General features: G+C 51.9%; 8 protein-coding genes across 8 annotated transcripts; all 8 read right to left on the bottom strand.

The window, feature by feature from the left end:
* Positions 1-25373: 25373 nt before the first annotated feature.
* Positions 25374-28063, bottom strand: LOC148055354 (uncharacterized). Its single transcript, XM_087761012.1, has 2 exons — positions 27053-28063; positions 25374-26503 (listed from the first exon to the last, which is right to left on the bottom strand). The coding sequence occupies exons 1-2, from the start codon at positions 27566-27568 to the stop codon at positions 25862-25864; spliced, it is 1158 nt and encodes a 385-aa protein (XP_087617138.1). The 5' UTR covers positions 27569-28063; the 3' UTR covers positions 25374-25861.
* A 3558-nt stretch (positions 28064-31621) lies between these two features.
* Positions 31622-33351, bottom strand: LOC148055353 (heat shock transcription factor, Y-linked-like). The gene has a single exon (XM_087760990.1). The coding sequence runs from the start codon at positions 32854-32856 to the stop codon at positions 32290-32292; it is 567 nt and encodes a 188-aa protein (XP_087617116.1). The 5' UTR covers positions 32857-33351; the 3' UTR covers positions 31622-32289.
* Positions 33352-36907: 3556 nt separating this feature from the next.
* On the bottom strand, positions 36908-38637 carry LOC148055352 (heat shock transcription factor, Y-linked-like). The gene has a single exon (XM_087760989.1). It carries the CDS (start codon positions 38140-38142, stop codon positions 37576-37578), a length of 567 nt encoding a protein of 188 aa, XP_087617115.1. The 5' UTR covers positions 38143-38637; the 3' UTR covers positions 36908-37575.
* A 3556-nt stretch (positions 38638-42193) lies between these two features.
* LOC148055351 (heat shock transcription factor, Y-linked-like) lies at positions 42194-43923 on the bottom strand. The gene has a single exon (XM_087761004.1). The coding sequence runs from the start codon at positions 43426-43428 to the stop codon at positions 42862-42864; it is 567 nt and encodes a 188-aa protein (XP_087617130.1). The 5' UTR covers positions 43429-43923; the 3' UTR covers positions 42194-42861.
* Positions 43924-47480: 3557 nt separating this feature from the next.
* Positions 47481-49210, bottom strand: LOC148055350 (heat shock transcription factor, Y-linked-like). The gene has a single exon (XM_087761007.1). The coding sequence runs from the start codon at positions 48713-48715 to the stop codon at positions 48149-48151; it is 567 nt and encodes a 188-aa protein (XP_087617133.1). The 5' UTR covers positions 48716-49210; the 3' UTR covers positions 47481-48148.
* Positions 49211-52766: 3556 nt separating this feature from the next.
* Positions 52767-54496, bottom strand: LOC148055349 (heat shock transcription factor, Y-linked-like). Its single transcript, XM_087761006.1, has one exon. The coding sequence runs from the start codon at positions 53999-54001 to the stop codon at positions 53435-53437; it is 567 nt and encodes a 188-aa protein (XP_087617132.1). The 5' UTR covers positions 54002-54496; the 3' UTR covers positions 52767-53434.
* Positions 54497-57564: 3068 nt separating this feature from the next.
* LOC148055348 (uncharacterized) lies at positions 57565-59784 on the bottom strand. The gene is made up of 2 exons (XM_087761280.1): positions 58774-59784; positions 57565-58224 (listed from the first exon to the last, which is right to left on the bottom strand). Exons 1-2 carry the CDS (start codon positions 59287-59289, stop codon positions 57565-57567), a joined length of 1176 nt encoding a protein of 391 aa, XP_087617406.1. The 5' UTR covers positions 59290-59784.
* A 3068-nt stretch (positions 59785-62852) lies between these two features.
* On the bottom strand, positions 62853-65072 carry LOC148055347 (uncharacterized). The gene is made up of 2 exons (XM_087761279.1): positions 64062-65072; positions 62853-63512 (listed from the first exon to the last, which is right to left on the bottom strand). Exons 1-2 carry the CDS (start codon positions 64575-64577, stop codon positions 62853-62855), a joined length of 1176 nt encoding a protein of 391 aa, XP_087617405.1. The 5' UTR covers positions 64578-65072.
* Positions 65073-67862: the final 2790 nt, after the last annotated feature.

The raw sequence follows: 67862 nt of genomic DNA, 5'->3' as shown, positions 1-67862 counted from the left end.
CGTCCCTGCCCCGGCGTGGGTCACCCACAGGCTGCGGTGGGGCGTCCCTGCGCCGGCATTGGTCACCCACAGGCTGCGGTGGGGCGTCCCTGCTCCGGCGTGGGGCGGCTCCGCCCGGCTCCCCACAGACCCCTCTCCCGCCTCTCGGCTCTGCCCGCGCCCGCCTCCTCTCAGGCGGCTCAGGGGCGGCCAGAACCGGTTCCGACCGGCCCGGGACAGTTGGGCGCCTCCTCACACCCAGAGCGGCCCGGGTCAGAGCCAGTGGCCGGCCGGGGGCTGCTGCCGGGTGCCAGGGCCGACCGTTCCTCAGCCATGGCCAACGGAGGGGCTGCCCGGGAGGACATTTGGCCGCCGGTTCACAAATGCAAGCTGGAGGAAGCGGGGTCCCGCTTCTGAAGGGGTCTGGGCTTTTTTTTTTTTTTTCTTTTCCTGTTGATTCTGATCAACAGAAGGGTTGGAAGGATGAGCATTTTCCTGACGGAGCCAATTAAGAGCAAGAGGTCAAATGGGCTTAGTCTAGACAAGATAGTTTGAGACATAGGGGAAGTGTGCACGCTGTTATAATCCTGAGTGTGAAGCGCTGCGTTGGGATGACAAGAAATGTAAATGCTACAGGTTATGGTGGGGGACAGAAGATGTACTGTCAGAAAAACTAAAACCTGAAGACATTAAAAGCACTTAGGTGGTTTGGGTGTCTCTTATGTGAGACCCAAATGGTAGGAAATGCTGTGTCATTTGCTGTTGAGGTTGTGCCAAAGCGTCGTTATCGTGGCAGGAAGGGATAATCCAGGTGGGAAGGGATCTCAAGAGGTCGTCTGCTCCCATCGCTTGGCTCGGAGGCATTCAGTTCAGACCACACAGGACTTTGTCTAGTTGGGTCTGGAAATTGCCTCAATTCACATATTTTCAGATAAAGATGTTCATAACTAAAACTAACTTTTTGGAAAACAAAAAATTTGAGCTGATCTGAAATTAGTTTTGCCCCTCCATATTAAATTTCCTGTTCTGAGGAGTGGATTATTCCAGGGGGATTAGTTTCCTCCTTTTGGACTGGAAAGAGAAGAATCTTTAATGCGTCAGAAAATCGATTTTTTTGGCCAGTCCCGTTTCTGGTAGAGGCTGGTCGTCACATACATAGGAGCGCGCAAACACCAGCAGAATGTTTTGAGGTGGTTTGTACTGAGTCACGCAGTAAGCCACTTGCCCTAGTTTAATATAATTTGCCCCAATGAGCAATCAGTACTGTCCACGAAGTGGACAACCGAGCCTTGCTGTTTGCACGGCGCTGCAAAAAGCGCAAGTGCTGAATCTGCCCTGGGAAGCTGCAGGGCTCTGCTGCCACCCAGGGCTCTGCAGCGCTTCTAACGCTCTCCATCCTCTTCGGGGAAACTGCGAGACGTGAAGCAAAAAACTAAAAATGCTGCCTGTTTAAGTCTCCTCTAACTGTTTTCTTTTGGCTGAGATGGCTTATGGCAATTCATCTCCCCAGCAGTGGGTGTGCCAGACTGCAGTACAAATATTCTGGATGAGTAATGAGCTGATGGAGGCGTGCTGCTCTGTGGGCCGGCAGGCCGTGGTGGCTACCCAGCTGCTCTCCGCTGTGGGTGTTACTGTACAAGCACATATTAACGTGCGAGCACAGGAACGTTCAGCTTTCTTGCTCCCTGAGCATCTCTGTGAACAGACGTGGCTCAGGTCAGCTCCGTCCTGTCCTGAGGAACTGTGGATGAGCGGCCAAATCCAGCTTCTGGATCAGAACAGCCAGATTCTAATCTCATATGCTATGCTATTGTTGTAATTGTCATTACATGGTAGTATATGAAGGCCCAGCCGTGATCAAAGCTGCTTTGTGCCGGATACTATCTGCGTTTATACACTGTGACATAGTAATCTCCACCTTGAAGACTTCAAAAGACAATGGGATCCAGTGTCGTATCTTGAAAAGGGTGTTACTGCATGAAAGGCACCTTTGAGAAATGTGGCTTAAAAAAAAAAAAAATTGAAGAGGAATAAACATTCCTGTCCCTGGGAGGGAAAATGACTTCTCTTCAGGGGTCTTTAGAGTTTTGTTTTGTGGATCTCTGACCATTTTCATCTACAGGCCCCTGATGTAAGCTTGCTGCCAGTAGGATGATGTTCCCAGTTACCCTCCTGAAAGCCTATGGATCCCCAGGCCTGTGGAGCTCAGCCTGCAGAGCAGTAGCGGAAAGGCCAGTGAGCGCTGAAAGTTGCCGCTTACAGTTCCTGTTCCCTCATTGCTTGTTACCTCCGTTGGGTGGTAAGATGTCTGCACTGAAGGACACTTGCATACATGTGTATAGAGGGGTCTACACGTTGGGGACCCTGGGGGTTGCAGCAGGCAAATTAGTATGAAATGGGATAAAGAACAGGGCAAGGGGAGACCTGGAAAGTCTGCAGGACAGTCACGGTGGCTTTGTAAAGGGAACTGTAGCCCCCAGTTCACAGAGCTCAATGGGCATGTAGGGAAGAGACGTCCGTTTGCTGTGGTCTGCAAAGGTTTCTGGCAAGGTCTCCTGTAAAATGCTTTTAGGGAAACTCAGCGTCCATGGGATAAGACACAACATCACTGCATGGATGCTTGGCTTAAAGATAGGCAACAGTAGAACGAAGGGCTTGGTTCCCGTAAAGATACAGCCCCAAGCAAGTTCATTGCCTCCATCGTGTTCAGGAATCACTCTGAGCCAAGAGATCTTGGTGTTTCAGACTGGTCAGGACTGCGTAACATCAGACTCCATGGAACATGGCAATTGTGTCCAGATGGTGCCAGCCAAAGCCTGTCAAATCAAGAACTTCCCAGAGCCTAAGTAACTTTTTCAAACTAGAGGCACTTCTTTGTGTGTATAGAGTCACACTGACTTTCTGTGAGACTCTGGGAAGTCCAGCAATGCAGAAAAGGAAAAAACAAACAGACAGATTTGCCCCTGACTGCATGGACATTCCCAAATTGTTAAAAGCAATTCCTTTGAAATAAAGTTATAGATTAAACCATCAAACAATAATAGATTAAATTTGCGGAACCAATATACTGTGAAGAAGTTGCATCTGTCCTCTTTTCAGAGACCTGAGATTCTCCGTACTGAATTAACACTTCAGAGAAATAAACGTGGAAAGCCGTCAGCATTCACCGTAGCTGTTTCTCACTAATCACGTACAAAATCCTCTTTAAAGTGGGTGTGGCCAGGAAAAAAGAGGTAGCGCAAAAGGCAGTACGCAACCATAACACAGGGCATGGGACAAATCACCTGACTTGGACAATGTCAAAGAAGTGTTCTGTGAAAAGTATATTCTTAACAGCCCAGGTAAGACAGGAACTTTTTTCTTTGAATATAACTTTGGAGGAATTCTTTGCAGCTAGTACAAAAGCAACGCTGCCTTCAACTGCAAAGCAGCCTGGAGGTCTTGCACACTGTATTTATAGCTTCTAACCCCATGGCTAGTATTCATCCTGCAAAGCATCTGTCGTAAAAACTAATGCAGGAGTTTGGAAGGAGCTTTGAGTTGGATTCCCAACTGGTTCACAATGTTCTGCATTTCTTCTCAAATCTTGAAGATCAGAAGTGGATGACCCCATTAGACTTAAAGAGGAAATGACCCAAACTCTTCCCCCCACACTCAAACTGACCTGAATTCTTCTGGAGGATTGAAGAGGTTCACATCATCTTTTCCCCTTCATATTTCTCCTGCTTCCAAAGAGCAGCACTGAAGCACAAGCCTGGAAGACAGGATGCCTCCATTTAGGCAAAGACCTACTCTGGTCTTTCGACTGCTGGCAAAGACCAACTCTGCAGCCACCTGCCAATCCCCAAGGCAAAGGGAGGAAGGGTTGTCTTCTCCTGGGACTGCCCAGTGGAGATCCCCCTTTCTCAGATGGAGAAATGTCTCTAAAAGTTGCAAGGAGGCCCCACTCTTCCCCACCCTTCAGCTATGAGCAGATAGGGAGGTCCTGCCCTGGGGCAGGAGATGCAGAGGACTCTGTTTGCAAGCCCCTCTGTGCACAGGGCAATGGATTAAGGGTCTTTCTGTGAAGAGGAACCCCTTCTGCCTTTCCTTCTGCATCCAGCAGCAAGACATAGAAGACCAGCCAAATAACGTGGCAGTTTCTGCGGGGCACGGTGCAAAAGATGCTGGCTCTTGGGAGGGACAGGGCTGTCAGTTGCTGTTATTCCCACCTCTCAAAATCCCCTGAGCTCAGATTGTTGAGAAATTCAGGCACAAAGTCAGTTCAAATGAATACAGATTAGCCACCCTCCATGACTGCATGGATGCACCAGTTCCTGGCTAAATTCCTTAACTCTCTATTAGTGGCTAATTAAATCAAATTTCCCATTGCGTACTCGAAGTGGTAATGAGCCTGGGGTGACAGTAGCATGCAGCATTCAGAATTTGCAAGACGAGGGGACAAGCAGTGTAAATATAGGAAAGAGCAGTGGGGAGGGATTTCATTTGTATGAACAGCAATGCAGCACTTGTCCCATCCTCCAGCCTGTGCTTTCCTGTACCAGGTTGGTTGTCTAGCCATAAAGTCAGTATTTTGTGACTCCACGCACACATGGCTGCTAGATGCTGATGCTAATTCAGAGCAGCACTCTGCATGCTTGGAGCACCTTTCCTCCCTGGGCATCTGACAGGACTTCGCCAGCTACATCCGCTTGCGTGCATCGCCTTGTCAGTCACTGCTACGCTAATAACAGCACCCAGCGTTTCCAGCATGCTGCCGTCCTCCCATCCAGCTACGATTCATTCAACGGGGGTTTGTTCAAGTGTCATGCAGTAAAGAATGGGCACGGTGGGGAAAGTCGCAGATGAATAAGCCAGGGGGAAATATCTCCATCAACATGGTCATCTTATTAAGAAAATAGGTTTCAAATATTTCTTGTTTCAATTTAAAAAAAAAAAAAAAGTTTTACTGTAAAACTTGGAGAGCAGTTTTTGAATAAAAAAGGCAGCAATCAATCTTGAAAATGCTTCTGCAATGTTCCAGAAGAGCTGCACTTCATGGGCCTTCCAGCCCGTTTCTCTTACCTGGCCAGGAGGCCCCACTCGGTACCTCCCAGAGAGCACCCTAGCTGGCACCGAGCACGCACTCCTTGCCTGCTTGTTTTCGCAGTGAGGTGGTGTGCATGAAAGGAGGCGTAGCCAGAGCCAGCAGCAGGGCCTCTGCAGGATACCTGGAGCTCTGCGGGGGGTAATGAACCCAAAAAGCCAAAATATTTGCCCCTAGTTTTTGGGGGGCAAACTGGCATATCTTAACACTTCTAATGCTAGTCAGTGGTAGTGGGGGGAACGTTTCCAAAGAGCTTACAAACATGAGCTGTCCCTGTGTTGATGATGTTTGAGGCAAGCTGGTGTTCTGCTATAGCAAGGATTTGGAGGCCCAGGAAGGGTCAGGCTGGAAAGCTTCTAGGAAGGAAGACACAATCCTGCTGAGCAGAGGTCCCAGGCAAGCAAGCAAATGTTACCAAAAAGGTCCCACAAAGCTTTTTAGACTCGCCCAGCCTCCAGCACCTTTGGCTGCCACAGCGCATTTTTCTATGAGATGGATTAAAAACCTCGTGTCCCAGAACGCGAGTATCATACCAAAGCAAAGGAACTTGCTTGCCCACAGAAGAAATGGGAAGTGTAACTGATATTTTGCCTCTTTGGGAACTTCCCTAAGTGTTTTTTTGTCTGGGTTTCATAAGCACTTTTTTTTATGCAGGGCTACAAAGTTAGAAGTAGCTGATGTGTTTGTGGCCATTGAGGCTGAAGGCAGCACCTCTGCTGTTAATTGAATCCTGTGATCCCTGCCATGCCCCTGCAACACCAATAGCAGAAACATCTGGCAGAGCCAGCAAAAGTGCATCAGAGCCCTGGTTCCAACAGCAATTAAAAGGGGGGGGGGGGAAGGGAAAAAGCCAATTACATGTAATTGGATTCAGTAAACTGAATTATCTGACTATTAAAGCAGTGCTTGTTTTTTCGATAGTGGGACATTCAAACTATCAAAAGCATTAATTGATTCATCCCTTTTTTCAAGTGCTTTCTCAACAGTGCCTCTATTCGAGAGCTGCAACCTTTTGTTCGCATTGGGAATCTGAATTATACAGACCATGTCTATACCTTGGTAGCTCTATTCATTCTGACTTTTTTGTCATGTTGGTGTTTTAACTCAAAAATGAGCTGAGACGCCTGCAAAACATAATGGAAGGTTTGTTTCTTCTTTTGTGATGCCTTCACTGTTGCTGGAGGTGTAATTTAACAAGGGAAAAAGCGAGAGGAATGTTTTGAGTCTGATTCTTAGTCATTCAGGTCTCGGACGTGGGAGCTAGGTGGATGGGTAGGAAGCCAAAAGGAACCAGGAGCCTCCTCTGTGATGGTGTGTAACTTGGCATGTGTGTGTTCTCCACATCTCCAGGGGTGCACTAGGGCAGACTTTTGTTCCTCTGCCCTCTGCAGCCACCTTTCAACAAAGGATGTTCAGTGCTCACAGATGTATCCCAAAGGATTTCTGGGCCACCGCTGACCCTAAGGGCTCAGAGCAGTGCCATAAGGAGGCCCTTATGCCCGGTGTGAGTCGCTAAGGGAGGGTGTCTCCGTAGCCAGGGATGCCAAGGAATTGTTCTGCGCCGAAGTGGTACACTTGTCACTGTGCACGACCGAGGATGAGGCCTCCTACATCTTTCTTTCTGCCATGCTAAGTGGATACTGAATGCAGGAAACGCCAGCCATGAGAGCAAGTCAGATTCAATGAGTTATTTAGGCAAATTGAAAGCATTATGTCAATTTGATGGGCAGTGTTTCAGGCCAGAATGGTACTATTGGCATTTTCTTCCTTCTGAATCAATAACTCCTAAAGGATTACAATTTAATTTTTAAAGGGTAATTCAATCAAGAATTTGAAAACAGAGGGCATTCTTAAAACTAAACTTTAATCAGATTTTTTTTTTTTAAATTGTACTTGCAGAAAAAGATGAACAATTTCCAAACTACTCTTCACCTTGGACTTCAAGGGGCAATTTTTTCTCATATCCCTCGTAGGAATCTGTCCCTTTGCTTGCCTCGAGTTGCTCTTGCCTATGCCAGTTCTATTCAGACATGTTTCTATTAATGCCCTGAAGAGACATCTTGCAAAAAACCCCAAAGAATTGGCTGAGTTTTTCATTGACAACTGCCACCAGCATCAACTGATCTCTCTGCATCTGCGAGTCTCCCCACAGAAGTGGGACGGGCTGACGGAGAAAAGCCCGTTTGTTATGTGACAGTCTTCCTCCTCTTTTCTACCTTCTGTTGCCTCGTTGTGTCAATGTTAAGAGCCAATGCTCTAAATAAATGAAATTGTAGAAGAAACCTGGGGTGGGGGATTAACAGTACCTTTTGTTCACTGAATTTTGTCAAAGGAGATGATTTGGATTTTTGGATACAGCTGCTGATCGGAGGCAGCTGAGCACTGAACTATTCAAGCCCCATGGAAATCCTAGACCTGATCACTTCAGCCCAGTCTTCAAAAAAATTTTAGGCTTCTTCTGGACAACGCAATAGTTTGAAAGCCACATAAGCAGTGCAAGATTCAGATAAACACCTGTTTAGATTGTTGAAAGTTGTAAGCAGGTGTAAATATCTGTGTTTTAATTCCTCTCTCACAGCTGTGCTGGGTACCTCAATCTAAAGTTTAGATTCTCAAAATCATTGCTCTGCAGGGGCCTAAGCCATGAAGCACCAGAAGTCTTCAGATACCAGCGTGCTCGTCTGCCATGCAGCGCGGTGCAGCGCAGAAGCCTTGACCTCTCTGGTCCCTCCTGGCACAGAGCAGCACTCTTTGGATATAGCAGCACAAGCCCAGACGGAGACCTGCCTTCAAGCCCTACCTCGCCTACTTTAGTACTCTGAGAGCACAACTTCTAGGTGCAAGCTGGCTCTTGGGGAGTTGTCTTGGATCTCAGCATCTTTGCTATTGGTGCTACACTTCTGCTGGTAAAATCCTCATAGTTCCTAAATATCGGCTGCAGGGCTTCTGTAGCATCACAGCTGCTAAGCGGGAAGACTCACACATCCTCCCACAGGAACCCAGGAAGCCATCCTTCTCCTGTGTATCCCTCTTGTTGGGCCTGTGCTGGTCACAGGCAGTTCCAGCCAGCTCTGAAACAGAGGAAAACAACCCATTGCGTGCCAGAACTTCAGCCAGACACAGGAGCACATGGTGCCTCTGCAAAAATATTTCGGAAAAAGTGGCAGCCCCTGGGGGAGAGATGCAAAAGGAGGCGAGAGGACACACAGGATGAGACACGGAAGAGATGAAGAGACATATTAAGAGATGTGAGAGGAGAAAATGGAGAAATGGAGGGGCCCTGCCCAACGAGGCATTGTTGGAGATGCAGGTGGAGATGCCCTTTCAGAAGGAGGCACTCCATGTCAGAGGAGATACCTCTAAGAGGACTGCAGCTGGTGGGGGACCCATGTCAGAGCAGGTACACCTCCAAAGCCATCCCTGCTGTGCCTCACCTGACTGACAGAGGAAACTGGATTAGGCAGCATCTGAATTGGGGTTTTAAGCACTTTACTAATGCTCGATTGTGGGATTTAGGTCCTGAAAGTAGCAAAGAGCTTTTACCGAGTATTTAATCTGCATCTGTAGGCATCTAACTATGAGTCAGATGCCAAGACTCTGAAGACATTTTATTGGTGAGCTCTTGACTTCAGCAGAACTAAATGTGTGTTAAAGCACTTACTGGGGGTGAGGAGCAGTTGCACAGTGAGCCATTAGCAATCGAGTAGGAACTGTTGTCTTGACAGATGATGCAGTCAGGACTCAGGGGATGCTGATCTCATAGGAATGCGTGACATAGAAATGGCAAAGAGCACTCCTGTTCTGGGAAGTGAAACTTGCCAGATGAACCTGATCAGTTCTTCTCCAGGTCTTTCACTTCTATGACATTTTCATTAAGTGTTTCTTCTAATATTTTTCATAACTTGCTGCTCAGGCCCTAATCCTGCTGCCCTTTGAAATTAAGAACCTCTGTCCATTCAGCGACAGTAAATCCGAAATCAAATCACTGATGATCACACAGGTTTCCATTTTGCAAAAGTCACAGTGACACTGCAGAAAGCAACGGGTGATAAAATGCTGCTGTGGTATGCCTCATCTCAGTACAACAAGATATATTGTTTCAAAAACAATGATTCCTTCAGATTTCATTATAAACCCCCATTAAGCAAACCCTCCATTAAGTAATGTGTACCTGACACTTTTTGTCGAGCAGCCACACAGCGATCAAGGACACTTTAGGTGGAGTAGTGCAATAGGGTAACACATGGCACAAAGAAACAATAATGAAGATAATTATGAAGATAAGGTCCCTTTGGGAGACCGTTGTGCTAAATGCCTCAGAAAATCTGAACTACCAAGAGGTTTTTCCATAAGCACTCGTTTCATGGAGAAGTATGCACACACCCCAGAACATCAAGGTTAAAAATGCTTCCTGCTTCGTTATTGTAAGACAATGGTTTTCTTTTGAACTATTGTTTATGTGCCAGATGGGCCATTGATGCTTTGCTTGAAATAGAGGGAATTGTGTGATTATAAAATGCAATAAAAACCCCAAACACCTCTCTGACTGAAATGTGATCAACAATAGTTTTGTTTAAGGTGACATCTAAAGCCTGAAAAACTTGCTGTAATTAACCATGGAGGAAATAAACCCAAACGACACTGCATATATTTTTTTGGGATTTGATGCTCCTGCAATCTGAATTAAAACTATAGCGTAAGAAACACTTGGAACAGAGTTCTTCCACTAAACTAAGGGAAGAGACTGGTCAAGCACGAGAGAGGATTTTGCCATAGTGATAAAAGGCCAAGGAAAATCTCACCATACCATAAGGGTCAATAAGTGCCTCGGAGCAAAATCCGAGAAGAGAGGTACGGGCTTAGGTGGAACATAGGCTAGGACAGTGATCCAGAAGATGTTTGCCCCAGCAGCTGCAAAACCCTGCCTGCAGCAAAGTGATACTGGTTCCCATACTTAGTTCCTGAATATTTTCTCGTTTCTCCGCTGGGTTGAACACTCTTCAGTAGGAGTATCTTGGGTTTCTGCACCTCCTCATGTAAATATACACAGAATGACTGTTTCCTAAATTAAAAAAAAAATATATATATATATATATATATATATATATATATATATAAAGATGAGAGAAGGAGCAGAGAGAGGTGAGTTTCTGTTTTTTGCAATCATCAAGAAATGAAATTTTCAGCTATAGTTCTCCTTTTGTTTTATGTACCTGGCATTTATTATCTGCTAAAAAAAAAAAAGGAAAAGGAGTTATGTCCTTTTTGTACATTTCTGTTTCTTTCTGATTATCAGAGTGCGTTGTCAATTCCTTGCTGCAGGCAATGTTTTGCCATAATCCTTTCAGAATAAGAAAAGTAGAACAACCCCAAGAATAACACAATATGAATTCCAATGATCTCTCCTTTTCAATTAATGGCTCAAATAAGCATTTGATTTACATTCGTAGAGACACTTGCTGCAGGCTAATTAAAAATAACATATTGTTGGCAGATCATTTATTGAGGGAAAACAAATTGACAAAAGATAAATTAAGTTGCTATGTAATTAACTAAAGAAAAATACACAGCTGAAATAGTAAATTAATACATACATTTATCAATATCTCAACCAGGAGTGAATAACGAAGTGTACATTTCCTTGTAAGAAATAGGTAACAAGGAGATGTGGCTGAAATAATATTTTAAGTATTCAGTGACTCAAATTTGCATGCACACTGGTGCAAGCACGCCACAGCACTGCAAGATTTCATGTACTGAGACCTTGAACTTGTCAGTCCAAGGTCGTCTCTGCTGGCCAGTACCAGATGTTTCAGGAAAGGACAGAAGAAACAGTGCAGGCGATAGACAGTGAGCAACCTTCCTCCTAAAATTTTACCTCCTGAATCCTAACGGTCTTGATTCTGTATTCCTGAGGAACGATAGTCTATAGCCATTCCACAAGTTCTTTTAAAAAGTGTTTAAAGTCCAATCAGTGGCAATTCTTAGTAGTTTTATTACATGGATAAATGCCCAGTCATTTCATTTCATATGTATTTTCATGCTGTCCTCATCATTGTAATGTCTGTGGATAATATTGGTTTGTATTAAGCTGCGTGATTAAAAATTGCCAAAAGTTTTCTTTATCTATTTGATAGCAATTCATTAAAATTATCAGAGATTTGCCCAGGAAATCTGTCCAAGGGAAGTCTCAGTGCTCTAAATTATGACAAATTTGGCATAAGAGACACTGGGTGGAACAATTCAACTATCATCAGGCATATTAATACAAAAATAATTAATACAAGATTGCTCAGGCCTGGGGGGGGAGGAGCTGCTGTGCCGTGTGTCTGTGGTCCTTGAGATACACGGGCCTAGACTTAACTGAAAGTTTCCACGCAATGCAAAGAAGAGTGACATCAACCCCGGGAAACGGGTTAGAGAGGATTAGCAAAATATAGCCAGACACAAACTGTTCGGCAACTTTTTACAATGTGTTGGTAATGGGGTCTTTAAATATGAGTTATGCAGGTGGCTTTCCCAGCTCTGACTCTAACCAAGAGGGAGCAATTGGTGGAGGGAAGGCAATTTGAGTGCCAGCGTCCGAGGGCTGTGAAAGTTCATGACTCTTTGGCAGGATAACAGAGTATACACACAGTGGACTTAAGATGACAGACATCAATACAGCCTGATAATTGGGGGGTAGGAGATCGCAAGACACAATCTAAAGGGAAAAAAACATCCAGAAAGCTGTCAGTTCTTTAAAGACATTATATTACAGGTACTAGTGCAAATTACTCCAAAATGAAGGAAGGATGTCAAAGACATCAGCCTGGCTAAATGAGACACTCTTCCGTGTCCTCAAAGAAGAGAAATACAGAAGGTGAAGACTACAGCAGATTGATAAGGTTGATTCTAGAACAACAAACACCACAACCCGTAGGGAGAAAAGGCCAGATCTCTGTGAGATACAACCACCAAGGGACAGAAAAGGTTGCCAAAAGTAGCCTGCGGTATCCCTGAAAAGAGGATGAGCAAAGAAAGAGTTAATCTGCCTTTCAGAAGGAGGAAAAAACCTATTGACAGATGTTGGCAGAAGACCAGTTTCTCATGGTTTTGTTCTTGTTTTTCCCCTGCAAGTTTTCAGTGAAAAGGTCAAATACAAGCCTGTATCGAGAGTCAGTGGGGAGAGACATGGTCACTTCTACAGGCTAAGCCCAATCAGGGCCTTCATTTTGATTGCTCTAAATCCCTTTGAGAAGAAATCTCTCCTTCCTTTGGCCCTCAGCAGAGGCTCAGATGAGCCTCTCTGGGTTCATCTTCGCCTGTGGGAGCTCCTGCCTCAGTATCCTATGACCATGCTGAGTGTGATACAGCAGAGTCAGGGCCTGTGGATCCCAGCATCCATTTATCCTTTCTTCATCAAACGGCCCTGTGTAGTCCTTGTGGTTAATATCTGATGAAAGAAGCCATTGGTGCTTAATGCACAGTCTGGGTTTTCATGGCTCAGAAAGAAGAAAATAGTATTTAGGAGCTGGATTTCCAGATCTGCATGAGGAAGGTGTATTAGCATTGATATTTGGATAGGATAGTCTCCCACCTTGTCCACTGAACAGAACATGAGCTTTGAATATCATATGAAACCTTTTCTGCTTCATTGAGCTTCTCTTTTATGCTCTGTTGCTTTCCTTTGGCTTTTCAAGGTGTGACCATTACTGAAACAGAATAATAACTAGTACCAGGGATCCCACTTCAATTGCACATTCACACAAAAGCCATTGCTTAGCTTTCGGCAATTGTGTGTAATTTGGAAAAAAAGAAAGAGGAAGAGAAAAATAATTTGTTTTAGTTCAGCAGGCAAATAGAGGATCCAAATGAGAGTGGCTTCATAACAGCATGACAGGTAACTTGGTAACTACTTATGAAGTCGATTGGGAATGGACTCTCTCAGCAAGGTAGTGTTGTATGCTGACCTCAGTCATTCAGATGGGAGAGCTTTATCACTGAACTCAGTGGGAATATAAATGATGTTCGATGGAAATACTGCCAGCAGAGCCCCTCTGGGTTAGGAGATCAGCTCTAGAATAATTTCGGTGGGAATTTGAAGGGTTCCATGGGAGTACAAAACTGATTTCTGCTTTCAACTGCAAATGAAAAGAAAATACAGCGAGTTAGTAAAAATGTTGCATACATGAGTGCAAGGAGGGAAAGCGTGAAAGAAGATAGAGTTATCTGATATTCTGTCTAGCATTAAAAAATCATGCCGGTAGGTAAGTTGTCAGCAAAGCAAGGCTCTGTGTTGAGCCTCCCACAGCATCCATATTGCAAAGTGCAGGTTTGGTGATTTTTTGTCCCACCCGGGACAGAATACCCCTAAAGCCTGTCAACCCCATCACTGCCACCGTAGGTAATCTGCACCAGGAGAACATGGAATTTTCTCTGTCTTAGTTTCTGAGTTTTCTCATGCATTTTTTCTGAAGATGAAATTCTTTTTTTGTTGAAGTTTCCTTCTGCTTTTTATCTTTGGAGTACTTAGTTCAGCTGTTTATCCAAGCTGTAAGGGCTAACCACAGTTTGGGTTATTGTAAGGATCTGGAGGGAGAAAAGTGGTTGAATTTTGCAAAAACCACCCTAAGTCTAACTAACTGATCTGTTTTAACTAGAAAAGACCTGATTTTGCTACAACCTTACGTAATTTTCTCATCAGAGCAACACCACCATCTTCAGTGGAATTGTCTGTGATTTACATTTGCACATAGAGGAAAATTAAAGCCCAGTGTGTCTGAGAGACAGAACCTAGAGCCTGTAGATGTGATGTTACCAAAGTGTTCTTTTGTTTGTTGGTTGGTTGGGTTTCTTTATTTGTTCCTTCAGCCCCAGCCCTGTCTCTGTTTTCAGAAACTGGAAACAGTATGTTTGTGGCAGAAAGGTTTTGGTTTGTTGCAGGGGGAAAATGGATTTTATTGTTTCAAACCAGTTTTTCTACAAAAAAGAAAAAGAAGTTTGGAGTAGTGAAAGAAAATTTTTTTTTTTTTCCCCCAGGACTAAAAAGGTTTCAGGAAAACGTCTGTTTTGCTTGAAAATGCAATTCTTATCAAAATAGAGAGATTCAATAGAGAATTAAAAATGGAGATTCAGCGGAGTCCCTTTGCCCCTGATCCTAGCTGTGAAATGTTGACAGACTGTGGCTACCCTATGTGTTTGCTTCCACCTGTTCCCACGTTCTTCGACCTCTGCGCCTGGTATTTCCTACTGGCCATACCAGTCTGAAGGTTGAGAAACACCAAAAATCAGGAAGCCCAAATTACGTCTGGACATTGCAGCTTTAGTCTAAGTCTAATGGTGCCATATGTCACTGGGAATTGATATAATCTTTATTCCCTTCCTCGTTCATCGGACTGACTCATCCTCCTAGTTAGGCGTTTTTCCCCTGTGGAAAACATGGCTTGTTTTTATCCAGAGCCCTACCTTCCATTTTATTTAGGGTCTGGTTTAGCCTCTTTTTATACTGGACCAAGAACACAGAGCATCTGTTTTTGCAGCTGTCCTTATTCTAACACAGCTGTGCGGCTGCCCTCCCTTGGGTACCGTTACAGCCGTAAGCAAATGTCACTTATCCCCACTGCTCATGCCTTCAGGTCCTTTCCATTTGCTTGGTGTTCAGTCTCCTAGCCCTTCCAACATTCAGTCCAGCCTATGTCACTCAAAGCCTGTATCTGCCATCCAGAGGGACCCATTTCTGAGACAGAGAAGACTAAATCCAGCCATAGCTTCATGAGATGCTGTCCCCAGAACAGCAGAGCACTGAGCTCTTCTGCCCACGCTGGTAGGAGGTGACTAGCAGCTTGCCCAGGACAAAGTAATCTTGAAGGGAACAATATTGGTGTGCTGCGATCAAGACCTGGATATTAATCAGAGGGGCCGTTCCAGGGCCCAGATGGACTCTGGGGAGGCCAGGAAAAGGGAAGGATCAAGTCCTGTTCTGTCTATTAAATAGGGGACTGAATCTCAGGAATAATGTGCCCTCTGCCTGGACAACTGGACAACTTTATTCTAGACAATTTTGTGATAAAGGGGTGACTCCAGCCCTAGTATGGGTTGCACAGCTGCATGGGCACAACCCCATCACTGAATGCCCCCGTGGTGCCAACGGCAAGCTGCAGCCCTCATAGATCCACCCAATAAATAGACAATGATTGTATGACAAAGCAGAGACTGTTCATGTCTCTCACGGCAGAGAAGAGGAGGCTTGAGTGCAATAAATAGGAAGAGGAGACATTGTTAAGGTGGCTAAACATACGTAGACACTCCATATTTTATCTAGGTCCTATGCTAGTGCCACGTACTGCCACTGGGACTACATCTGTGCAATGAAGAAAGAACAGAAACGAACACACGGAGCCCTGCAGTTTGCCTGTTCTGCTGCTCGTAGCTTGAGTGTGGCAGGACTAACACAGGTGAGCAAGGCTGGAGCTACACGCAGGTATCAAACTTGCAGGGAGCCTCCCTCAGCAATTTCTTAGCATGGACTTCAGATGATGATACAATGTCATTGACAGTGTCCCAGTGAGCAGAGAAATACCTACAGTGACCCAACACTGACGGAAAGATCTACTGGCCCTGGTAATGGTGATATTTCTTCCATGCATCTGGAAAACTGTTGTCATGGACTTTTTGGGGAGAAAATAAACAGTGGCTATGAGCAAAGCATACGCTGTACAGTCAAGATAGCATTTCATTAGCATGATGATTAGATTTGGCCTGAAATCCTGATGAAAGTAGATCTTGATAACAACTAGAAATGAAATCCCTGAAGCAGTTTTGTAATGCAAGTATTTGAGGAGACCAAGTAGCTCCAGGCAGCAGAGGCATGGCTATGATGAATTTAATAAGCAGTGGGAACTTTGTTTATATCAGATATAGAAGGAACAGCCCAAAGCCAGGTTGCTATAGCATATTGTGGTAGTACATATTTTATTTATTATTGAGTGCTATATCAGAAAGAATTTTCTTCAGATCCTCCCTTTGCTCCTCATTTTTAGTTTTTCTCTCATCTGTTCAGCTCTCCTTGATGTTTGATACATTTTTCATCCTTTGTCTTCACTGGGCTTTGCCTTTCTACCTCTTTTCCAAAAATTTCCTATGTGGCCATGGTCTCAAGAACTTGAGGTTCTCACTGAGGCTTTGATGCAAGGGTGTTTTAATGTCTTAGCCTCTGTGAAATCCATCCCACAGCAAACCTGTAGGTTTGGTGGGACTCTTGACAGTGTGTGTGCCTTGAGTTCATCCATCCTGAAGCCCCATGGAGGTTTCAGAGATTGGTTAGATGAGTAAGAAGAAGATGATAATCATAGAATCATAGAATACCAGGTTGGAAGGGACCTCAGGGATCATCTGGTCCAACGTTTCTAGCACAATCTAGATGAGATGGCCCAGCACCCTGTCCAGCTGAGTCTTAAATGTGTTCAGCATAGTGGAGTCAACCATTTCCCTGGGGAGATTATTCCAATGATTGACTGTTCTCATTGTGAAAAATCTACCTCTCATGTCCAATCGGAATCTCCCTGGGAGTAACTTGTACCCGTTACCCCTTGTCCTCACCATGGGACTCCTTGTAAAAAGGGAGTCTCCATCTGCTTTGTAGCTCCCCTTTAAGAACTGGTACATGGTGATGAGATCACCTCTAAGCCTCCTTTTCTCAAGGCTGAACAAACCCAGCTCTCTCAGCCTGTCCTCATACGGCAGGCTGCCCAGAGCCTTGATCATCTTGTAAGATAAGATAAGAGGAAAGAAGACACATGGTGTTGGAATGTTCAGATTAGTTTCAGATGAACTCAACTGAGGTTCAGCCATTTCTCCTCAAAATTCTCATGGAGGAAGATAAAAGATTTTGGCTTTTAGGATTGATGTGTTAGTAGAGTCAATTATAAGAGTCAGTGAACTTAGCCGTGGCTCTATTAGGAAGCTCACAGAAATTGTGACTATTTCTTAGTTTCTTAGTTTCATTTAGGGAGCACAAGCAGCCTAATAAGTACATTCCCCAAACACAGTGCTTTCGGCCCTGCCTGCTGGACTAAGCACATTTTATCCTGAGACTATGGAGGCCTTTTGAACCTTGGATTTGGAAAAGACAACTCAAACGAATGGCCAGTCTGGTCAGTATGTGGCAACAAGTCACTGAGAACTGAGCACTCGGGACAGCTTTATTTTATATCTACCAAAGACTTTGAGCTGTGATAAATATCTCCACAGTTCAGCACAAAAAAAGTCTTCATGATGAAGCAACCAAAAGCTATATCCAAATCACCCAAGAATCTGTGAGAAACTCTCTGTAAAGTCTTTGCATCCTGGTAAAATTTTCTCTGGATGGAAATCTGCAGTAAAGGTTAGTTGTAGGACGATTCCCTCTCCTTATGTACCAAAGAGCTACTCTTCCTAGAAGCTAGTGTTCATGTCAAGAAACCACTTCTCTAAATTGCAACTTAGAGTGACATTTGGCCCATTAATACATAGGGAGTTAAAGCTGACTATGATCATTCTTTTATTACATTCTCTGGCCTCTAATATCTTTTAGTACTTTCAGTACTCTACTTTGACTATAACTGTTTTGTTCCAGGGGCCAGCAATATAACCCTGCTATTACATCTTGGCATCAACAAGAAAGGGGCAGAAGACAACAGCTGCATGAAAATGTGCTTTTTGCGATGCAGAAGGAAAGCTGGCATGACACGAGTCTTCTATAATATTACGAGTGGGCTTGAATCCAGGTTTAATTTTGTCTAGCTACATGAGCATTACGGTTTCTGTCCCTGTTGCTAGCAGCTAGTATGACTGTATCTTGGACTAAAATAATTCACATGGAGGTTTGGAAGAGTCAAACTTGGAGCATCTGTTGACAGACTGTGCTACTGCACTACTTGTGCTGAGTCCTGTACAAGCTGGCTAAACAAACAAGACCTTTGGCTTGCCTCGCACTGACCTTTCCCGAGCTCTTTCCCTGCAGATTTTTCCAAAACTCAGGCTGAGACAATCTCTCAAAGCAGGCTTGTGGACTTTCAAGGAGCAATGGGTGAGTGAATTTGGTTTAGAGTGGGTTGGACTTATACTCAAATAACATCGTTAATGAGTCTGATCATCTGATGACCTTCAATCAATCATCAGCCCCACTGGCTTTTCTCTGTAGAAGAGCCACGTGGCTGCAAGAGCAGGCACCGTCTGCAACTCATGACTCTGGCTTCCATGCAAGGGCACCATGGAGCCACTGGGGCAGGAGAGGCACGGAGCCTGATGGCCTTTCCTACTCCATCGACATGATCAGGCTACAGCAGTCACTGCAGCTGTGTGGGGAGAAGGAAAAGAGGTTTGGCACTGACCTGCAGCAATAGGGGTCAGGTCATTGCTGTAGGTACATCCTCTGGGATTAATTTAGATAGGTGTAACAAGGCCAGCTCCAAAACTTGAAGCACACAGGACTCATGACCTCAAACTTTCCCAAGAGGGCAGGTGCCCCTGCCGTTGCCTAAAGAGAAGAAAGAGAAAACCTGGGATTTATTCTTCTTTTGAAAAAGATTATTTCAAATCCACCTCCAATGCACAGAGCCTTTTATACTAAAGGCTATAAATAGCAATAACAGCCCAAAGACGTAGGAGACTCAGGTCTGATTCTCACTGCTTCCTGAAAAGATTAAAACTCACTGTCTCTTACTCTTAAGAAAACAGACTGGCCGCCATAGAGATGTGGTGAATATGGAGGGGCTCTGTCTCTTTTTAATTCTGCATTTAGGCATCGACACTTCATCTACGTGGGTCCTACTTTAGTTGCTTAAGTCTTGTTTTTGATATGGTACTTGTCCTGCATCCTTTTTGCTTGAAGAGCTACCGTGGTCCATTAAGGAGTCCTTCTGTTTGTATCTTCCCAGCCAAGGCCTTACTCCACCCCAAGTTTACGTCTCATTTCCTGCTTCGACGTGTCAACACAACCGTTCAGAAATGAAGGTCATTTGTATAGCGCAGTCTTGTTTGCAACAGTAGTTGGATATAATTGCAAAACATCTGGGAGAGTATGGAAGAAATGACTGTGATAGAAAATGAGCTTCAAAAGCTCTGAGCAGTTTATGTGAGAAAGCCTTGTTTCCATTAGTAAAATACAGATTTGTTATGACATTGTAAGTCTTAGCTGTGATATGCACAATATTTCCTTGGAATATCTGGCAGCTGTATCACTGTCTAATCTATCTATTAAATACTACATCTAGATGTAAGAGCAACCAATAAAACTTGTTTATTTACCTTTGAAACCTTTGACAGAGTAAAGCATATCACTCTCTAGATAGATTTCTCCATTCAAATCTACTAGATGTTTGAAATGGCAGCAATAAAAGAAAAAACTATAGATTTTCTTTCCAGGTCTGCATTTACTGTGGACAAAACAAAAAGACTATCAAAATGCATTTATTTATTTATCTATTGCCGCTATCTTTTGAATGCACCAAAAGTAAAAATCAAAGTGTTGCCCTGATGTGTTTCTACAATTGCATAAAATATCCAAGAGGGACCAATAATCACTGTCTTCACAGAGGTCTTCTCTGTAATCAATCTTCAGAAAAAACTCAGCATTTTGTTTTTATTGGCATTTATAGTCGTATTTATTGTCCCTCTGCTGGGACAACTAAGGGTTTTCTTGGCTGGCGCGTGCATGTACACACACATACCTTCCAACGTCTCTCAACTATCAATTCACAAAAATTGCTTTCGATTCTGAAACTATAACATTTCAAACAAGAGTGGGTGAAATAAAATAGAACATTAGAACAGCCTTGTGGGTTCAGGCAAGTGCACAGCAACAGGGAAAGCCAAGAATAAGACTCTTTTTGCTTTCCCACTTGATGAAGGTTACAGTCTCCCGGTGACTTGTTTTCTTAGCTTTAATATCTTTTGGTATTTTTCCAGTCCTGTTATAGCCAGAGCTTTAGACACATGAAATAGCTTGTGTATCAGGAGGAGCAAAGGGCAGCTCGACCTTGTCTCTTGTCACTTTTCCGTTTGCTCAGCGGGAGACAACACACTGTGTTAAATCGCTAAAGTTTATAACAAGATGAATCGAGGTGGAGGCTGGGAAAAGGGAGAGAGAGAAAAAACAAGCATGTACTTTTTGTGATTCCCTTGAATCTCTCCAAATAACTGAAGAAATGCATGAACAAGGGAATATTTTCTCATTTTTTTCCACAGCAAACGTAAAAGAGATTGTGATCTTCCCCAGGTAAAGCTGTTAATGCAGTGACTAGATGAACTAGGCTTACTTCTCATCTGAAGCACTGAAGAAACAGGTTATATTAAGACCTGAAATTGTTCCTTATTTATTTTCCCTTCTCCTCTTGTTTGTTTGTGCAATTTTACAAGGTGTCTGCTGAAAGAAAGTTCCCAGTGCAGGCTCCAGCAGAGCCAAGGAAGGAGAGAGACGGGGCAGAGGGAAGGGAAGGTACTCCACGTGCAGACCTGTTAGAAGTAATAACTTTCTCAGTGTGTCTCTCCAAGTAATTAGACAGGCATTCATCACCAATTCAGGGTTTGTACGTGCTAAACATGTACATGTGCTCATGTGAATGAGCACACGATAAACCAAAACTACTATGTATATGGTAATTTTCTAAAAGGGGAATGAGAGGGCATTTAGGTGCGATTCATAAGAGAGGAAAATATTGTTTCCCTATTTTTGCCTGTGATGATCAGTATATAGTTCACAGTATATCTGTCTGAGTGTATATACATTATACAGCCTTACAGATCATATCATTGCATAATCAATACCTGGGAATCATTTAGCAAAATGTTCTGATAGTTTCCAGTTTGATAAGTCAATTTTATAATGAGAATGATGATGAAGACAAAGTCAGTTTTATAGTAAGACTGAATGGAGACCAAGATAAACATGCTAAATTTATGTTATAAAGACTTACAGATAATAAGTCCAGAACAGCCACAATGAAAAGCCAATCTAACCTTCTGGACAAGACAATCAGAGAAATTCCCTGAACAAACCTTCATTGTTCATCTAAAAACTTTTCAGTGATGGAGAATCTCCCATCAATCTGTGTGAGTTGTTCCAGTGGTTAATTAGTATCACTGCTGAAATGGTCCAGACTATTTCTAATGTCGTTGGATCTCTCATACCTCCATCTGCTAGACTAAAAGCCCCAGGGCCAGAAGATTGACTTTTTTGTGACTAGCCAGCCTAGGAGCTCCCTGTGCTCTGCTGTCCCTGCACCACTTCATAGTGGCTTCTGTATCATGAGCAGCTCATATATGACTGTTTAGGAACTCTTGCACTAAGAACATCCTACAGAAACGTCATGTCCACAAGGCCCAGACTTTGTGTCCATGAAACCTCTTCAGTAGACAAGCTGTATGACTTACTTTGGAATGGGCTCAAAATTTAGACCTGTGCTTGGGAAATGGTGTTCAGCTTTCTTTTTGGCTGCTTCACTGTCTGGGTCTTGAAGGTCTTCTGTGTTTTGGAGGGCTTAAAATCCACAACCAAATTCTGTTTAGTTTTCATTTCCTTTCTAAATAGAAAGGGTAAGGGAACCAAGGCTACTTACTCAATGAAATACGGGATTTGGATGTAAAAAGCTACAAAACACTTGCAGTTTATTTTGTTTTTCACAGGTATGGTATTTCAGATACTTCTTTCATGTTTGCTCTCCAGAAAGCAAACCGACAGACAAAACAGCAGTCAAGACTGGAACAGGACTGAATGTGCTTCAGGTGCAGCTCAGCCAGGCACGCTCAGCTATACGGATTTAATTATGTCTAATGCTTTGCATACTGGGAGAATAAAAGCCTTGTGCAGACAGTATTTTTTTTGTGTCAGCTTTGCAAATGGTGAATCAAATTGACAAGTTCAACAAATCACTGCCCTCTTTGTTATTCATACATTGATACCCCTTTCAATAGGAATTTTCTGAAGGTGCTGTAATTTACCATTTGCAGGAACAATAACTTATATTACTGCAGAGGTGGTTATAACTTGGGACAGGCTGCTGATATCCTCCCTTCCCAAATGAAGGTATCTTGTTTCTCATGGAGAGCCTCATCTGAGGCTTCTGCCATGGGCTGACCATCAGCAAGCATGACTGAGTTTAAGCAGTAACTCAAGTATAAGTCAGCCAAGGCCCTGTTGGGATGCCATTCTGCTTGTTGACATGGCAAATGTCACCACAAGGCAGCGAGGCCTATCAGCAAGTGCCATGACTGAGCTCTGAGTCTCTCCATACCTCCAGCCATCTGGATTTGGATTGGGAAATGGGGGCAAATTCCCCATTGAGAGAAGATCCAATTTTTCATGCCCATTTTCAACTTCCCAGGGAAGAATGGCTGAAATACAGAGGGTCGTGCTCAAATGTCTGTGGGTGAATATGGAAAGCACTGCTGGAAAACGTCTGCCAGCACAGACCTGGACATGTCAAAGCATGAAGGGAAGGAGCCCTACATTGCCTTCATGATCTTCATTAAATTGCCTTTGCTTTCCTGAGCGTCCCTCATGCAAACATCTTTCCAAAGGGGTAGAGAGGGGTGGAGCTAGGAACAGTCATTATAAAACCAGATGCCTAAGTTACAGTCCTCATTGACTTTTGCTCCGTTGACAGGCTGTTGAGAGAGATATTTCAGAAAGCCCTTCAGAGCTTCAAACAGTGTCTGTTATTCTCCAGTGGTGGACTCAATGGGGAATGACAACCACTGAGCTCCTGACTCAGATGGTGGGTGCTGGTTAGGTGATGTGGATTCCCCACCATCACAGACACCACATTAGTGCTTCAGTCTTGCAATCCATTAAAACTGAGGACAGTATTATGCCAGGGCTTGCTCTCAGGAGTGTTGTTAGAGCACAGTCACTGCTGTCTGCAAATCGCTCTGAGAGGAGCTGTTAGAAAACTGTAAAGTGCTATTACTAAATACCCACTTACATTTTAAAAGAGGAAAACCAGATGCACTTGCAATCTAAAATTGCATATGTTTTAGAAAAAAGTTATAAATAATGAAAGGAAAGTATGCAAGAGAGAGCACCATACTGGCCAGTCCATTGTGAAATATTGCAGAACAGTGGGAATGAGCTGGCTGCTAAATGCCTGGAAACATGAAGGCTGAGTACATGGATGACAAAAGTCATCACAGTTTCATGTTCTGCATCCCTAAATTATGTGGTGTTTCAGGGCTAGTGAGCACCTTCTCATAAAGGAGGAAGCTGTTCTTGACAGTAATTTGCTTTAGCAGCTTTCCTGGAATCTCATGAATTTGTAGAGCACAAAACAAAAAAAAAAAGCTCTAAAATAGATTTTTTTTTCATTGTGGAATGAAAAAAATGAGGCTACAAAAGTGTATCTATCTCTCTATATTTTTTTCCACATGAGGCCCCTGATTTAATTAGTTGAGTCACCAGAGACTTTGAAAGAAGCTTTCTTCAAAACCCTTTTCCAGACTCTCGGGGACGGAAGTAAAAATAGATTTTAAATTGGTCTTGGGGAACTGCTGTTTACTTTGGAGGTAGATTAAAAAAAATCTACTAATGAACACTAACGATGGCCTTGTTCCAACTCTTTGTCAACTCAGTCCCAATTACTCCACTTATAAGCTAGCAATACAGAGCAGCACAATCCTAGGGTCATTCCACAGCCGCTCATGGACTCCAGATTCACATTGGCGCGATTAGCGCAGTGTGGCCCACTGCTGGGGCATGATCAAAAGTCCCTTCCTGCTCCCTGCAGCAGTAGCAGAAAGGGAGATCACAGCATTTTCTCGTGACGCCTGCAGAAGACAGGGGCCAGGCAGACCTGCAGGTGCTCTGCACTGCCGTTTTGGGGAAGTAAAGCAACTTTCTCCATCGGTGAAAGCTCTCTTAGAATCATAGAATGGTTTGGGTTGGAAGGGACCTTTAAAGGTCATCTAGTCCAACCCTCCTGCAATGAGCAGGGACAATGGGGGCAATGATCTTCTAGATGACTGTGGGCACAATGCTTTCTATAGCCTATTCCATGGCATACTATACATTGCATGCTGTACAGGTCAACACAGAACCAGAGATAATCGAGATGAGATGTTTGATTTCTTCTCATCTATTCTCAGGGTGGCCCAAGATTGCTGGCTGCATGGATAAATCTGCTTTAGGGGCCATCTGGTCCTCAATCAGGTGGTGGTTGCATCTGATGACACACAAAAAAGTTCGTCTGAGCACGTTTGCTTACGCAAGCCTGCTGTGTTGGAAAGGCACACAGGCTGAACAGGCTGGAGGGGTGGCAGCACTAAAGAGAAGAAGCCAAACACTCAAGCTTGCGGCTGCTCCTGTGCTCACCTGCCCTGCAGAGCAGCACCAGCAAAGCCTCCGACATGGAACTCCCCGGGTCACAGACTTTTCCGCACAACCGTTCCTGAACACAAGGTGGGCCTCAGTATCACCTTTCAGTCATAAATAAGGAACTGCTGCCTCCCCTTGCAAGCCACCAGTCATTTTGTAAGGAAATTATTGTGAGCCGGTCAAAGGAGGTGGAGATCATGCTGTATTCAGCTTTGGTGCAGCCTCACCTTGAGCACTGTGTGCAGTCCTGGGCCCCAGCATTTAAGAAGGATGTGAAAGTGGTTGAATGAGCCTGGAGGAGGGCAACAAAGCTGGTGAAAGGGTTGCAAGGCATGTCCTGTGAGGAGCAGCTGAGGACCCTGGGTTTGTCTAGTTTGGAGAAAAGGAGACTGTGGGGCAAGCTCATTGCTCCCTATAGCATCAGGGGAGGTTCAGACTGGACATGAGGAAGCCTTTCTTTACCAAGAGGGTGGTCAAACCCTGGCACAGGTTTCCCAGAGGGGTGCTCGATGCCCCGTGCCTGTCAGTGTTGAAGAGGCATTTGGAGAAGGACAGGGCTGGGCACATTGCCACATGGAGCCCTGGCTGGCAGCGGCAGCTGCCCCGAGCCTTGCGGGCTTTGCTCCCGACGGGACGGCCCTGCCTGGCTTCCCTCTGTGTGCAGAGGTGTTGAAGCTGGGAGGGTGAACTGGTGGTGTAATTCGGCCTAGATATAAGGAAGAAATTTTTTACAATGAGGGTGGTGAAACACTGGCACAGGTTGCCCAGAGAGGTGGTAGATGCTCCATCCCTGGAAACGTTCAAGGTGAGGTTGGACGGGGCTCTGAGCAACCTGATCGAGCTGAAGATGTCCCTGCTCATTGCAGGAGGGTTGGACTAGATGACCTTTAAAGGTCCCTTCCAACCCCAACTATTCTATCATTCTCCAGTTCTCTGGTGATGGGAGAGGTTCTTCCTCCGGTCGGTGCAACGGGTGACTCCTGCAGGACAGATTTATGGCTTTGCCAGCTGCAGTGCTGTAGTTCTCCCCAGCTGTGGTGTCGGATGGGCAGGAGAAGCCCTCGTCTGCTCCCCGCAGCCCCGCTGCCCCTTGCCCCTGCTCTGAGCTGGGGGAGGCAGGGGCATGGACTCCGCAAGAGCCCTGAGGGATTGGTTTGGTTGGAGTGGCCCTGGGTGCTGGCGCAGCTCCTGGAGAAGCCCCAGGTTGGCCTTCTGCTGAGTTTTGCTGAGTGCAGCGCTAGGGCCTGGGGCCTTTGGCTTTCGCGGGCTGGAGCCAAACCCTTCATGTCCCTGCAGGCAACGGCCCGCCCCGGGCGTCGAGACAGTGACCATGAGACTGTAGAGACAGGACAAGAGAACTTGAACAGATTTATTAGTGAGAACAAGAAACAATGGCTTATGACTTATTCCTATCCTAATGTGTTTCTACCTCTATGACGCTTAGGTGCTAGCTAAGACCTCTGCTCTTTCTAGTGCAGCCCCCGCTGGGGTCCAGCCCCGTTGCCGGCCGCTGCGGTATTTGGTCCGCAGGTGCAGGTTGGGCAGTGGCGGTGGGTTGGAGCTTGGCCGTGCGGTGGCCCTGACATGGCAACGGCAGAAGCCGCGGCCAGTGCGGCCATGGCAAACCATGGAGCGCAGAACAGAGGCAGGCCAGCCCCGGGGACCTGCACAGCAGCTCCATTTGTCTGCCCGGAGGGCAGTGCGGGGAGTCCCGTGGCTGGTGGGAAGGGAGTGTTTGGGGCAGGCGGTGAGACACGGGGCGGTGAAGCCGTGGATGGAGCAGGAGGTGCCTCCTGGATGCCAGCGGGGCTGTGGCTGCGGCGCCGTTTTGGCGGGGGTGGACCGGCACCGCCCGTGCGGGCGGTTGTGTCAGCCCGTGGCTCGGTCGGTGCGGAGCTGGTGGTTGCAGATGTCTGGGTGTCGTTCTCCTGCTCCGCAGCTCCTACCGCCGGCTGGGCATGAGGTCGTCGTCTTCTCGCGTGGTCTTCCTTCGGCTGGGCGCCCAGCGGGGATGCAGCCGGGGCTCCCTTTCTGTCACCAGCACTTTGTATAAACATGCGGAGGAGGCCGGGGTAATCTCTCCTAAAAAAGGGGTTGTAGTAGAAGAGCAGCTACAGAAGGCAAAGGAGAGGAGTTAGTTGCCATCATTGCACAGAGGAGAGAGAGATGCGATAACTAAGCATCTGCATCAGCAGAGACAAACGTGGGCATTAAAAAGGACTCTCTGGGGCATTTTGAACCTCAAGTGGAGGCTGAATCAAATGTTCGGATGGGGTTTTGTTAAGTAATAACCGCCCTTGTGTCTTGGGCAATTGGGAGCAGAGAAGTGTAGGGTTTTAAAAAGCCTAAAAACCGATGGAGAAACCCAAATGCCACCAGTTTTCCGGCACATCAGCGTGGAATGGGCATGTTGGGAATAACGTGATGCTGACGTGTATCTTGTCAGCATTAGACAGAGGCCACAAGAAGATTTAAACTTGTGGTGCAGCCAGATGCAGAGCAAGCACAGAAGCAGCACGATCCGATGGGACTATGTTTCCCTTTCACGGATTTGCTCCCATCCCCGTCTCCTACCTTGTAAAGGCTTATTTTATCTGAACGTGAACCTCTCACCCCCGAATGTCCCGAGGGTTCTTTCGCGTGCGGAGGAACCGACGTACCTTGCCCAGAGCAGAACCTGCTGCCGCTGCTGCTTGCAGCTCCTCGATGGAGGCAAGTAAGAGCGAATTCCCTTCCATTTTGCAGAAGCCGTGGAGGTTGAGCTGGAGAATGAAGCCTCTCATGGACTCCACTCCAAAGATCGCCAGGGGTCCCCTCCTCCCCAGCACTTCCTCGCTGAAGAGTTTTTCTGCGATGACGACGCAGTTGCCATCGTTGCCCCACCAGATGGACCGGAAGCGATGGCTGCCAGTGATCTCCCAGAGGTTCTCGAGGAAGAGGCGGGCTGAAGCCTGGTTGGTGTTGGCACAGCTCTCCGAGAAACCAAATCGCAGGGTGGGGGCCGGGGATTCATCGGGCAAACCTTGAAGGGCGTTTTCTTCTGCGCGAGGTCTGGTGGCAGCATCCCCAGCGGCTGCCGCCTCACCTCCTGGCTGGCCGGGAGAAGTTGAAGCTGCCCGCCGATCCGGCTCCTCCGGGTTGGAAGCCCCAGATGTCTCTGGTGATGGCGGCTCCATTTTAAGTACTTTTTTCACAGCTTGGCTGCAACTTCCAGCTGTGGCCCTTTCCCCGAGCAGCCGGGCTTGGTCCTGCCGCTCAGCAGAATGAAGGGCCGTGGCGCCGGCTGCCTGGGGAGTTCTGCAACGTCACGGTGACGCCTGTGTTGCATCACGGTGACATCACAGCGCGGCGCCTGTCTCCTGGCAACAGGAAGCGGACGATGGAAGAAATTGCTGGAAAGCCCTGGTTTCTTTTCCTGGAGAGAGCTGTTTTGAGCCAAGACGTGAATCCAAGCGTAGTTGCCTTTGGGCAAATCCTGCTAGGGCAGTGCTGCGTCCCGTTGCCCCTGGGAGCTGGTCCCCAGGGAGGGACGGGGAAGGCTGCAGCGCTGGGCATCAAAGTGCCCCAGACCTGAAGTTCTTCCCTTGGGCCCCTTGCCCCCGTGCAGAAATGCCCATGCCCTCTTCTATGGAATAACCCCCGCTCTGTGATTTCAGGAGCGCTGCTTCTGCTGCGGCTGTCCATGTACCCAGGTGATGCTCTCAGCTGGCAGCAGGCTCTGCGTGCTGCTCCATAAGATGAAGCATAAGTGCAGCGCCAGCTAAATGTATTTTGCAAATGAAATCAAGTGGTGCTCTGCCGCCCCACCCCTTTCTTGGGTTGGCTTCCTCTGCTTTTCTCTGCTACAGAACCTTGAGAAGCCAAACCAGGAAACTCCATGATGTTCTCTCAACTTGCCAAGCTATCAGCCCGGTCCTCTGAGTCGGAGGAGCACGACTGCGGGAAGAGTGACTTTCCATTTGTGGACAGAGAAATTGTAAGGGACCAGTTGCCTCAGCTGGAAGTTCCTAAGTCCATGGGGCCCGATGGGCTTCATCCACAAGTACCGAAGGAGCTCGTGGATGTTATGGCAGGCCCCCTCTCGATCATCTAGCCGAGGCCTTGGGAGTCTGGGGAGGTCCCTGCTGACTGGAAGCTGGCCAATGGTATTGCCATCGCCAAGAAGGGTGCGAGGGAGGACCCAGGAAACTGCAGAGCTGTTGGTCTGACCTCAGTACCTGGGAAAATGATGGAGGAGATTGCGCTGGGTGCTACTGAAGGGCATTTAAAGAATAATGCAATCATCAGGCACAGTCAGGATGGGTTTCCCAAGGGCAATTCCTGTTGATTTACTCTTCTGTCCTTCTTTGATGAGGTCACCCACCTCGTGGCTGAAGACAAGACAGTGGATGTGGTTTTTCTGGATTTCATAAAATCACAGAATCATTAAGGTTGGAAAAGACCCTTAAGATCCTCGAGTCCAACCGTTAACCCAGCACTGCCAAGTTCACCACTAAACCATGTCCTCAAGCACCACGTCTACCTGTCTTTTAAATCCCTCCAGGCATGGAGACTCAGCCCCTGCCCTGGGCAGCCTGGGCCAGGGCCTGACAGCCCTTTGGGTGAAGAAGTTTTTCCTAATATCCAACCCAAACCTGCCCTGGCGCAGCCTGAGGCCGTTTCCTCTTGTCCTATCGCTTGTTCCTGGGGAGAAGAGACCGACCGACCCCCCCTCCCCCCCCGGCTCCAGCCTCCTTTCAGGGAGTTGTAGAGAGCAATAAGGTCTCCCCTCAGCCTCCTCTTCTCCAGACTAAACAACCCCAGCTCCCCCAGCCGCTCCTCGTAAGACTTGTGCTCTAGACCCTTCACCAGCTTCGTCACCCTTCTTTGGACACGCTCCAGCACCTCAATGTCCTTCTTGTAGTGAGGGGCCCAACACTGTCCCTCCCAAGCATCCTTCTGGCCAAGTTGTCCAAGTGTGAGATGAGCAGGTACAGGGTGCAGTGGGTGAAGAACTGGCTGGACAGCAGGGCTCCGAGGGTTGTAGTGAATGGAGCTCCATCTGGCAGGGGACCGGTCACCAGCGGTGCTCCTCAGGGCTCAGTGCTAGGGCCGGTTCCGTTCAGTGTTTGCATCAACGATCTGGATGCAGGAGTGGAATGCACCATTAGCAAGTTTGCTGCTGATAGCAAATGGGAGGTGCTGTTGGCTGTCTTGAGGGCCGAGAGGCCTTGCAGAGGGATCTAGATAGACTGGACGATCATCACTGGGCAATCAACAATGGCATGAAATAGAGCAAGAGCAAACGTCGGATTCTGCACCTGGGAGGGAGAAACGCCAGGCACAAGTCTGAATTGGGAGCGGAGTGGCTGGAGAGCACTTAATTTTCTTTAATAGTGAACCTTTAGCACCAAACCCAGGAAACTCAGTGATGTTCTATCAACCTTTAAAATTACTCCCTCTCTCCAGGACTGTGTGGCTTTTTCAGTAAAGGAAAGGTTTGATGTAGCTCCTGTAGGAATCAACGCTTCTCTTCCCAGTAGCTCCTAGAAGTAACATACTGAGTGTGTTGGCTTTACTGAAGTCCGTCATGCAAGTGTGACCATATGAAAACAGGAATGAGAACAAAGGCTTTAGCTGTGGTCTGCGGCCCATGAGATAGTGAGCAGCCATTCATGGACTCCTCTGGAAATGCTCTGAGCGGAGGCATGAAGGGTGTTTTCAACTGAAAATGTGAGAATCGAGTTCTCATGGTGCCTCTTGCCTCTGCGCGTCCAGAGCAGAGGCTGCCGGTGCAGAGCCAGCACCCCAGGGTGGCTCTGGCATGGGTGGGCAGGCTCTGCGGTCCCACCACAAGGACTGGGCTGGGCACATTGCCGCATGGAGCCCTGGCTGGCAGCAGTGACTGCTGCAAGGCTTGCGGGCTTTGCTCCCGACGGGACGGCCCTGCCTGGCTTCCCTCTGTGTGCAGAGAGGTGTTGAAGCTGGGAGGGTGAACTGGTGGTGTAATTCGGCCTAGATATAAGGAAGAAATTTTTTACGATGAGGGTGGTGAAACACTGGCACAGGTTGCCCAGAGAGGTGGTAGATGCTCCATCCCTGGAAACGTTCAAGGTGAGGTTGGACGGGGCTCTGAGCAACCTGATCGAGCTGAAGATGTCCCTGCTCATTGCAGGAGGGTTGGACTAGATGACCTTTAAAGGTCCCTTCCAACCCCAACTATTCTATCATTCTCCAGTTCTCTGGTGATGGGAGAGGTTCTTCCTCCGGTCGGTGCAACGGGTGACTCCTGCAGGACAGATTTATGGCTTTGCCAGCTGCAGTGCTGTAGTTCTCCCCAGCTGTGGTGTCGGATGGGCAGGAGAAGCCCTCGTCTGCTCCCCGCAGCCCCGCTGCCCCTTGCCCCTGCTCTGAGCTGGGGGAGGCAGGGGCATGGACTCCGCAAGAGCCCTGAGGGATTGGTTTGGTTGGAGTGGCCCTGGGTGCTGGCGCAGCTCCTGGAGAAGCCCCAGGTTGGCCTTCTGCTGAGTTTTGCTGAGTGCAGCGCTAGGGCCTGGGGCCTTTGGCTTTCGCGGGCTGGAGCCAAACCCTTCATGTCCCTGCAGGCAACGGCCCGCCCCGGGCGTCGAGACAGTGACCATGAGACTGTAGAGACAGGACAAGAGAACTTGAACAGATTTATTAGTGAGAACAAGAAACAATGGCTTATGACTTATTCCTATCCTAATGTGTTTCTACCTCTATGACGCTTAGGTGCTAGCTAAGACCTCTGCTCTTTCTAGTGCAGCCCCCGCTGGGGTCCAGCCCCGTTGCCGGCCGCTGCGGTATTTGGTCCGCAGGTGCAGGTTGGGCAGTGGCGGTGGGTTGGAGCTTGGCCGTGCGGTGGCCCTGACATGGCAACGGCAGAAGCCGCGGCCAGTGCGGCCATGGCAAACCATGGAGCGCAGAACAGAGGCAGGCCAGCCCCGGGGACCTGCACAGCAGCTCCATTTGTCTGCCCGGAGGGCAGTGCGGGGAGTCCCGTGGCTGGTGGGAAGGGAGTGTTTGGGGCAGGCGGTGAGACACGGGGCGGTGAAGCCGTGGATGGAGCAGGAGGTGCCTCCTGGATGCCAGCGGGGCTGTGGCTGCGGCGCCGTTTTGGCGGGGGTGGACCGGCACCGCCCGTGCGGGCGGTTGTGTCAGCCCGTGGCTCGGTCGGTGCGGAGCTGGTGGTTGCAGATGTCTGGGTGTCGTTCTCCTGCTCCGCAGCTCCTACCGCCGGCTGGGCATGAGGTCGTCGTCTTCTCGCGTGGTCTTCCTTCGGCTGGGCGCCCAGCGGGGATGCAGCCGGGGCTCCCTTTCTGTCACCAGCACTTTGTATAAACATGCGGAGGAGGCCGGGGTAATCTCTCCTAAAAAAGGGGTTGTAGTAGAAGAGCAGCTACAGAAGGCAAAGGAGAGGAGTTAGTTGCCATCATTGCACGGAGGAGAGAGAGATGCGATAACTAAGCATCTGCATCAGCAGAGACAAACGTGGGCATTAAAAAGGACTCTCTGGGGCATTTTGAACCTCAAGTGGAGGCTGAATCAAATGTTCGGATGGGGTTTTGTTAAGTAATAACCGCCCTTGTGTCTTGGGCAATTGGGAGCAGAGAAGTGTAGGGTTTTAAAAAGCCTAAAAACCGATGGAGAAACCCAAATGCCACCAGTTTTCCGGCACATCAGCGTGGAATGGGCATGTTGGGAATAACGTGATGCTGGCGTGTATCTTGTCAGCATTAGACAGAGGCCACAAGAAGATTTAAACTTGTGGTGCAGCCAGATGCAGAGCAAGCACAGAAGCAGCACGATCCGATGGGACTATGTTTCCCTTTCACGGATTTGCTCCCATCCCCGTCTCCTACCTTGTAAAGGCTTATTTTATCTGAACGTGAACCTCTCACCCCCGAATGTCCCGAGGGTTCTTTCGCGTGCGGAGGAACCGACGTACCTTGCCCAGAGCAGAACCTGCTGCCGCTGCTGCTTGCAGCTCCTCGATGGAGGCAAGTAAGAGCGAATTCCCTTCCATTTTGCAGAAGCCGTGGAGGTTGAGCTGGAGAATGAAGCCTCTCATGGACTCCACTCCAAAGATCGCCAGGGGTCCCCTCCTCCCCAGCACTTCCTCGCTGAAGAGTTTTTCTGCGATGACGACGCAGTTGCCATCGTTGCCCCACCAGATGGACCGGAAGCGATGGCTGCCAGTGATCTCCCAGAGGTTCTCGAGGAAGAGGCGGGCTGAAGCCTGGTTGGTGTTGGCACAGCTCTCCGAGAAACCAAATCGCAGGGTGGGGGCCGGGGATTCATCGGGCAAACCTTGAAGGGCGTTTTCTTCTGCGCGAGGTCTGGTGGCAGCATCCCCAGCGGCTGCCGCCTCACCTCCTGGCTGGCCGGGAGAAGTTGAAGCTGCCCGCCGATCCGGCTCCTCCGGGTTGGAAGCCCCAGATGTCTCTGGTGATGGCGGCTCCATTTTAAGTACTTTTTTCACAGCTTGGCTGCAACTTCCAGCTGTGGCCCTTTCCCCGAGCAGCCGGGCTTGGTCCTGCCGCTCAGCAGAATGAAGGGCCGTGGCGCCGGCTGCCTGGGGAGTTCTGCAACGTCACGGTGACGCCTGTGTTGCATCACGGTGACATCACAGCGCGGCGCCTGTCTCCTGGCAACAGGAAGCGGACGATGGAAGAAATTGCTGGAAAGCCCTGGTTTCTTTTCCTGGAGAGAGCTGTTTTGAGCCAAGACGTGAATCCAAGCGTAGTTGCCTTTGGGCAAATCCTGCTAGGGCAGTGCTGCGTCCCGTTGCCCCTGGGAGCTGGTCCCCAGGGAGGGACGGGGAAGGCTGCAGCGCTGGGCATCAAAGTGCCCCAGACCTGAAGTTCTTCCCTTGGGCCCCTTGCCCCCGTGCAGAAATGCCCATGCCCTCTTCTATGGAATAACCCCCGCTCTGTGATTTCAGGAGCGCTGCTTCTGCTGCGGCTGTCCATGTACCCAGGTGATGCTCTCAGCTGGCAGCAGGCTCTGCGTGCTGCTCCATAAGATGAAGCATAAGTGCAGCGCCAGCTAAATGTATTTTGCAAATGAAATCAAGTGGTGCTCTGCCGCCCCACCCCTTTCTTGGGTTGGCTTCCTCTGCTTTTCTCTGCTACAGAACCTTGAGAAGCCAAACCAGGAAACTCCATGATGTTCTCTCAACTTGCCAAGCTATCAGCCCGGTCCTCTGAGTCGGAGGAGCACGACTGCGGGAAGAGTGACTTTCCATTTGTGGACAGAGAAATTGTAAGGGACCAGTTGCCTCAGCTGGAAGTTCCTAAGTCCATGGGGCCCGATGGGCTTCATCCACAAGTACCGAAGGAGCTCGTGGATGTTATGGCAGGCCCCCTCTCGATCATCTAGCCGAGGCCTTGGGAGTCTGGGGAGGTCCCTGCTGACTGGAAGCTGGCCAATGGTATTGCCATCGCCAAGAAGGGTGCGAGGGAGGACCCAGGAAACTGCAGAGCTGTTGGTCTGACCTCAGTACCTGGGAAAATGATGGAGGAGATTGCGCTGGGTGCTACTGAAGGGCATTTAAAGAATAATGCAATCATCAGGCACAGTCAGGATGGGTTTCCCAAGGGCAATTCCTGTTGATTTACTCTTCTGTCCTTCTTTGATGAGGTCACCCACCTCGTGGCTGAAGACAAGACAGTGGATGTGGTTTTTCTGGATTTCATAAAATCACAGAATCATTAAGGTTGGAAAAGACCCTTAAGATCCTCGAGTCCAACCGTTAACCCAGCACTGCCAAGTTCACCACTAAACCATGTCCTCAAGCACCACGTCTACCTGTCTTTTAAATCCCTCCAGGCATGGAGACTCAGCCCCTGCCCTGGGCAGCCTGGGCCAGGGCCTGACAGCCCTTTGGGTGAAGAAGTTTTTCCTAATATCCAACCCAAACCTGCCCTGGCGCAGCCTGAGGCCGTTTCCTCTTGTCCTATCGCTTGTTCCTGGGGAGAAGAGACCGACCGACCCCCCCTCCCCCCGGCTCCAGCCTCCTTTCAGGGAGTTGTAGAGAGCAATAAGGTCTCCCCTCAGCCTCCTCTTCTCCAGACTAAACAACCCCAGCTCCCCCAGCCGCTCCTCGTAAGACTTGTGCTCTAGACCCTTCACCAGCTTCGTCACCCTTCTTTGGACACGCTCCAGCACCTCAATGTCCTTCTTGTAGTGAGGGGCCCAACACTGTCCCTCCCAAGCATCCTTCTGGCCAAGTTGTCCAAGTGTGAGATGAGCAGGTACAGGGTGCAGTGGGTGAAGAACTGGCTGGACAGCAGGGCTCCGAGGGTTGTAGTGAATGGAGCTCCATCTGGCAGGGGACCGGTCACCAGCGGTGCTCCTCAGGGCTCAGTGCTAGGGCCGGTTCCGTTCAGTGTTTGCATCAACGATCTGGATGCAGGAGTGGAATGCACCATTAGCAAGTTTGCTGCTGATAGCAAATGGGAGGTGCTGTTGGCTGTCTTGAGGGCCGAGAGGCCTTGCAGAGGGATCTAGATAGACTGGACGATCATCACTGGGCAATCAACAATGGCATGAAATAGAGCAAGAGCAAACGTCGGATTCTGCACCTGGGAGGGAGAAACGCCAGGCACAAGTCTGAATTGGGAGCGGAGTGGCTGGAGAGCACTTAATTTTCTTTAATAGTGAACCTTTAGCACCAAACCCAGGAAACTCAGTGATGTTCTATCAACCTTTAAAATTACTCCCTCTCTCCAGGACTGTGTGGCTTTTTCAGTAAAGGAAAGGTTTGATGTAGCTCCTGTAGGAATCAACGCTTCTCTTCCCAGTAGCTCCTAGAAGTAACATACTGAGTGTGTTGGCTTTACTGAAGTCCGTCATGCAAGTGTGACCATATGAAAACAGGAATGAGAACAAAGGCTTTAGCTGTGGTCTGCGGCCCATGAGATAGTGAGCAGCCATTCATGGACTCCTCTGGAAATGCTCTGAGCGGAGGCATGAAGGGTGTTTTCAACTGAAAATGTGAGAATCGAGTTCTCATGGTGCCTCTTGCCTCTGCGCGTCCAGAGCAGAGGCTGCCGGTGCAGAGCCAGCACCCCAGGGTGGCTCTGGCATGGGTGGGCAGGCTCTGCGGTCCCACCACAAGGACTGGGCTGGGCACATTGCCGCATGGAGCCCTGGCTGGCAGCAGTGACTGCTGCAAGGCTTGCGGGCTTTGCTCCCGACGGGACGGCCCTGCCTGGCTTCCCTCTGTGTGCAGAGAGGTGTTGAAGCTGGGAGGGTGAACTGGTGGTGTAATTCGGCCTAGATATAAGGAAGAAATTTTTTACGATGAGGGTGGTGAAACACTGGCACAGGTTGCCCAGAGAGGTGGTAGATGCTCCATCCCTGGAAACGTTCAAGGTGAGGTTGGACGGGGCTCTGAGCAACCTGATCGAGCTGAAGATGTCCCTGCTCATTGCAGGAGGGTTGGACTAGATGACCTTTAAAGGTCCCTTCCAACCCCAACTATTCTATCATTCTCCAGTTCTCTGGTGATGGGAGAGGTTCTTCCTCCGGTCGGTGCAACGGGTGACTCCTGCAGGACAGATTTATGGCTTTGCCAGCTGCAGTGCTGTAGTTCTCCCCAGCTGTGGTGTCGGATGGGCAGGAGAAGCCCTCGTCTGCTCCCCGCAGCCCCGCTGCCCCTTGCCCCTGCTCTGAGCTGGGGGAGGCAGGGGCATGGACTCCGCAAGAGCCCTGAGGGATTGGTTTGGTTGGAGTGGCCCTGGGTGCTGGCGCAGCTCCTGGAGAAGCCCCAGGTTGGCCTTCTGCTGAGTTTTGCTGAGTGCAGCGCTAGGGCCTGGGGCCTTTGGCTTTCGCGGGCTGGAGCCAAACCCTTCATGTCCCTGCAGGCAACGGCCCGCCCCGGGCGTCGAGACAGTGACCATGAGACTGTAGAGACAGGACAAGAGAACTTGAACAGATTTATTAGTGAGAACAAGAAACAATGGCTTATGACTTATTCCTATCCTAATGTGTTTCTACCTCTATGACGCTTAGGTGCTAGCTAAGACCTCTGCTCTTTCTAGTGCAGCCCCCGCTGGGGTCCAGCCCCGTTGCCGGCCGCTGCGGTATTTGGTCCGCAGGTGCAGGTTGGGCAGTGGCGGTGGGTTGGAGCTTGGCCGTGCGGTGGCCCTGACATGGCAACGGCAGAAGCCGCGGCCAGTGCGGCCATGGCAAACCATGGAGCGCAGAACAGAGGCAGGCCAGCCCCGGGGACCTGCACAGCAGCTCCATTTGTCTGCCCGGAGGGCAGTGCGGGGAGTCCCGTGGCTGGTGGGAAGGGAGTGTTTGGGGCAGGCGGTGAGACACGGGGCGGTGAAGCCGTGGATGGAGCAGGAGGTGCCTCCTGGATGCCAGCGGGGCTGTGGCTGCGGCGCCGTTTTGGCGGGGGTGGACCGGCACCGCCCGTGCGGGCGGTTGTGTCAGCCCGTGGCTCGGTCGGTGCGGAGCTGGTGGTTGCAGATGTCTGGGTGTCGTTCTCCTGCTCCGCAGCTCCTACCGCCGGCTGGGCATGAGGTCGTCGTCTTCTCGCGTGGTCTTCCTTCGGCTGGGCGCCCAGCGGGGATGCAGCCGGGGCTCCCTTTCTGTCACCAGCACTTTGTATAAACATGCGGAGGAGGCCGGGGTAATCTCTCCTAAAAAAGGGGTTGTAGTAGAAGAGCAGCTACAGAAGGCAAAGGAGAGGAGTTAGTTGCCATCATTGCACGGAGGAGAGAGAGATGCGATAACTAAGCATCTGCATCAGCAGAGACAAACGTGGGCATTAAAAAGGACTCTCTGGGGCATTTTGAACCTCAAGTGGAGGCTGAATCAAATGTTCGGATGGGGTTTTGTTAAGTAATAACCGCCCTTGTGTCTTGGGCAATTGGGAGCAGAGAAGTGTAGGGTTTTAAAAAGCCTAAAAACCGATGGAGAAACCCAAATGCCACCAGTTTTCCGGCACATCAGCGTGGAATGGGCATGTTGGGAATAACGTGATGCTGGCGTGTATCTTGTCAGCATTAGACAGAGGCCACAAGAAGATTTAAACTTGTGGTGCAGCCAGATGCAGAGCAAGCACAGAAGCAGCACGATCCGATGGGACTATGTTTCCCTTTCACGGATTTGCTCCCATCCCCGTCTCCTACCTTGTAAAGGCTTATTTTATCTGAACGTGAACCTCTCACCCCCGAATGTCCCGAGGGTTCTTTCGCGTGCGGAGGAACCGACGTACCTTGCCCAGAGCAGAACCTGCTGCCGCTGCTGCTTGCAGCTCCTCGATGGAGGCAAGTAAGAGCGAATTCCCTTCCATTTTGCAGAAGCCGTGGAGGTTGAGCTGGAGAATGAAGCCTCTCATGGACTCCACTCCAAAGATCGCCAGGGGTCCCCTCCTCCCCAGCACTTCCTCGCTGAAGAGTTTTTCTGCGATGACGACGCAGTTGCCATCGTTGCCCCACCAGATGGACCGGAAGCGATGGCTGCCAGTGATCTCCCAGAGGTTCTCGAGGAAGAGGCGGGCTGAAGCCTGGTTGGTGTTGGCACAGCTCTCCGAGAAACCAAATCGCAGGGTGGGGGCCGGGGATTCATCGGGCAAACCTTGAAGGGCGTTTTCTTCTGCGCGAGGTCTGGTGGCAGCATCCCCAGCGGCTGCCGCCTCACCTCCTGGCTGGCCGGGAGAAGTTGAAGCTGCCCGCCGATCCGGCTCCTCCGGGTTGGAAGCCCCAGATGTCTCTGGTGATGGCGGCTCCATTTTAAGTACTTTTTTCACAGCTTGGCTGCAACTTCCAGCTGTGGCCCTTTCCCCGAGCAGCCGGGCTTGGTCCTGCCGCTCAGCAGAATGAAGGGCCGTGGCGCCGGCTGCCTGGGGAGTTCTGCAACGTCACGGTGACGCCTGTGTTGCATCACGGTGACATCACAGCGCGGCGCCTGTCTCCTGGCAACAGGAAGCGGACGATGGAAGAAATTGCTGGAAAGCCCTGGTTTCTTTTCCTGGAGAGAGCTGTTTTGAGCCAAGACGTGAATCCAAGCGTAGTTGCCTTTGGGCAAATCCTGCTAGGGCAGTGCTGCGTCCCGTTGCCCCTGGGAGCTGGTCCCCAGGGAGGGACGGGGAAGGCTGCAGCGCTGGGCATCAAAGTGCCCCAGACCTGAAGTTCTTCCCTTGGGCCCCTTGCCCCCGTGCAGAAATGCCCATGCCCTCTTCTATGGAATAACCCCCGCTCTGTGATTTCAGGAGCGCTGCTTCTGCTGCGGCTGTCCATGTACCCAGGTGATGCTCTCAGCTGGCAGCAGGCTCTGCGTGCTGCTCCATAAGATGAAGCATAAGTGCAGCGCCAGCTAAATGTATTTTGCAAATGAAATCAAGTGGTGCTCTGCCGCCCCACCCCTTTCTTGGGTTGGCTTCCTCTGCTTTTCTCTGCTACAGAACCTTGAGAAGCCAAACCAGGAAACTCCATGATGTTCTCTCAACTTGCCAAGCTATCAGCCCGGTCCTCTGAGTCGGAGGAGCACGACTGCGGGAAGAGTGACTTTCCATTTGTGGACAGAGAAATTGTAAGGGACCAGTTGCCTCAGCTGGAAGTTCCTAAGTCCATGGGGCCCGATGGGCTTCATCCACAAGTACCGAAGGAGCTCGTGGATGTTATGGCAGGCCCCCTCTCGATCATCTAGCCGAGGCCTTGGGAGTCTGGGGAGGTCCCTGCTGACTGGAAGCTGGCCAATGGTATTGCCATCGCCAAGAAGGGTGCGAGGGAGGACCCAGGAAACTGCAGAGCTGTTGGTCTGACCTCAGTACCTGGGAAAATGATGGAGGAGATTGCGCTGGGTGCTACTGAAGGGCATTTAAAGAATAATGCAATCATCAGGCACAGTCAGGATGGGTTTCCCAAGGGCAATTCCTGTTGATTTACTCTTCTGTCCTTCTTTGATGAGGTCACCCACCTCGTGGCTGAAGACAAGACAGTGGATGTGGTTTTTCTGGATTTCATAAAATCACAGAATCATTAAGGTTGGAAAAGACCCTTAAGATCCTCGAGTCCAACCGTTAACCCAGCACTGCCAAGTTCACCACTAAACCATGTCCTCAAGCACCACGTCTACCTGTCTTTTAAATCCCTCCAGGCATGGAGACTCAGCCCCTGCCCTGGGCAGCCTGGGCCAGGGCCTGACAGCCCTTTGGGTGAAGAAGTTTTTCCTAATATCCAACCCAAACCTGCCCTGGCGCAGCCTGAGGCCGTTTCCTCTTGTCCTATCGCTTGTTCCTGGGGAGAAGAGACCGACCGACCCCCCTCCCCCCCGGCTCCAGCCTCCTTTCAGGGAGTTGTAGAGAGCAATAAGGTCTCCCCTCAGCCTCCTCTTCTCCAGACTAAACAACCCCAGCTCCCCCAGCCGCTCCTCGTAAGACTTGTGCTCTAGACCCTTCACCAGCTTCGTCACCCTTCTTTGGACACGCTCCAGCACCTCAATGTCCTTCTTGTAGTGAGGGGCCCAACACTGTCCCTCCCAAGCATCCTTCTGGCCAAGTTGTCCAAGTGTGAGATGAGCAGGTACAGGGTGCAGTGGGTGAAGAACTGGCTGGACAGCAGGGCTCCGAGGGTTGTAGTGAATGGAGCTCCATCTGGCAGGGGACCGGTCACCAGCGGTGCTCCTCAGGGCTCAGTGCTAGGGCCGGTTCCGTTCAGTGTTTGCATCAACGATCTGGATGCAGGAGTGGAATGCACCATTAGCAAGTTTGCTGCTGATAGCAAATGGGAGGTGCTGTTGGCTGTCTTGAGGGCCGAGAGGCCTTGCAGAGGGATCTAGATAGACTGGACGATCATCACTGGGCAATCAACAATGGCATGAAATAGAGCAAGAGCAAACGTCGGATTCTGCACCTGGGAGGGAGAAACGCCAGGCACAAGTCTGAATTGGGAGCGGAGTGGCTGGAGAGCACTTAATTTTCTTTAATAGTGAACCTTTAGCACCAAACCCAGGAAACTCAGTGATGTTCTATCAACCTTTAAAATTACTCCCTCTCTCCAGGACTGTGTGGCTTTTTCAGTAAAGGAAAGGTTTGATGTAGCTCCTGTAGGAATCAACGCTTCTCTTCCCAGTAGCTCCTAGAAGTAACATACTGAGTGTGTTGGCTTTACTGAAGTCCGTCATGCAAGTGTGACCATATGAAAACAGGAATGAGAACAAAGGCTTTAGCTGTGGTCTGCGGCCCATGAGATAGTGAGCAGCCATTCATGGACTCCTCTGGAAATGCTCTGAGCGGAGGCATGAAGGGTGTTTTCAACTGAAAATGTGAGAATCGAGTTCTCATGGTGCCTCTTGCCTCTGCGCGTCCAGAGCAGAGGCTGCCGGTGCAGAGCCAGCACCCCAGGGTGGCTCTGGCATGGGTGGGCAGGCTCTGCGGTCCCACCACAAGGACTGGGCTGGGCACATTGCCGCATGGAGCCCTGGCTGGCAGCAGTGACTGCTGCAAGGCTTGCGGGCTTTGCTCCCGACGGGACGGCCCTGCCTGGCTTCCCTCTGTGTGCAGAGAGGTGTTGAAGCTGGGAGGGTGAACTGGTGGTGTAATTCGGCCTAGATATAAGGAAGAAATTTTTTACGATGAGGGTGGTGAAACACTGGCACAGGTTGCCCAGAGAGGTGGTAGATGCTCCATCCCTGGAAACGTTCAAGGTGAGGTTGGACGGGGCTCTGAGCAACCTGATCGAGCTGAAGATGTCCCTGCTCATTGCAGGAGGGTTGGACTAGATGACCTTTAAAGGTCCCTTCCAACCCCAACTATTCTATCATTCTCCAGTTCTCTGGTGATGGGAGAGGTTCTTCCTCCGGTCGGTGCAACGGGTGACTCCTGCAGGACAGATTTATGGCTTTGCCAGCTGCAGTGCTGTAGTTCTCCCCAGCTGTGGTGTCGGATGGGCAGGAGAAGCCCTCGTCCGCTCCCCGCAGCCCCGCTGCCCCTTGCCCCTGCTCTGAGCTGGGGGAGGCAGGGGCATGGACTCCGCAAGAGCCCTGAGGGATTGGTTTGGTTGGAGTGGCCCTGGGTGCTGGCGCAGCTCCTGGAGAAGCCCCAGGTTGGCCTTCTGCTGAGTTTTGCTGAGTGCAGCGCTAGGGCCTGGGGCCTTTGGCTTTCGCGGGCTGGAGCCAAACCCTTCATGTCCCTGCAGGCAACGGCCCGCCCCGGGCGTCGAGACAGTGACCATGAGACTGTAGAGACAGGACAAGAGAACTTGAACAGATTTATTAGTGAGAACAAGAAACAATGGCTTATGACTTATTCCTATCCTAATGTGTTTCTACCTCTATGACGCTTAGGTGCTAGCTAAGACCTCTGCTCTTTCTGGTGCAGCCCCCGCTGGGGTCCAGCCCCGTTGCCGGCCGCTGCGGTATTTGGTCCGCAGGTGCAGGTTGGGCAGTGGCGGTGGGTTGGAGCTTGGCCGTGCGGTGGCCCTGACATGGCAACGGCAGAAGCCGCGGCCAGTGCGGCCATGGCAAACCATGGAGCGCAGAACAGAGGCAGGCCAGCCCCGGGGACCTGCACAGCAGCTCCATTTGTCTGCCCGGAGGGCAGTGCGGGGAGTCCCGTGGCTGGTGGGAAGGGAGTGTTTGGGGCAGGCGGTGAGACACGGGGCGGTGAAGCCGTGGATGGAGCAGGAGGTGCCTCCTGGATGCCAGCGGGGCTGTGGCTGCGGCGCCGTTTTGGCGGGGGTGGACCGGCACCGCCCGTGCGGGCGGTTGTGTCAGCCCGTGGCTCGGTCGGTGCGGAGCTGGTGGTTGCAGATGTCTGGGTGTCGTTCTCCTGCTCCGCAGCTCCTACCGCCGGCTGGGCATGAGGTCGTCGTCTTCTCGCGTGGTCTTCCTTCGGCTGGGCGCCCAGCGGGGATGCAGCCGGGGCTCCCTTTCTGTCACCAGCACTTTGTATAAACATGCGGAGGAGGCCGGGGTAATCTCTCCTAAAAAAGGGGTTGTAGTAGAAGAGCAGCTACAGAAGGCAAAGGAGAGGAGTTAGTTGCCATCATTGCACGGAGGAGAGAGAGATGCGATAACTAAGCATCTGCATCAGCAGAGACAAACGTGGGCATTAAAAAGGACTCTCTGGGGCATTTTGAACCTCAAGTGGAGGCTGAATCAAATGTTCGGATGGGGTTTTGTTAAGTAATAACCGCCCTTGTGTCTTGGGCAATTGGGAGCAGAGAAGTGTAGGGTTTTAAAAAGCCTAAAAACCGATGGAGAAACCCAAATGCCACCAGTTTTCCGGCACATCAGCGTGGAATGGGCATGTTGGGAATAACGTGATGCTGGCGTGTATCTTGTCAGCATTAGACAGAGGCCACAAGAAGATTTAAACTTGTGGTGCAGCCAGATGCAGAGCAAGCACAGAAGCAGCACGATCCGATGGGACTATGTTTCCCTTTCACGGATTTGCTCCCATCCCCGTCTCCTACCTTGTAAAGGCTTATTTTATCTGAACGTGAACCTCTCACCCCCGAATGTCCCGAGGGTTCTTTCGCGTGCGGAGGAACCGACGTACCTTGCCCAGAGCAGAACCTGCTGCCGCTGCTGCTTGCAGCTCCTCGATGGAGGCAAGTAAGAGCGAATTCCCTTCCATTTTGCAGAAGCCGTGGAGGTTGAGCTGGAGAATGAAGCCTCTCATGGACTCCACTCCAAAGATCGCCAGGGGTCCCCTCCTCCCCAGCACTTCCTCGCTGAAGAGTTTTTCTGCGATGACGACGCAGTTGCCATCGTTGCCCCACCAGATGGACCGGAAGCGATGGCTGCCAGTGATCTCCCAGAGGTTCTCGAGGAAGAGGCGGGCTGAAGCCTGGTTGGTGTTGGCACAGCTCTCCGAGAAACCAAATCGCAGGGTGGGGGCCGGGGATTCATCGGGCAAACCTTGAAGGGCGTTTTCTTCTGCGCGAGGTCTGGTGGCAGCATCCCCAGCGGCTGCCGCCTCACCTCCTGGCTGGCCGGGAGAAGTTGAAGCTGCCCGCCGATCCGGCTCCTCCGGGTTGGAAGCCCCAGATGTCTCTGGTGATGGCGGCTCCATTTTAAGTACTTTTTTCACAGCTTGGCTGCAACTTCCAGCTGTGGCCCTTTCCCCGAGCAGCCGGGCTTGGTCCTGCCGCTCAGCAGAATGAAGGGCCGTGGCGCCGGCTGCCTGGGGAGTTCTGCAACGTCACGGTGACGCCTGTGTTGCATCACGGTGACATCACAGCGCGGCGCCTGTCTCCTGGCAACAGGAAGCGGACGATGGAAGAAATTGCTGGAAAGCCCTGGTTTCTTTTCCTGGAGAGAGCTGTTTTGAGCCAAGACGTGAATCCAAGCGTAGTTGCCTTTGGGCAAATCCTGCTAGGGCAGTGCTGCGTCCCGTTGCCCCTGGGAGCTGGTCCCCAGGGAGGGACGGGGAAGGCTGCAGCGCTGGGCATCAAAGTGCCCCAGACCTGAAGTTCTTCCCTTGGGCCCCTTGCCCCCGTGCAGAAATGCCCATGCCCTCTTCTATGGAATAACCCCCGCTCTGTGATTTCAGGAGCGCTGCTTCTGCTGCGGCTGTCCATGTACCCAGGTGATGCTCTCAGCTGGCAGCAGGCTCTGCGTGCTGCTCCATAAGATGAAGCATAAGTGCAGCGCCAGCTAAATGTATTTTGCAAATGAAATCAAGTGGTGCTCTGCCGCCCCACCCCTTTCTTGGGTTGGCTTCCTCTGCTTTTCTCTGCTACAGAACCTTGAGAAGCCAAACCAGGAAACTCCATGATGTTCTCTCAACTTGCCAAGCTATCAGCCCGGTCCTCTGAGTCGGAGGAGCACGACTGCGGGAAGAGTGACTTTCCATTTGTGGACAGAGAAATTGTAAGGGACCAGTTGCCTCAGCTGGAAGTTCCTAAGTCCATGGGGCCCGATGGGCTTCATCCACAAGTACCGAAGGAGCTCGTGGATGTTATGGCAGGCCCCCTCTCGATCATCTAGCCGAGGCCTTGGGAGTCTGGGGAGGTCCCTGCTGACTGGAAGCTGGCCAATGGTATTGCCATCGCCAAGAAGGGTGCGAGGGAGGACCCAGGAAACTGCAGAGCTGTTGGTCTGACCTCAGTACCTGGGAAAATGATGGAGGAGATTGCGCTGGGTGCTACTGAAGGGCATTTAAAGAATAATGCAATCATCAGGCACAGTCAGGATGGGTTTCCCAAGGGCAATTCCTGTTGATTTACTCTTCTGTCCTTCTTTGATGAGGTCACCCACCTCGTGGCTGAAGACAAGACAGTGGATGTGGTTTTTCTGGATTTCATAAAATCACAGAATCATTAAGGTTGGAAAAGACCCTTAAGATCCTCGAGTCCAACCGTTAACCCAGCACTGCCAAGTTCACCACTAAACCATGTCCTCAAGCACCACGTCTACCTGTCTTTTAAATCCCTCCAGGCATGGAGACTCAGCCCCTGCCCTGGGCAGCCTGGGCCAGGGCCTGACAGCCCTTTGGGTGAAGAAGTTTTTCCTAATATCCAACCCAAACCTGCCCTGGCGCAGCCTGAGGCCGTTTCCTCTTGTCCTATCGCTTGTTCCTGGGGAGAAGAGACCGACCGACCCCCCCTCCCCCCCCGGTCCAGCCTCCTTTCAGGGAGTTGTAGAGAGCAATAAGGTCTCCCCTCAGCCTCCTCTTCTCCAGACTAAACAACCCCAGCTCCCCCAGCCGCTCCTCGTAAGACTTGTGCTCTAGACCCTTCACCAGCTTCGTCACCCTTCTTTGGACACGCTCCAGCACCTCAATGTCCTTCTTGTAGTGAGGGGCCCAACACTGTCCCTCCCAAGCATCCTTCTGGCCAAGTTGTCCAAGTGTGAGATGAGCAGGTACAGGGTGCAGTGGGTGAAGAACTGGCTGGACAGCAGGGCTCCGAGGGTTGTAGTGAATGGAGCTCCATCTGGCAGGGGACCGGTCACCAGCGGTGCTCCTCAGGGCTCAGTGCTAGGGCCGGTTCCGTTCAGTGTTTGCATCAACGATCTGGATGCAGGAGTGGAATGCACCATTAGCAAGTTTGCTGCTGATAGCAAATGGGAGGTGCTGTTGGCTGTCTTGAGGGCCGAGAGGCCTTGCAGAGGGATCTAGATAGACTGGACGATCATCACTGGGCAATCAACAATGGCATGAAATAGAGCAAGAGCAAACGTCGGATTCTGCACCTGGGAGGGAGAAACGCCAGGCACAAGTCTGAATTGGGAGCGGAGTGGCTGGAGAGCACTTAATTTTCTTTAATAGTGAACCTTTAGCACCAAACCCAGGAAACTCAGTGATGTTCTATCAACCTTTAAAATTACTCCCTCTCTCCAGGACTGTGTGGCTTTTTCAGTAAAGGAAAGGTTTGATGTAGCTCCTGTAGGAATCAACGCTTCTCTTCCCAGTAGCTCCTAGAAGTAACATACTGAGTGTGTTGGCTTTACTGAAGTCCGTCATGCAAGTGTGACCATATGAAAACAGGAATGAGAACAAAGGCTTTAGCTGTGGTCTGCGGCCCATGAGATAGTGAGCAGCCATTCATGGACTCCTCTGGAAATGCTCTGAGCGGAGGCATGAAGGGTGTTTTCAACTGAAAATGTGAGAATCGAGTTCTCATGGTGCCTCTTGCCTCTGCGCGTCCAGAGCAGAGGCTGCCGGTGCAGAGCCAGCACCCCAGGGTGGCTCTGGCATGGGTGGGCAGGCTCTGCGGTCCCACCACAAGGACTGGGCTGGGCACATTGCCGCATGGAGCCCTGGCTGGCAGCAGTGACTGCTGCAAGGCTTGCGGGCTTTGCTCCCGACGGGACGGCCCTGCCTGGCTTCCCTCTGTGTGCAGAGAGGTGTTGAAGCTGGGAGGGTGAACTGGTGGTGTAATTCGGCCTAGATATAAGGAAGAAATTTTTTACGATGAGGGTGGTGAAACACTGGCACAGGTTGCCCAGAGAGGTGGTAGATGCTCCATCCCTGGAAACGTTCAAGGTGAGGTTGGACGGGGCTCTGAGCAACCTGATCGAGTTGAAGATGTCCCTGCTCATTGCAGGAGGGTTGGACTAGATGACCTTTAAAGGTCCCTTCCAACCCCAACTATTCTATCATTCTCCAGTTCTCTGGTGATGGGAGAGGTTCTTCCTCCGGTCGGTGCAACGGGTGACTCCTGCAGGACAGATTTATGGCTTTGCCAGCTGCAGTGCTGTAGTTCTCCCCAGCTGTGGTGTCGGATGGGCAGGAGAAGCCCTCGTCCGCTCCCCGCAGCCCCGCTGCCCCTTGCCCCTGCTCTGAGCTGGGGGAGGCAGGGGCATGGACTCCGCAAGAGCCCTGAGGGATTGGTTTGGTTGGAGTGGCCCTGGGTGCTGGCGCAGCTCCTGGAGAAGCCCCAGGTTGGCCTTCTGCTGAGTTTTGCTGAGTGCAGCGCTAGGGCCTGGGGCCTTTGGCTTTCGCGGGCTGGAGCCAAACCCTTCATGTCCCTGCAGGCAACGGCCCGCCCCGGGCGTCGAGACAGTGACCATGAGACTGTAGAGACAGGACAAGAGAACTTGAACAGATTTATTAGTGAGAACAAGAAACAATGGCTTATGACTTATTCCTATCCTAATGTGTTTCTACCTCTATGACGCTTAGGTGCTAGCTAAGACCTCTGCTCTTTCTGGTGCAGCCCCCGCTGGGGTCCAGCCCCGTTGCCGGCCGCTGCGGTATTTGGTCCGCAGGTGCAGGTTGGGCAGTGGCGGTGGGTTGGAGCTTGGCCGTGCGGTGGCCCTGACATGGCAACGGCAGAAGCCGCGGCCAGTGCGGCCATGGCAAACCATGGAGCGCAGAACAGAGGCAGGCCAGCCCCGGGGACCTGCACAGCAGCTCCATTTGTCTGCCCGGAGGGCAGTGCGGGGAGTCCCGTGGCTGGTGGGAAGGGAGTGTTTGGGGCAGGCGGTGAGACACGGGGCGGTGAAGCCGTGGATGGAGCAGGAGGTGCCTCCTGGATGCCAGCGGGGCTGTGGCTGCGGCGCCGTTTTGGCGGGGGTGGACCGGCACCGCCCGTGCGGGCGGTTGTGTCAGCCCGTGGCTCGGTCGGTGCGGAGCTGGTGGTTGCAGATGTCTGGGTGTCGTTCTCCTGCTCCGCAGCTCCTACCGCCGGCTGGGCATGAGGTCGTCGTCTTCTCGCGTGGTCTTCCTTCGGCTGGGCGCCCAGCGGGGATGCAGCCGGGGCTCCCTTTCTGTCACCAGCACTTTGTATAAACATGCGGAGGAGGCCGGGGTAATCTCTCCTAAAAAAGGGGTTGTAGTAGAAGAGCAGCTACAGAAGGCAAAGGAGAGGAGTTAGTTGCCATCATTGCACGGAGGAGAGAGAGATGCGATAACTAAGCATCTGCATCAGCAGAGACAAACGTGGGCATTAAAAAGGACTCTCTGGGGCATTTTGAACCTCAAGTGGAGGCTGAATCAAATGTTCGGATGGGGTTTTGTTAAGTAATAACCGCCCTTGTGTCTTGGGCAATTGGGAGCAGAGAAGTGTAGGGTTTTAAAAAGCCTAAAAACCGATGGAGAAACCCAAATGCCACCAGTTTTCCGGCACATCAGCGTGGAATGGGCATGTTGGGAATAACGTGATGCTGGCGTGTATCTTGTCAGCATTAGACAGAGGCCACAAGAAGATTTAAACTTGTGGTGCAGCCAGATGCAGAGCAAGCACAGAAGCAGCACGATCCGATGGGACTATGTTTCCCTTTCACGGATTTGCTCCCATCCCCGTCTCCTACCTTGTAAAGGCTTATTTTATCTGAACGTGAACCTCTCACCCCCGAATGTCCCGAGGGTTCTTTCGCGTGCGGAGGAACCGACGTACCTTGCCCAGAGCAGAACCTGCTGCCGCTGCTGCTTGCAGCTCCTCGATGGAGGCAAGTAAGAGCGAATTCCCTTCCATTTTGCAGAAGCCGTGGAGGTTGAGCTGGAGAATGAAGCCTCTCATGGACTCCACTCCAAAGATCGCCAGGGGTCCCCTCCTCCCCAGCACTTCCTCGCTGAAGAGTTTTTCTGCGATGACGACGCAGTTGCCATCGTTGCCCCACCAGATGGACCGGAAGCGATGGCTGCCAGTGATCTCCCAGAGGTTCTCGAGGAAGAGGCGGGCTGAAGCCTGGTTGGTGTTGGCACAGCTCTCCGAGAAACCAAATCGCAGGGTGGGGGCCGGGGATTCATCGGGCAAACCTTGAAGGGCGTTTTCTTCTGCGCGAGGTCTGGTGGCAGCATCCCCAGCGGCTGCCGCCTCACCTCCTGGCTGGCCGGGAGAAGTTGAAGCTGCCCGCCGATCCGGCTCCTCCGGGTTGGAAGCCCCAGATGTCTCTGGTGATGGCGGCTCCATTTTAAGTACTTTTTTCACAGCTTGGCTGCAACTTCCAGCTGTGGCCCTTTCCCCGAGCAGCCGGGCTTGGTCCTGCCGCTCAGCAGAATGAAGGGCCGTGGCGCCGGCTGCCTGGGGAGTTCTGCAACGTCACGGTGACGCCTGTGTTGCATCACGGTGACATCACAGCGCGGCGCCTGTCTCCTGGCAACAGGAAGCGGACGATGGAAGAAATTGCTGGAAAGCCCTGGTTTCTTTTCCTGGAGAGAGCTGTTTTGAGCCAAGACGTGAATCCAAGCGTAGTTGCCTTTGGGCAAATCCTGCTAGGGCAGTGCTGCGTCCCGTTGCCCCTGGGAGCTGGTCCCCAGGGAGGGACGGGGAAGGCTGCAGCGCTGGGCATCAAAGTGCCCCAGACCTGAAGTTCTTCCCTTGGGCCCCTTGCCCCCGTGCAGAAATGCCCATGCCCTCTTCTATGGAATAACCCCCGCTCTGTGATTTCAGGAGCGCTGCTTCTGCTGCGGCTGTCCATGTACCCAGGTGATGCTCTCAGCTGGCAGCAGGCTCTGCGTGCTGCTCCATAAGATGAAGCATAAGTGCAGCGCCAGCTAAATGTATTTTGCAAATGAAATCAAGTGGTGCTCTGCCGCCCCACCCCTTTCTTGGGTTGGCTTCCTCTGCTTTTCTCTGCTACAGAACCTTGAGAAGCCAAACCAGGAAACTCCATGATGTTCTCTCAACTTGCCAAGCTATCAGCCCGGTCCTCTGAGTCGGAGGAGCACGACTGCGGGAAGAGTGACTTTCCATTTGTGGACAGAGAAATTGTAAGGGACCAGTTGCCTCAGCTGGAAGTTCCTAAGTCCATGGGGCCCGATGGGCTTCATCCACAAGTACCGAAGGAGCTCGTGGATGTTATGGCAGGCCCCCTCTCGATCATCTAGCCGAGGCCTTGGGAGTCTGGGGAGGTCCCTGCTGACTGGAAGCTGGCCAATGGTATTGCCATCGCCAAGAAGGGTGCGAGGGAGGACCCAGGAAACTGCAGAGCTGTTGGTCTGACCTCAGTACCTGGGAAAATGATGGAGGAGATTGCGCTGGGTGCTACTGAAGGGCATTTAAAGAATAATGCAATCATCAGGCACAGTCAGGATGGGTTTCCCAAGGGCAATTCCTGTTGATTTACTCTTCTGTCCTTCTTTGATGAGGTCACCCACCTCGTGGCTGAAGACAAGACAGTGGATGTGGTTTTTCTGGATTTCATAAAATCACAGAATCATTAAGGTTGGAAAAGACCCTTAAGATCCTCGAGTCCAACCGTTAACCCAGCACTGCCAAGTTCACCACTAAACCATGTCCTCAAGCACCACGTCTACCTGTCTTTTAAATCCCTCCAGGCATGGAGACTCAGCCCCTGCCCTGGGCAGCCTGGGCCAGGGCCTGACAGCCCTTTGGGTGAAGAAGTTTTTCCTAATATCCAACCCAAACCTGCCCTGGCGCAGCCTGAGGCCGTTTCCTCTTGTCCTATCGCTTGTTCCTGGGGAGAAGAGACCGACCGACCCCCCCTCCCCCCGGCTCCAGCCTCCTTTCAGGGAGTTGTAGAGAGCAATAAGGTCTCCCCTCAGCCTCCTCTTCTCCAGACTAAACAACCCCAGCTCCCCCAGCCGCTCCTCGTAAGACTTGTGCTCTAGACCCTTCACCAGCTTCGTCACCCTTCTTTGGACACGCTCCAGCACCTCAATGTCCTTCTTGTAGTGAGGGGCCCAACACTGTCCCTCCCAAGCATCCTTCTGGCCAAGTTGTCCAAGTGTGAGATGAGCAGGTACAGGGTGCAGTGGGTGAAGAACTGGCTGGACAGCAGGGCTCCGAGGGTTGTAGTGAATGGAGCTCCATCTGGCAGGGGACCGGTCACCAGCGGTGCTCCTCAGGGCTCAGTGCTAGGGCCGGTTCCGTTCAGTGTTTGCATCAACGATCTGGATGCAGGAGTGGAATGCACCATTAGCAAGTTTGCTGCTGATAGCAAATGGGAGGTGCTGTTGGCTGTCTTGAGGGCCGAGAGGCCTTGCAGAGGGATCTAGATAGACTGGACGATCATCACTGGGCAATCAACAATGGCATGAAATAGAGCAAGAGCAAACGTCGGATTCTGCACCTGGGAGGGAGAAACGCCAGGCACAAGTCTGAATTGGGAGCGGAGTGGCTGGAGAGCACTTAATTTTCTTTAATAGTGAACCTTTAGCACCAAACCCAGGAAACTCAGTGATGTTCTATCAACCTTTAAAATTACTCCCTCTCTCCAGGACTGTGTGGCTTTTTCAGTAAAGGAAAGGTTTGATGTAGCTCCTGTAGGAATCAACGCTTCTCTTCCCAGTAGCTCCTAGAAGTAACATACTGAGTGTGTTGGCTTTACTGAAGTCCGTCATGCAAGTGTGACCATATGAAAACAGGAATGAGAACAAAGGCTTTAGCTGTGGTCTGCGGCCCATGAGATAGTGAGCAGCCATTCATGGACTCCTCTGGAAATGCTCTGAGCGGAGGCATGAAGGGTGTTTTCAACTGAAAATGTGAGAATCGAGTTCTCATGGTGCCTCTTGCCTCTGCGCGTCCAGAGCAGAGGCTGCCGGTGCAGAGCCAGCACCCCAGGGTGGCTCTGGCATGGGTGGGCAGGCTCTGCGGTCCCACCACAAGGACTGGGCTGGGCACATTGCCGCATGGAGCCCTGGCTGGCAGCAGTGACTGCTGCAAGGCTTGCGGGCTTTGCTCCCGACGGGACGGCCCTGCCTGGCTTCCCTCTGTGTGCAGAGAGGTGTTGAAGCTGGGAGGGTGAACTGGTGGTGTAATTCGGCCTAGATATAAGGAAGAAATTTTTTACGATGAGGGTGGTGAAACACTGGCACAGGTTGCCCAGAGAGGTGGTAGATGCTCCATCCCTGGAAACGTTCAAGGTGAGGTTGGACGGGGCTCTGAGCAACCTGATCGAGCTGAAGATGTCCCTGCTCATTGCAGGAGGGTTGGACTAGATGACCTTTAAAGGTCCCTTCCAACCCCAACTATTCTATCATTCTCCAGTTCTCTGGTGATGGGAGAGGTTCTTCCTCCGGTCGGTGCAACGGGTGACTCCTGCAGGACAGATTTATGGCTTTGCCAGCTGCAGTGCTGTAGTTCTCCCCAGCTGTGGTGTCGGATGGGCAGGAGAAGCCCTCGTCCGCTCCCCGCAGCCCCGCTGCCCCTTGCCCCTGCTCTGAGCTGGGGGAGGCAGGGGCATGGACTCCGCAAGAGCCCTGAGGGATTGGTTTGGTTGGAGTGGCCCTGGGTGCTGGCGCAGCTCCTGGAGAAGCCCCAGGTTGGCCTTCTGCTGAGTTTTGCTGAGTGCAGCGCTAGGGCCTGGGGCCTTTGGCTTTCGCGGGCTGGAGCCAAACCCTTCATGTCCCTGCAGGCAACGGCCCGCCCCGGGCGTCGAGACAGTGACCATGAGACTGTAGAGACAGGACAAGAGAACTTGAACAGATTTATTAGTGAGAACAAGAAACAATGGCTTATGACTTATTCCTATCCTAATGTGTTTCTACCTCTATGACGCTTAGGTGCTAGCTAAGACCTCTGCTCTTTCTGGTGCAGCCCCCGCTGGGGTCCAGCCCCGTTGCCGGCCGCTGCGGTATTTGGTCCGCAGGTGCAGGTTGGGCAGTGGCGGTGGGTTGGAGCTTGGCCGTGCGGTGGCCCTGACATGGCAACGGCAGAAGCCGCGGCCAGTGCGGCCATGGCAAACCATGGAGCGCAGAACAGAGGCAGGCCAGCCCCGGGGACCTGCACAGCAGCTCCATTTGTCTGCCCGGAGGGCAGTGCGGGGAGTCCCGTGGCTGGTGGGAAGGGAGTGTTTGGGGCAGGCGGTGAGACACGGGGCGGTGAAGCCGTGGATGGAGCAGGAGGTGCCTCCTGGATGCCAGCGGGGCTGTGGCTGCGGCGCCGTTTTGGCGGGGGTGGACCGGCACCGCCCGTGCGGGCGGTTGTGTCAGCCCGTGGCTCGGTCGGTGCGGAGCTGGTGGTTGCAGATGTCTGGGTGTCGTTCTCCTGCTCCGCAGCTCCTACCGCCGGCTGGGCATGAGGTCGTCGTCTTCTCGCGTGGTCTTCCTTCGGCTGGGCGCCCAGCGGGGATGCAGCCGGGGCTCCCTTTCTGTCACCAGCACTTTGTATAAACATGCGGAGGAGGCCGGGGTAATCTCTCCTAAAAAAGGGGTTGTAGTAGAAGAGCAGCTACAGAAGGCAAAGGAGAGGAGTTAGTTGCCATCATTGCACGGAGGAGAGAGAGATGCGATAACTAAGCATCTGCATCAGCAGAGACAAACGTGGGCATTAAAAAGGACTCTCTGGGGCATTTTGAACCTCAAGTGGAGGCTGAATCAAATGTTCGGATGGGGTTTTGTTAAGTAATAACCGCCCTTGTGTCTTGGGCAATTGGGAGCAGAGAAGTGTAGGGTTTTAAAAAGCCTAAAAACCGATGGAGAAACCCAAATGCCACCAGTTTTCCGGCACATCAGCGTGGAATGGGCATGTTGGGAATAACGTGATGCTGGCGTGTATCTTGTCAGCATTAGACAGAGGCCACAAGAAGATTTAAACTTGTGGTGCAGCCAGATGCAGAGCAAGCACAGAAGCAGCACGATCCGATGGGACTATGTTTCCCTTTCACGGATTTGCTCCCATCCCCGTCTCCTACCTTGTAAAGGCTTATTTTATCTGAACGTGAACCTCTCACCCCCGAATGTCCCGAGGGTTCTTTCGCGTGCGGAGGAACCGACGTACCTTGCCCAGAGCAGAACCTGCTGCCGCTGCTGCTTGCAGCTCCTCGATGGAGGCAAGTAAGAGCGAATTCCCTTCCATTTTGCAGAAGCCGTGGAGGTTGAGCTGGAGAATGAAGCCTCTCATGGACTCCACTCCAAAGATCGCCAGGGGTCCCCTCCTCCCCAGCACTTCCTCGCTGAAGAGTTTTTCTGCGATGACGACGCAGTTGCCATCGTTGCCCCACCAGATGGACCGGAAGCGATGGCTGCCAGTGATCTCCCAGAGGTTCTCGAGGAAGAGGCGGGCTGAAGCCTGGTTGGTGTTGGCACAGCTCTCCGAGAAACCAAATCGCAGGGTGGGGGCCGGGGATTCATCGGGCAAACCTTGAAGGGCGTTTTCTTCTGCGCGAGGTCTGGTGGCAGCATCCCCAGCGGCTGCCGCCTCACCTCCTGGCTGGCCGGGAGAAGTTGAAGCTGCCCGCCGATCCGGCTCCTCCGGGTTGGAAGCCCCAGATGTCTCTGGTGATGGCGGCTCCATTTTAAGTACTTTTTTCACAGCTTGGCTGCAACTTCCAGCTGTGGCCCTTTCCCCGAGCAGCCGGGCTTGGTCCTGCCGCTCAGCAGAATGAAGGGCCGTGGCGCCGGCTGCCTGGGGAGTTCTGCAACGTCACGGTGACGCCTGTGTTGCATCACGGTGACATCACAGCGCGGCGCCTGTCTCCTGGCAACAGGAAGCGGACGATGGAAGAAATTGCTGGAAAGCCCTGGTTTCTTTTCCTGGAGAGAGCTGTTTTGAGCCAAGACGTGAATCCAAGCGTAGTTGCCTTTGGGCAAATCCTGCTAGGGCAGTGCTGCGTCCCGTTGCCCCTGGGAGCTGGTCCCCAGGGAGGGACGGGGAAGGCTGCAGCGCTGGGCATCAAAGTGCCCCAGACCTGAAGTTCTTCCCTTGGGCCCCTTGCCCCCGTGCAGAAATGCCCATGCCCTCTTCTATGGAATAACCCCCGCTCTGTGATTTCAGGAGCGCTGCTTCTGCTGCGGCTGTCCATGTACCCAGGTGATGCTCTCAGCTGGCAGCAGGCTCTGCGTGCTGCTCCATAAGATGAAGCATAAGTGCAGCGCCAGCTAAATGTATTTTGCAAATGAAATCAAGTGGTGCTCTGCCGCCCCACCCCTTTCTTGGGTTGGCTTCCTCTGCTTTTCTCTGCTACAGAACCTTGAGAAGCCAAACCAGGAAACTCCATGATGTTCTCTCAACTTGCCAAGCTATCAGCCCGGTCCTCTGAGTCGGAGGAGCACGACTGCGGGAAGAGTGACTTTCCATTTGTGGACAGAGAAATTGTAAGGGACCAGTTGCCTCAGCTGGAAGTTCCTAAGTCCATGGGGCCCGATGGGCTTCATCCACAAGTACCGAAGGAGCTCGTGGATGTTATGGCAGGCCCCCTCTCGATCATCTAGCCGAGGCCTTGGGAGTCTGGGGAGGTCCCTGCTGACTGGAAGCTGGCCAATGGTATTGCCATCGCCAAGAAGGGTGCGAGGGAGGACCCAGGAAACTGCAGAGCTGTTGGTCTGACCTCAGTACCTGGGAAAATGATGGAGGAGATTGCGCTGGGTGCTACTGAAGGGCATTTAAAGAATAATGCAATCATCAGGCACAGTCAGGATGGGTTTCCCAAGGGCAATTCCTGTTGATTTACTCTTCTGTCCTTCTTTGATGAGGTCACCCACCTCGTGGCTGAAGACAAGACAGTGGATGTGGTTTTTCTGGATTTCATAAAATCACAGAATCATTAAGGTTGGAAAAGACCCTTAAGATCCTCGAGTCCAACCGTTAACCCAGCACTGCCAAGTTCACCACTAAACCATGTCCTCAAGCACCACGTCTACCTGTCTTTTAAATCCCTCCAGGCATGGAGACTCAGCCCCCTGCCCTGGGCAGCCTGGGCCAGGGCCTGACAGCCCTTTGGGTGAAGAAGTTTTTCCTAATATCCAACCCAAACCTGCCCTGGCGCAGCCTGAGGCCGTTTCCTCTTGTCCTATCGCTTGTTCCTGGGGAGAAGAGACCGACCGACCCCCCCTCCCCCCCGGCTCCAGCCTCCTTTCAGGGAGTTGTAGAGAGCAATAAGGTCTCCCCTCAGCCTCCTCTTCTCCAGACTAAACAACCCCAGCTCCCCCAGCCGCTCCTCGTAAGACTTGTGCTCTAGACCCTTCACCAGCTTCGTCACCCTTCTTTGGACACGCTCCAGCACCTCAATGTCCTTCTTGTAGTGAGGGGCCCAACACTGTCCCTCCCAAGCATCCTTCTGGCCAAGTTGTCCAAGTGTGAGATGAGCAGGTACAGGGTGCAGTGGGTGAAGAACTGGCTGGACAGCAGGGCTCCGAGGGTTGTAGTGAATGGAGCTCCATCTGGCAGGGGACCGGTCACCAGCGGTGCTCCTCAGGGCTCAGTGCTAGGGCCGGTTCCGTTCAGTGTTTGCATCAACGATCTGGATGCAGGAGTGGAATGCACCATTAGCAAGTTTGCTGCTGATAGCAAATGGGAGGTGCTGTTGGCTGTCTTGAGGGCCGAGAGGCCTTGCAGAGGGATCTAGATAGACTGGACGATCATCACTGGGCAATCAACAATGGCATGAAATAGAGCAAGAGCAAACGTCGGATTCTGCACCTGGGAGGGAGAAACGCCAGGCACAAGTCTGAATTGGGAGCGGAGTGGCTGGAGAGCACTTAATTTTCTTTAATAGTGAACCTTTAGCACCAAACCCAGGAAACTCAGTGATGTTCTATCAACCTTTAAAATTACTCCCTCTCTCCAGGACTGTGTGGCTTTTTCAGTAAAGGAAAGGTTTGATGTAGCTCCTGTAGGAATCAACGCTTCTCTTCCCAGTAGCTCCTAGAAGTAACATACTGAGTGTGTTGGCTTTACTGAAGTCCGTCATGCAAGTGTGACCATATGAAAACAGGAATGAGAACAAAGGCTTTAGCTGTGGTCTGCGGCCCATGAGATAGTGAGCAGCCATTCATGGACTCCTCTGGAAATGCTCTGAGCGGAGGCATGAAGGGTGTTTTCAACTGAAAATGTGAGAATCGAGTTCTCATGGTGCCTCTTGCCTCTGCGCGTCCAGAGCAGAGGCTGCCGGTGCAGAGCCAGCACCCCAGGGTGGCTCTGGCATGGGTGGGCAGGCTCTGCGGTCCCACCACAAGGACTGGGCTGGGCACATTGCCGCATGGAGCCCTGGCTGGCAGCAGTGACTGCTGCAAGGCTTGCGGGCTTTGCTCCCGACGGGACGGCCCTGCCTGGCTTCCCTCTGTGTGCAGAGAGGTGTTGAAGCTGGGAGGGTGAACTGGTGGTGTAATTCGGCCTAGATATAAGGAAGAAATTTTTTACGATGAGGGTGGTGAAACACTGGCACAGGTTGCCCAGAGAGGTGGTAGATGCTCCATCCCTGGAAACGTTCAAGGTGAGGTTGGACGGGGCTCTGAGCAACCTGATCGAGCTGAAGATGTCCCTGCTCATTGCAGGAGGGTTGGACTAGATGACCTTTAAAGGTCCCTTCCAACCCCAACTATTCTATCATTCTCCAGTTCTCTGGTGATGGGAGAGGTTCTTCCTCCGGTCGGTGCAACGGGTGACTCCTGCAGGACAGATTTATGGCTTTGCCAGCTGCAGTGCTGTAGTTCTCCCCAGCTGTGGTGTCGGATGGGCAGGAGAAGCCCTCGTCCGCTCCCCGCAGCCCCGCTGCCCCTTGCCCCTGCTCTGAGCTGGGGGAGGCAGGGGCATGGACTCCGCAAGAGCCCTGAGGGATTGGTTTGGTTGGAGTGGCCCTGGGTGCTGGCGCAGCTCCTGGAGAAGCCCCAGGTTGGCCTTCTGCTGAGTTTTGCTGAGTGCAGCGCTAGGGCCTGGGGCCTTTGGCTTTCGCGGGCTGGAGCCAAACCCTTCATGTCCCTGCAGGCAACGGCCCGCCCCGGGCGTCGAGACAGTGACCATGAGACTGTAGAGACAGGACAAGAGAACTTGAACAGATTTATTAGTGAGAACAAGAAACAATGGCTTATGACTTATTCCTATCCTAATGTGTTTCTACCTCTATGACGCTTAGGTGCTAGCTAAGACCTCTGCTCTTTCTGGTGCAGCCCCCGCTGGGGTCCAGCCCCGTTGCCGGCCGCTGCGGTATTTGGTCCGCAGGTGCAGGTTGGGCAGTGGCGGTGGGTTGGAGCTTGGCCGTGCGGTGGCCCTGACATGGCAACGGCAGAAGCCGCGGCCAGTGCGGCCATGGCAAACCATGGAGCGCAGAACAGAGGCAGGCCAGCCCCGGGGACCTGCACAGCAGCTCCATTTGTCTGCCCGGAGGGCAGTGCGGGGAGTCCCGTGGCTGGTGGGAAGGGAGTGTTTGGGGCAGGCGGTGAGACACGGGGCGGTGAAGCCGTGGATGGAGCAGGAGGTGCCTCCTGGATGCCAGCGGGGCTGTGGCTGCGGCGCCGTTTTGGCGGGGGTGGACCGGCACCGCCCGTGCGGGCGGTTGTGTCAGCCCGTGGCTCGGTCGGTGCGGAGCTGGTGGTTGCAGATGTCTGGGTGTCGTTCTCCTGCTCCGCAGCTCCTACCGCCGGCTGGGCATGAGGTCGTCGTCTTCTCGCGTGGTCTTCCTTCGGCTGGGCGCCCAGCGGGGATGCAGCCGGGGCTCCCTTTCTGTCACCAGCACTTTGTATAAACATGCAGAGGAGGCCGGGGTAATCTCTCCTAAAAAAGGGGTTGTAGTAGAAGAGCAGCTACAGAAGGCAAAGGAGAGGAGTTAGTTGCCATCATTGCACGGAGGAGAGAGAGATGCGATAACTAAGCATCTGCATCAGCAGAGACAAACGTGGGCATTAAAAAGGACTCTCTGGGGCATTTTGAACCTCAAGTGGAGGCTGAATCAAATGTTCGGATGGGGTTTTGTTAAGTAATAACCGCCCTTGTGTCTTGGGCAATTGGGAGCAGAGAAGTGTAGGGTTTTAAAAAGCCTAAAAACCGATGGAGAAACCCAAATGCCACCAGTTTTCCGGCACATCAGCGTGGAATGGGCATGTTGGGAATAACGTGATGCTGGCGTGTATCTTGTCAGCATTAGACAGAGGCCACAAGAAGATTTAAACTTGTGGTGCAGCCAGATGCAGAGCAAGCACAGAAGCAGCACGATCCGATGGGACTATGTTTCCCTTTCACGGATTTGCTCCCATCCCCGTCTCCTACCTTGTAAAGGCTTATTTTATCTGAACGTGAACCTCTCACCCCCGAATGTCCCGAGGGTTCTTTCGCGTGCGGAGGAACCGACGTACCTTGCCCAGAGCAGAACCTGCTGCCGCTGCTGCTTGCAGCTCCTCGATGGAGGCAAGTAAGAGCGAATTCCCTTCCATTTTGCAGAAGCCGTGGAGGTTGAGCTGGAGAATGAAGCCTCTCATGGACTCCACTCCAAAGATCGCCAGGGGTCCCCTCCTCCCCAGCACTTCCTCGCTGAAGAGTTTTTCTGCGATGACGACGCAGTTGCCATCGTTGCCCCACCAGATGGACCGGAAGCGATGGCTGCCAGTGATCTCCCAGAGGTTCTCGAGGAAGAGGCGGGCTGAAGCCTGGTTGGTGTTGGCACAGCTCTCCGAGAAACCAAATCGCAGGGTGGGGGCCGGGGATTCATCGGGCAAACCTTGAAGGGCGTTTTCTTCTGCGCGAGGTCTGGTGGCAGCATCCCCAGCGGCTGCCGCCTCACCTCCTGGCTGGCCGGGAGAAGTTGAAGCTGCCCGCCGATCCGGCTCCTCCGGGTTGGAAGCCCCAGATGTCTCTGGTGATGGCGGCTCCATTTTAAGTACTTTTTTCACAGCTTGGCTGCAACTTCCAGCTGTGGCCCTTTCCCCGAGCAGCCGGGCTTGGTCCTGCCGCTCAGCAGAATGAAGGGCCGTGGCGCCGGCTGCCTGGGGAGTTCTGCAACGTCACGGTGACGCCTGTGTTGCATCACGGTGACATCACAGCGCGGCGCCTGTCTCCTGGCAACAGGAAGCGGACGATGGAAGAAATTGCTGGAAAGCCCTGGTTTCTTTTCCTGGAGAGAGCTGTTTTGAGCCAAGACGTGAATCCAAGCGTAGTTGCCTTTGGGCAAATCCTGCTAGGGCAGTGCTGCGTCCCGTTGCCCCTGGGAGCTGGTCCCCAGGGAGGGACGGGGAAGGCTGCAGCGCTGGGCATCAAAGTGCCCCAGACCTGAAGTTCTTCCCTTGGGCCCCTTGCCCCCGTGCAGAAATGCCCATGCCCTCTTCTATGGAATAACCCCCGCTCTGTGATTTCAGGAGCGCTGCTTCTGCTGCGGCTGTCCATGTACCCAGGTGATGCTCTCAGCTGGCAGCAGGCTCTGCGTGCTGCTCCATAAGATGAAGCATAAGTGCAGCGCCAGCTAAATGTATTTTGCAAATGAAATCAAGTGGTGCTCTGCCGCCCCACCCCTTTCTTGGGTTGGCTTCCTCTGCTTTTCTCTGCTACAGAACCTTGAGAAGCCAAACCAGGAAACTCCATGATGTTCTCTCAACTTGCCAAGCTATCAGCCCGGTCCTCTGAGTCGGAGGAGCACGACTGCGGGAAGAGTGACTTTCCATTTGTGGACAGAGAAATTGTAAGGGACCAGTTGCCTCAGCTGGAAGTTCCTAAGTCCATGGGGCCCGATGGGCTTCATCCACAAGTACCGAAGGAGCTCGTGGATGTTATGGCAGGACCCCTCTCGATCATCTAGCCGAGGCCTTGGGAGTCTGGGGAGGTCCCTGCTGACTGGAAGCTGGCCAATGGTATTGCCATCGCCAAGAAGGGTGCGAGGGAGGACCCAGGAAACTGCAGAGCTGTTGGTCTGACCTCAGTACCTGGGAAAATGATGGAGGAGATTGCGCTGGGTGCTACTGAAGGGCATTTAAAGAATAATGCAATCATCAGGCACAGTCAGGATGGGTTTCCCAAGGGCAATTCCTGTTGATTTACTCTTCTGTCCTTCTTTGATGAGGTCACCCACCTCGTGGCTGAAGACAAGACAGTGGATGTGGTTTTTCTGGATTTCATAAAATCACAGAATCATTAAGGTTGGAAAAGACCCTTAAGATCCTCGAGTCCAACCGTTAACCCAGCACTGCCAAGTTCACCACTAAACCATGTCCTCAAGCACCACGTCTACCTGTCTTTTAAATCCCTCCAGGCATGGAGACTCAGCCCCCTGCCCTGGGCAGCCTGGGCCAGGGCCTGACAGCCCTTTGGGTGAAGAAGTTTTTCCTAATATCCAACCCAAACCTGCCCTGGCGCAGCCTGAGGCCGTTTCCTCTTGTCCTATCGCTTGTTCCTGGGGAGAAGAGACCGACCGACCCCCCCTCCCCCCCGGCTCCAGCCTCCTTTCAGGGAGTTGTAGAGAGCAATAAGGTCTCCCCTCAGCCTCCTCTTCTCCAGACTAAACAACCCCAGCTCCCCCAGCCGCTCCTCGTAAGACTTGTGCTCTAGACCCTTCACCAGCTTCGTCACCCTTCTTTGGACACGCTCCAGCACCTCAATGTCCTTCTTGTAGTGAGGGGCCCAACACTGTCCCTCCCAAGCATCCTTCTGGCCAAGTTGTCCAAGTGTGAGATGAGCAGGTACAGGGTGCAGTGGGTGAAGAACTGGCTGGACAGCAGGGCTCCGAGGGTTGTAGTGAATGGAGCTCCATCTGGCAGGGGACCGGTCACCAGCGGTGCTCCTCAGGGCTCAGTGCTAGGGCCGGTTCCGTTCAGTGTTTGCATCAACGATCTGGATGCAGGAGTGGAATGCACCATTAGCAAGTTTGCTGCTGATAGCAAATGGGAGGTGCTGTTGGCTGTCTTGAGGGCCGAGAGGCCTTGCAGAGGGATCTAGATAGACTGGACGATCATCACTGGGCAATCAACAATGGCATGAAATAGAGCAAGAGCAAACGTCGGATTCTGCACCTGGGAGGGAGAAACGCCAGGCACAAGTCTGAATTGGGAGCGGAGTGGCTGGAGAGCACTTAATTTTCTTTAATAGTGAACCTTTAGCACCAAACCCAGGAAACTCAGTGATGTTCTATCAACCTTTAAAATTACTCCCTCTCTCCAGGACTGTGTGGCTTTTTCAGTAAAGGAAAGGTTTGATGTAGCTCCTGTAGGAATCAACGCTTCTCTTCCCAGTAGCTCCTAGAAGTAACATACTGAGTGTGTTGGCTTTACTGAAGTCCGTCATGCAAGTGTGACCATATGAAAACAGGAATGAGAACAAAGGCTTTAGCTGTGGTCTGCGGCCCATGAGATAGTGAGCAGCCATTCATGGACTCCTCTGGAAATGCTCTGAGCGGAGGCATGAAGGGTGTTTTCAACTGAAAATGTGAGAATCGAGTTCTCATGGTGCCTCTTGCCTCTGCGCGTCCAGAGCAGAGGCTGCCGGTGCAGAGCCAGCACCCCAGGGTGGCTCTGGCATGGGTGGGCAGGCTCTGCGGTCCCACCACAAGGACTGGGCTGGGCACATTGCCGCATGGAGCCCTGGCTGGCAGCAGTGACTGCTGCAAGGCTTGCGGGCTTTGCTCCCGACGGGACGGCCCTGCCTGGCTTCCCTCTGTGTGCAGAGAGGTGTTGAAGCTGGGAGGGTGAACTGGTGGTGTAATTCGGCCTAGATATAAGGAAGAAATTTTTTACGATGAGGGTGGTGAAACACTGGCACAGGTTGCCCAGAGAGGTGGTAGATGCTCCATCCCTGGAAACGTTCAAGGTGAGGTTGGACGGGGCTCTGAGCAACCTGATCGAGTTGAAGATGTCCCTGCTCATTGCAGGAGGGTTGGACTAGATGACCTTTAAAGGTCCCTTCCAACCCCAACTATTCTATCATTCTCCAGTTCTCTGGTGATGGGAGAGGTTCTTCCTCCGGTCGGTGCAACGGGTGACTCCTGCAGGACAGATTTATGGCTTTGCCAGCTGCAGTGCTGTAGTTCTCCCCAGCTGTGGTGTCGGATGGGCAGGAGAAGCCCTCGTCCGCTCCCCGCAGCCCCGCTGCCCCTTGCCCCTGCTCTGAGCTGGGGGAGGCAGGGGCATGGACTCCGCAAGAGCCCTGAGGGATTGGTTTGGTTGGAGTGGCCCTGGGTGCTGGCGCAGCTCCTGGAGAAGCCCCAGGTTGGCCTTCTGCTGAGTTTTGCTGAGTGCAGCGCTAGGGCCTGGGGCCTTTGGCTTTCGCGGGCTGGAGCCAAACCCTTCATGTCCCTGCAGGCAACGGCCCGCCCCGGGCGTCGAGACAGTGACCATGAGACTGTAGAGACAGGACAAGAGAACTTGAACAGATTTATTAGTGAGAACAAGAAACAATGGCTTATGACTTATTCCTATCCTAATGTGTTTCTACCTCTATGACGCTTAGGTGCTAGCTAAGACCTCTGCTCTTTCTGGTGCAGCCCCCGCTGGGGTCCAGCCCCGTTGCCGGCAGCTGCGGTATTTGGTCCGCAGGTGCAGGTTGGGCAGTGGCGGTGGGTTGGAGCTTGGCCGTGCGGTGGCCCTGACATGGCAACGGCAGAAGCCGCGGCCAGTGCGGCCATGGCAAACCATGGAGCGCAGAACAGAGGCAGGCCAGCCCCGGGGACCTGCACAGCAGCTCCATTTGTCTGCCGGGAGGGCAGTGCGGGGAGTCCCGTGGCTGGTGGGAAGGGAGTGTTTGGGGCAGGCGGTGAGACACGGGGCGGTGAAGCCGTGGATGGAGCAGGAGGTGCCTCCTGGATGCCAGCGGGGCTGTGGCTGCGGCGCCGTTTTGGCGGGGGTGGACCGGCACCGCCCGTGCGGGCGGTTGTGTCAGCCCGTGGCTCGGTCGGTGCGGAGCTGGTGGTTGCAGATGTCTGGGTGTCGTTCTCCTGCTCCGCAGCTCCTACCGCCGGCTGGGCATGAGGTCGTCGTCTTCTCGCGTGGTCTTCCTTCGGCTGGGCGCCCAGCGGGGATGCAGCCGGGGCTCCCTTTCTGTCACCAGCACTTTGTATAAACATGCGGAGGAGGCCGGGGTAATCTCTCCTAAAAAAGGGGTTGTAGTAGAAGAGCAGCTACAGAAGGCAAAGGAGAGGAGTTAGTTGCCATCATTGCACGGAGGAGAGAGAGATGCGATAACTAAGCATCTGCATCAGCAGAGACAAACGTGGGCATTAAAAAGGACTCTCTGGGGCATTTTGAACCTCAAGTGGAGGCTGAATCAAATGTTCGGATGGGGTTTTGTTAAGTAATAACCGCCCTTGTGTCTTGGGCAATTGGGAGCAGAGAAGTGTAGGGTTTTAAAAAGCCTAAAAACCGATGGAGAAACCCAAATGCCACCAGTTTTCCGGCACATCAGCGTGGAATGGGCATGTTGGGAATAACGTGATGCTGACGTGTATCTTGTCAGCATTAGACAGAGGCCACAAGAAGATTTAAACTTGTGGTGCAGCCAGATGCAGAGCAAGCACAGAAGCAGCACGATCCGATGGGACTATGTTTCCCTTTCACGGATTTGCTCCCATCCCCGTCTCCTACCTTGTAAAGGCTTATTTTATCTGAACGTGAACCTCTCACCCCCGAATGTCCCGAGGGTTCTTTCGCGTGCGGAGGAACCGACGTACCTTGCCCAGAGCAGAACCTGCTGCCGCTGCTGCTTGCAGCTCCTCGATGGAGGCAAGTAAGAGCGAATTCCCTTCCATTTTGCAGAAGCCGTGGAGGTTGAGCTGGAGAATGAAGCCTCTCATGGACTCCACTCCAAAGATCGCCAGGGGTCCCCTCCTCCCCAGCACTTCCTCGCTGAAGAGTTTTTCTGCGATGACGACGCAGTTGCCATCGTTGCCCCACCAGATGGACCGGAAGCGATGGCTGCCAGTGATCTCCCAGAGGTTCTCGAGGAAGAGGCGGGCTGAAGCCTGGTTGGTGTTGGCACAGCTCTCCGAGAAACCAAATCGCAGGGTGGGGGCCGGGGATTCATCGGGCAAACCTTGAAGGGCGTTTTCTTCTGCGCGAGGTCTGGTGGCAGCATCCCCAGCGGCTGCCGCCTCACCTCCTGGCTGGCCGGGAGAAGTTGAAGCTGCCCGCCGATCCGGCTCCTCCGGGTTGGAAGCCCCAGATGTCTCTGGTGATGGCGGCTCCATTTTAAGTACTTTTTTCACAGCTTGGCTGCAACTTCCAGCTGTGGCCCTTTCCCCGAGCAGCCGGGCTTGGTCCTGCCGCTCAGCAGAATGAAGGGCCGTGGCGCCGGCTGCCTGGGGAGTTCTGCAACGTCACGGTGACGCCTGTGTTGCATCACGGTGACATCACAGCGCGGCGCCTGTCTCCTGGCAACAGGAAGCGGACGATGGAAGAAATTGCTGGAAAGCCCTGGTTTCTTTTCCTGGAGAGAGCTGTTTTGAGCCAAGACGTGAATCCAAGCGTAGTTGCCTTTGGGCAAATCCTGCTAGGGCAGTGCTGCGTCCCGTTGCCCCTGGGAGCTGGTCCCCAGGGAGGGACGGGGAAGGCTGCAGCGCTGGGCATCAAAGTGCCCCAGACCTGAAGTTCTTCCCTTGGGCCCCTTGCCCCCGTGCAGAAATGCCCATGCCCTCTTCTATGGAATAACCCCCGCTCTGTGATTTCAGGAGCGCTGCTTCTGCTGCGGCTGTCCATGTACCCAGGTGATGCTCTCAGCTGGCAGCAGGCTCTGCGTGCTGCTCCATAAGATGAAGCATAAGTGCAGCGCCAGCTAAATGTATTTTGCAAATGAAATCAAGTGGTGCTCTGCCGCCCCACCCCTTTCTTGGGTTGGCTTCCTCTGCTTTTCTCTGCTACAGAACCTTGAGAAGCCAAACCAGGAAACTCCATGATGTTCTCTCAACTTGCCAAGCTATCAGCCCGGTCCTCTGAGTCGGAGGAGCACGACTGCGGGAAGAGTGACTTTCCATTTGTGGACAGAGAAATTGTAAGGGACCAGTTGCCTCAGCTGGAAGTTCCTAAGTCCATGGGGCCCGATGGGCTTCATCCACAAGTACCGAAGGAGCTCGTGGATGTTATGGCAGGCCCCCTCTCGATCATCTAGCCGAGGCCTTGGGAGTCTGGGGAGGTCCCTGCTGACTGGAAGCTGGCCAATGGTATTGCCATCGCCAAGAAGGGTGCGAGGGAGGACCCAGGAAACTGCAGAGCTGTTGGTCTGACCTCAGTACCTGGGAAAATGATGGAGGAGATTGCGCTGGGTGCTACTGAAGGGCATTTAAAGAATAATGCAATCATCAGGCACAGTCAGGATGGGTTTCCCAAGGGCAATTCCTGTTGATTTACTCTTCTGTCCTTCTTTGATGAGGTCACCCACCTCGTGGCTGAAGACAAGACAGTGGATGTGGTTTTTCTGGATTTCATAAAATCACAGAATCATTAAGGTTGGAAAAGACCCTTAAGATCCTCGAGTCCAACCGTTAACCCAGCACTGCCAAGTTCACCACTAAACCATGTCCTCAAGCACCACGTCTACCTGTCTTTTAAATCCCTCCAGGCATGGAGACTCAGCCCCTGCCCTGGGCAGCCTGGGCCAGGGCCTGACAGCCCTTTGGGTGAAGAAGTTTTTCCTAATATCCAACCCAAACCTGCCCTGGCGCAGCCTGAGGCCGTTTCCTCTTGTCCTATCGCTTGTTCCTGGGGAGAAGAGACCGACCGACCCCCCCTCCCCCCCGGCTCCAGCCTCCTTTCAGGGAGTTGTAGAGAGCAATAAGGTCTCCCCTCAGCCTCCTCTTCTCCAGACTAAACAACCCCAGCTCCCCCAGCCGCTCCTCGTAAGACTTGTGCTCTAGACCCTTCACCAGCTTCGTCACCCTTCTTTGGACACGCTCCAGCACCTCAATGTCCTTCTTGTAGTGAGGGGCCCAACACTGTCCCTCCCAAGCATCCTTCTGGCCAAGTTGTCCAAGTGTGAGATGAGCAGGTACAGGGTGCAGTGGGTGAAGAACTGGCTGGACAGCAGGGCTCCGAGGGTTGTAGTGAATGGAGCTCCATCTGGCAGGGGACCGGTCACCAGCGGTGCTCCTCAGGGCTCAGTGCTAGGGCCGGTTCCGTTCAGTGTTTGCATCAACGATCTGGATGCAGGAGTGGAATGCACCATTAGCAAGTTTGCTGCTGATAGCAAATGGGAGGTGCTGTTGGCTGTCTTGAGGGCCGAGAGGCCTTGCAGAGGGATCTAGATAGACTGGACGATCATCACTGGGCAATCAACAATGGCATGAAATAGAGCAAGAGCAAACGTCGGATTCTGCACCTGGGAGGGAGAAACGCCAGGCACAAGTCTGAATTGGGAGCGGAGTGGCTGGAGAGCACTTAATTTTCTTTAATAGTGAACCTTTAGCACCAAACCCAGGAAACTCAGTGATGTTCTATCAACCTTTAAAATTACTCCCTCTCTCCAGGACTGTGTGGCTTTTTCAGTAAAGGAAAGGTTTGATTTAGCTCCTGTAGGAATCAACGCTTCTCTTCCCAGTAGCTCCTAGAAGTAACATACTGAGTGTGTTGGCTTTACTGAAGTCCGTCATGCAAGTGTGACCATATGAAAACAGGAATGAGAACAAAGGCTTTAGCTGTGGTCTGCGGCCCATGAGATAGTGAGCAGCCATTCATGGACTCCTCTGGAAATGCTCTGAGCGGAGGCATGAAGGGTGTTTTCAACTGAAAATGTGAGAATCGAGTTCTCATGGTGCCTCTTGCCTCTGCGCGTCCAGAGCAGAGGCTGCCGGTGCAGAGCCAGCACCCCAGGGTGGCTCTGGCATGGGTGGGCAGGCTCTGCGGTCCCACCACAAGGACTGGGCTGGGCACATTGCCGCATGGAGCCCTGGCTGGCAGCAGTGACTGCTGCAAGGCTTGCGGGCTTTGCTCCCGACGGGACGGCCCTGCCTGGCTTCCCTCTGTGTGCAGAGAGGTGTTGAAGCTGGGAGGGTGAACTGGTGGTGTAATTCGGCCTAGATATAAGGAAGAAATTTTTTACGATGAGGGTGGTGAAACACTGGCACAGGTTGCCCAGAGAGGTGGTAGATGCTCCATCCCTGGAAACGTTCAAGGTGAGGTTGGACGGGGCTCTGAGCAACCTGATCGAGTTGAAGATGTCCCTGCTCATTGCAGGAGGGTTGGACTAGATGACCTTTAAAGGTCCCTTCCAACCCCAACTATTCTATCATTCTCCAGTTCTCTGGTGATGGGAGAGGTTCTTCCTCCGGTCGGTGCAACGGGTGACTCCTGCAGGACAGATTTATGGCTTTGCCAGCTGCAGTGCTGTAGTTCTCCCCAGCTGTGGTGTCGGATGGGCAGGAGAAGCCCTCGTCCGCTCCCCGCAGCCCCGCTGCCCCTTGCCCCTGCTCTGAGCTGGGGGAGGCAGGGGCATGGACTCCGCAAGAGCCCTGAGGGATTGGTTTGGTTGGAGTGGCCCTGGG

The sequence above is a fragment of the Nipponia nippon genome, unplaced genomic scaffold (assembly GCF_047370975.1).
Source record: "Nipponia nippon isolate SJK-2023a ecotype South Korea unplaced genomic scaffold, ASM4737097v1 scaffold_23, whole genome shotgun sequence".
NCBI classification, from domain to species: Eukaryota; Metazoa; Chordata; class Aves; order Pelecaniformes; family Threskiornithidae; genus Nipponia; species Nipponia nippon.
This window is presented reverse-complemented; position numbering and strand designations above follow the sequence as displayed.

Coding starts and splice junctions, on each gene's coding strand:
- LOC148055350 (XM_087761007.1), bottom strand. CDS start 48,715: ATGGAGCCGCCATCACCAGAGACATCTGGGGCTTCCAACCCGGAGGAG.
- LOC148055351 (XM_087761004.1), bottom strand. CDS start 43,428: ATGGAGCCGCCATCACCAGAGACATCTGGGGCTTCCAACCCGGAGGAG.
- LOC148055353 (XM_087760990.1), bottom strand. CDS start 32,856: ATGGAGCCGCCATCACCAGAGACATCTGGGGCTTCCAACCCGGAGGAG.
- LOC148055352 (XM_087760989.1), bottom strand. CDS start 38,142: ATGGAGCCGCCATCACCAGAGACATCTGGGGCTTCCAACCCGGAGGAG.
- LOC148055354 (XM_087761012.1), bottom strand. CDS start 27,568: ATGGAGCCGCCATCACCAGAGACATCTGGGGCTTCCAACCCGGAGGAG. Junction 26,504..27,052: donor CAGGTTCTGCTCTGGGCAAG/GTACGTCGGTTC, acceptor TGCCTTCTGTAG/CTGCTCTTCTACTACAACCC.
- LOC148055347 (XM_087761279.1), bottom strand. CDS start 64,577: ATGGAGCCGCCATCACCAGAGACATCTGGGGCTTCCAACCCGGAGGAG. Junction 63,513..64,061: donor CAGGTTCTGCTCTGGGCAAG/GTACGTCGGTTC, acceptor TGCCTTCTGTAG/CTGCTCTTCTACTACAACCC.
- LOC148055348 (XM_087761280.1), bottom strand. CDS start 59,289: ATGGAGCCGCCATCACCAGAGACATCTGGGGCTTCCAACCCGGAGGAG. Junction 58,225..58,773: donor CAGGTTCTGCTCTGGGCAAG/GTACGTCGGTTC, acceptor TGCCTTCTGTAG/CTGCTCTTCTACTACAACCC.
- LOC148055349 (XM_087761006.1), bottom strand. CDS start 54,001: ATGGAGCCGCCATCACCAGAGACATCTGGGGCTTCCAACCCGGAGGAG.